General features: G+C 43.4%; 1 protein-coding gene across 3 annotated transcripts; it reads right to left on the reverse strand.

The window, feature by feature from the left end:
- Positions 1-5,201: 5,201 nt before the first annotated feature.
- On the reverse strand, positions 5,202-24,170 carry lum (lumican). 3 transcript variants are annotated; one of them, XM_052030321.1, is made up of 3 exons: positions 24,069-24,170; positions 15,420-16,310; positions 5,202-6,884 (listed from the first exon to the last, which is right to left on the reverse strand). In XM_052030321.1, the coding sequence occupies exons 2-3, from the start codon at positions 16,291-16,293 to the stop codon at positions 6,730-6,732; spliced, it is 1,029 nt and encodes a 342-aa protein (XP_051886281.1). In that variant the 5' UTR covers positions 16,294-16,310; positions 24,069-24,170; the 3' UTR covers positions 5,202-6,729. The 3 variants fall into 3 exon arrangements, with proteins under 3 accessions (XP_051886281.1, XP_051886282.1, XP_051886279.1); XM_052030322.1 differs by lacking the exon at positions 24,069-24,170 and adding an exon at positions 23,923-24,023; XM_052030319.1 differs by lacking the exon at positions 24,069-24,170 and adding an exon at positions 23,320-23,578.
- Positions 24,171-72,089: the final 47,919 nt, after the last annotated feature.

A 72,089-nucleotide genomic window follows, 5' to 3' on the forward strand; every position in this document is an offset into this window, starting at 1 on the left:
ACCCAACACATTCTCAGTAATGCAAAAAGTCGCATTTCACTGTGTGTTTTGATGTACGTGTAACGAATAATAAATATCTTATTATGTAAACCACTTGAACCCACAGCTCAAGGTCTATACAGACTGCCTGTTTTTCTAGTTTTGTATTAATATTTAATGCCACTGGGTTTGATTGGTGATCCAATGTCATATCATGCAGTTTGGTAACAGTCCTACCTGTCATAATAATAATATTAAACATGTTAGAAATTCGGTTATATAATTTTATTTTCAGCATGACATCACTTTTTTCTGGGGCAAAACCCAATAACAACAACGTGGGTAACTTCACCCCACTCCGGAACCCTGACTGGGCAGTTCCTTGCATCAACCACCATGAAGTCCCTGACTTGAGTTCAGCATCGTGGGTGCAGGCATTCTCCCTTCCTACACTCTAAGCATTATAGAGGAAGTTAGACCCTTATGGAGATATTCCCTCTATCCTGTCCACCTCTCCCCCCTGTTCCCTGTAACTTAAAATTAATCTGCTTTCTCGTTTTCCCAGTTCTAATGAGGAGTCTTTGGAGACTAGGTGACTGTTTCTCAGAACACCTGCGCTCTGTCCGTAACCGCGATCTGCATCGCCCCATTGCCAGTCACTTCAACTCCCCCTCCCACACTATCACTGATATGTCAGTCCTCGGCCTCCTCCACTGCCAGGAGAATTCCAAGCATAAAACGGAGGAACAGCACCTCATTTTCCGTCTTGGAACCTTGCAGCCTAAAGGCATGAACAGTGAATTCTCCCACTTTAAGTAATCCCCACCCCCCTTCCCCACACCCACCCCCACCCCCCATCACGCTTCTTCTCTTCTTCCCTTTCCCAGCCTCTCTCTCTTTTTTCTACCCTCTTTTTTTCCCTCTCTCTCCTTACCTTTGACCCACCCCCCGGTGGATCTGGTCTCCCCTCCTCCCCCACACCTGCCTATCACCATCTCTTACCTGCATCTACCTATCACCACCCTGTGCCCACCCCGCCTCCCCTCTTTTGTCCACCTATCACTGCTCTGCTTTTCCCTCCTATATATCGGGCTTCCCCTTTTCCTATCTTCAGTCCTGAAGAAGGGTCCTGACCTGAAACGCTGACCGCCTGCTTTTCTCCACGGATGCTGCCTGGCCTTCTGAGTTCCTCCAGCGTCATCGTGTTTATCATCTAGATTCCAGCATCTGCGGTCCTTTATTTCTCTTCCACCTGAAACATTAACTCTGTTTCTCTTTCCACATCTGCAATCTACCTGCTTTTTCCAGCATTTTCTATTTTCATTTCAGATTTCCAGTATCTGCAGTTGTTTGAGTTTCATTACACTTCATACATTTGATCAGCCATACCATTGATAATCTGTATTCATACAACTAAGGCTGTAGGATTTAGGAATGAGGGAGAATAAAGTTGATAAAGTAATTCTCCCTCGTTCCTAAATTCTATACTCTTCCTCAACCACTTCCCTCGCCCTTCTTTTGACCCACCTCCTGTTCTCTCAGCCCCTGACACATTCCCCTCCAGCCTCCTTCCTCCTATTCTCCGTCCACTCGCTCTCCGTCCCATTGTTGCTTCTCTCTAATTCTCTCCTCTCCATATTTTTCCTTCCCATACTCACTGCTCTTCCTCTGCCACCGTTCATCTTCCTTTTCCGGTGTCCTTCTATTCTTATTCCTTCCTCCTCCCACATTCCCAATTTCCCCCACTCCTCTCCATCACATTCAGACACCTGTTTGCCATTTCTCCCATTTTCCCTTCACCTCTCCCTCCCACTTTCCCGCTGTCTCATCCCCTCCATGTATTCCCTTCTCCCGCTTTCCTCCTCCTCCTCTATCCTTACTCCTCTTTCTTTTCCTGCTCTTCTCATTGGCAAAGTGGAGAAAGAGGTTGATCCCTCAGGATGCCATGTAGGGAGTGCACTGATGTCTCATGAGTTCACATAGAGTTATAGAGCACTACAGCATAGAAACCGGTCCTTCGGCCCATCTAGTCTATGCCGATCTGATCTTCTGCCTAGTCCCATCTACCTGCACCCGGACCATATCCCTCCAAACCCCTCCCATCCATGTACCTATCCAGGCTTCTCTTAAATGCTACAAATGAACCCGTATCTGCCACTTCCGCTGGCAGCTCGTTCCACACCCGCACCACCCTCTGAGTGAAGAAGTTCCCCCTCAGATTCCCCTTATATATTTCACCTTTCACCCTAAACCTATGACCTCTAGTTCTAGTCTCAGCCAACCTGAGGGGAAAAAGCCTGCGTGCATTCACCCTATCTATATCCCTCATAATTTTGTATACCTCTATAAAGTCCTAACCTATTCAACTTTTCCCTATAACTCAGGTCCTCAAGTCCCAGCAACATCCTTGTAAATTTTCTCCGCACTCTTTCAAGCTTATTGTTATCTTTCCTGTGCACAATACTCCAAATCTGGTCTCACCAACATCATGTACAACTTCAACATAACATCCCAACTTCTGTATTCAATGCCCTGGTTTATGAAGGCTAAAGTGCCAAAAGCTCTCTTTGCAACCCTATCGACCTGTGACACCACGTTCAAGGAACTATGGACCTGTATTCCCAGGTCCCTCTGTTCCACTGCACACCTCAAGCCCTGCCATTCACTGTGTAAGTCCTACCCTGGTTTTTCCTCCCAAAGTGCATCACCTCACACTTGTCTGCATTAAATTCCATCTGCCATTTTTCAGCCCATTTTCCTAGCGGGTCAAGATCACACTGCAAGCTTTGATAGCCTTCCTCACTGTCCTCATTTCCATTCTCATCCCAGGGGTATAACAGTGAACAATGAATACATTGGCCTAGAAATTTATTTGCACATTCTTGACTGTTTTTGCTTTATTTGCTTGTTTTTGACTGTGCATTTCTGCATCAGGAACACACAATGTCATTCCCCATGCAACCTCATTTAGGAGCAGTGTGAGAGAAACTGGACCAAGTTGTCCCAGGAGTAACCATGAAGATGTTTTATTAGCGCACGTCTGGATTGGGACCTTTCCTCCTCTTCTCCTGCAGCCCCTTATGGTGACTTGATTTGTAGCCCTGACCATTCAATCCAACTTCCGTCACGCAAACAGGTCCCCAACCTTTTCAATCTTTCCAACCACTCCCAAGGTGACCAATGAATGCCCTGATGTTCACCCACCAGCCCAACCACCTTTCTCATTGACACATCAATGCTTATCTGATCCTCACCGCCCCACCCACCAATTGGTATTGGTATTGGTTTATTATTGTCACTTGTACCGAGGTACAGTGAAAAACTTCTCTTGCATACCGTTCATGCAGTGCATTGAGGTAGTACAGGGTAAAAACAATAACAGAATACAGAGTAAAGTGTCACAGCTACAGGGAAGTGCATTGCAGGTAGACAATAAGATGCAAGGTCATAACGAGGTAGATTCTGAGGTCAAGAGTCCATCTCATCGTGTAAGGGAACCGTTCAATAGTCTTATCACCATAGGATAGAAGCCTATGTTCCCCCTCTGTATTGTGGAGGGTCGTGGCTGTCACGTGACAGCACTGCCCACTACCTGGTCGGAAGACACACCATTGAAGATCAAAGTTTGGCCCCGCCCCACCCATCAGCGCACACCTGACCATTAGCCTCTTAAGTACCTTTGTACTTGGCCTTGGGCCATTGGCCTTTGTAATCGATTAGTCCTTGCTGGCACCGAGCCATTGGCCCCCTGTAGATTAACTGGGCTGAATCCCCCAGCCCTCCACCGCTATAAAGGGCGCCACATGTGCTCGGTTCCCCCGCTTTGCCATCTTCGAAGGACCACCCTGCTTCACTCCAGGCCGAGTACCATGGCATGGCGCTGGAGAAATTGTTAGTGAGGTGTGCACTGTTAAAGGGTTGGGAGCGTTTTAGTTAGTGTCCCTAGTAGCACAGAGCTGTGCCTGCACTGAATGAAGGGGTGGTGGGTATCGTATTGTTTTTCCATGATTGTATGTACCTAGTTTGTTGTGTGTGTGTGTGTGTGTGTGTGTGTGTGTGTGTGTGTATTTTATCCCCAGTGCAGCCTTCCTACGCTCGCTATAAACTGTGCGCGTGTGTGTGTTATTCCTGTTACCATTTTCCCATGCTTGTCTTTAGTAAATAAAATCATTTCCTACCAGACTGTGTTCAGAATCCTTGCTTTTGAGACCCATCGAATCTATTTCCTCATTCACAACACCCTCCTAATCCTCTCTACAGACCACAGGTTCAGATCATCCTTACCCACAGCACTAGCCTTGACCAAGCCCTTTCCCTCCCCAACCTTAAACCTGACCTTGGTCCTATGTGGCACACTTACAAATATGAGCCTGTGCGATACCTTCTGGCCCTCAGTCTGTTAAGGTCCAGCTGCGATGCCCCCACCTAGTGCACTTGTTCTAGGTCTTTGCAGTTTCTGGTATTTGTGCTGTCTGGATCTGGAAGATGAGATGTGCTCCAATTAAGGTTGAATAATATGAATAATTTTATTAGGTCAGAATGGAGAAACTATTTCTTCTGGCAGGAGTCCATAATGCTAATAGACAACTCAGTGAAAACATCAGGGAGTGCTTCTTTGCACAGACTGCTGTGAAAATCTCCAAAGGACCTGATGAAACTGAGAACCCGTTAACAATACCAAAACTGAAATTGATGGAATTTTATTAGCCAAGAATGTTGTGGGTCATAAAATTAAGGTAGATAAATGTGGTTAGCAGTAGATTTGCAGTAATCCGATTGAATGGTGGAATAGTGAATGCTACTCTTGTTCCCATAATCTTCTGGTAATTTGAGGGTTAACATCAGAAATCAATGGGCACAAAGACTATTGGATTTCATAATCCACCTGGTTGAATGGCATCTGTCAGGGATGTTTAGTCTGATTCATGCAATATGGCAGATTCTTAGTAAGCCTAATTAGCCTTGCAAAGTTATAAAAGCTGACCCTTCAAGATGATGGACACCTGGTGATAGGCAGCACCTCTGGTTTTGTAAATATTGCCCCTGTCCCGAGCTGCAATGGAAAATGTGCTTGAATGAACAAGTGGGTTGCTGTGTTAAAAAAAATGTGAAATGAAACACATAAACCAATAAAATATTTGTTTGGTTCAAGTCTTCCCTTTTAGGTATACCAATAACAAAGTGACAATCAAATTTGGTCAAACAAAATGGACAAGTGAAAGTCGGAGGCAATATATTTTAATGGCGATAAACAGAATAAATATTTCAAAAAGTGTTATAAGTACAAGGTTTGTTTATTACATCTGTAAGTGGTACATTTCTCACTTATTTTGGAACAAGTTCTTTTGTGGCGTTTTGAAACAAATCCTTTTAACTGGTTGCACCAGGTTCAATATTTTCAGTTTCATTTTCACCCCACTGATTCAATCGAGAGGGTTAGGGCAGTTCACTTCAGAGGGGAGGTCTGGGAAACAGACTGAACTAGATCACGCACATTTCCATGCCAATCAGCAGTACCTTTGTGCAATCAGCTGAAGTGGGGCCAGTTTTAAAGGTGTAATGCCATGTGACACCTCCCTATCCCCCCCCAGAGGTGTCTAGAAGATGCTCCACCTATTAGCCTGGTTGAGAATTAGACAGAATTCATTGGCAATAAATAGCACTTGGATTTTAGAGATCTGAGATCCTCAAACCCCATACTATTGTAAAGCCATTCTAATGACATTCTTGCAGATTTAAGACTAGGAGCTAAAACAAAAGAAATAACAGATAAACTTAAGGCAATAACAAGCAATGCAACTTAATTAACCATGCTTTATTTCCTAAGGATTATTCAATGTTGCATACAAGTTGTTAAAGGAAGGTGCATAAATGTCATGCATGATTTACAACATACAACATAGGTGTGGTTAAAATATTTAATTGTATCTATGGAAAATTATTCTAACATTTTTAGAAGCTGTCATTGTTTAAAAATGATATAGGCAAGAGTACATATTAATGAAATAAAACTGCTCAATTGGTAATTAATAGAATAATCCTGTTTTCTATAATACCTCTGTGCAAAACCCAATTAAATCCCCTTTTCTCACAGATTCCTACAGATTCTATTGTTTTTTTCCAATCCTGTTTTATCAGAGTCAAAGGATCACGAATAGAACATGTATGAATTACAACAATGGCACATGATATTCCTATAATTTTTGAGAAAAAATATCTTGGCTGTTTTTCAGAAATCTTTTCGTTTGTATGAAATATAGCTTATTATAACATTTCTAAGTCTTTTAAAATTAAGGAGTTCCAATGGATCATGTGTATATATAAAAATATATATATATCAGTATATTGAACAGCAGAAGAAGGCTCTACATGAGGGAATCAATATACAAACAAAACAGTGAAGTAATATAATTCAATTTTAACATTGCACTTGTGCGCACTAGTTGAAGTTTCCTTTTTTTATTTGGAAGCTTTATTTAATTGTTATTCAATTGGTATACAGCAGGTAGCCAACTAGGTTCCATTAATCAAAAAATGCTACATTTCAAAAAGATACCACATTGCACAGCTTTAATCCTTACTTAACGTACACTACTGTAACATTAATTTGTTTTCCATTATTTTGTCAGGTTTATTTAACTGTTTGAAGATCCAAGAGAAATGTTATGATTATGCAAAGATATAAAGATGTTAGGTTGCACTATATGATGTGTTAATAGACGAACTATTTTAAATCAAGACCTTTTCTTCTCAATTGATTATTATTTCATTAGCCACGCGGAGGCATTGTGACATCTCTATGGGTAAGCTAGCGTAAGTGATATTATTACCATCCAGACGCAGGTGTTTGATCTTGGAGAAGTCCTCAGTGCCCATAACACGGCAGAAGCTACTCAAGGTGAACTCTGTAAAGTGAAGGTTCACAGGCTGAGTGAAAAACCCAAGAATAACTGAATCTACTTGAAATCAAAATCCACTCCACAGACTTTTAAACACACACAGGTCAGGTGTCAGATTTACATTTGAAAAATAAGATAACATAAGATTTCTTTATTAGTCACATGTACATCGAAACACACAGTGAAATACATCTTTTTGCATAGCGTTCTGGGGGCAGCCCGTAAGTGTCGCCACGCTTCCAGCGCCAACATAGCATGCCCACAACTTCCTAACCCGTACGCCTTTGGAATGTGGGAGGAAACCGGAGCACCCAGAGGGAACCCACGCAGACACGGGGAGAACATACAAACTCCTTACAGACAGTGGCCGGATTTGAACCCAGGTTGCTGGCGTTGTGAAGCATTACGCTAACCGTTACACTAAATAGACCTCAGTTTCCCATAATACTGATTAAACACAGAACTTAAAACAGACATTTAGAAATATCAGAAAATTCTAAATCTTTGAGAACTTTCTCCAACAATAACAAAGACTTGTATTTATATAATCCTTTTTTATCCCAAGATACTTTATTGGAGCATTAACAAGGTTTAACACTGATGCCTATAAGGAGATTTCAGGACAGGTGGCCAAAAGCTTGGTCACTCAGACTGTCCTTGATGTGGAGAGAAAGATGAAAGAGGTGGAGTAGAAATACGTCCAGAATTCCAGAGCCTGAGGACCTTAGGTCTTGCAGAGATTAAAGTTGGAGCACAAGATCTTGGAGGGTGTTGAGGTTACTGAGATGGGGGCTAATTAGGGAACTTCTACCAGACTCTCTCAAAATATTGTTGTTTGTCTTTTAATAGCTGGGTTTTCAACTAGAGCAATCATTACAGTGGCCAATGTACTACATGTTAATCATGAACAGTTACCATCAACTAAGGAGACTAATTGTAGGGCTTCTTGTTCATGGAACAATAGGAACTTATAGCACAGAAGGACATGAGATCTATCATGTCTGCCATTTTAAGGAAGAGCTATTGAGATTTCCCACATCATAGCTCTTGAGATTATGGGACATTAAGTACTAATCAGCTTTTTTTTTCAAACATTTCAGACATTTGTTAAGGACCCCATCAACGCTTGGGTGAAAAGAATCCTCCTCTCTTCTGATCTTTAAATTTATTCTCCATTGTGTTTGTCTTTCTGCTTCCTAGTCATAACAGAGCAACCGTCAACAAAGGCAAAACAATTCAACCGATGGGTCTTGAATGTTCTCACATGTTTGATCAACAGTACAAGCTGAGTGTTACCTTGACGGCAGTATAGAAATAGTCCATGTTTACTTCCATTTATTTGAGTACAGAAGTTGGGAGGTTATGTGCAGCAGTATAAGATGCACTAGGAGTATTGTGTTTAGTTTTGGTCACCCTTTTATAGGAAAGATGTTAATAAACTGGAAAGAATGCAGAAAAGATCTACAAGGCTGTTGCTAGGACTTGAGGGCCTGAGTTATAGGTTGGACAGGCTAAGACTTTTTTCACTGGAGTGTAGGAAACTGAGAGGTAATCTTATAGAGGTGTATAAAATCATGAAGGGCATAGATAGGATGAATGCACTCAGTCTTTTTCCCAGGGTTGGAGAATCAAGAACTAGAGGGCATAGGTTTAAGGTGAGAGGAGAAAGATTCAATAGGAACGAGAGAGTACACAGAGGGTGTTATGTTTATGGAATGAGCTGCCAGAGGAAGTGATTGGGGCAGGTACAGTAACAACCTTTAAAAGACAGTTGGAGAGGTACATGGATAAAAATAGGTAAAATTGGTTTATTATTGTCACATGTACAGAGGTACAGTGAAAAACATTGTTTTGAATGCTATCCATACGGATCATCTCATTACAACAGTGCATGGGCCAAACGCAGGCAACTGGGACTAGCTTGGATGGTATTTTCGTCAGCATGGACCAGTTGGGCCAAAGGGCCTGTTTCTATGCTGTACGACTCTATAAATTGTAATTGGAGGTAAATTAATGGCATTAGTGGTCAATGCCTTGAGTTAATCGTGGTTTTCTGCACTATTTTAGCCCATTGTTTTCTATTGCTTGACTTGTTTCCTCTTTCTGGATGGCATAGGGTAAACAGAGGGCATAGGTTTAGGGTGAGAGGGGAGAGATTTAATAGGAACCTGAGGGGCAACTTCTTCACCCAGAGGGTGGTCACCATATGGAATGAGCTGCCAGAGGAAGAGGTTGAGGCAAGTATATGAACAACATTGAAAAGGTACTTGGACAGGTTCGTGAATAGGAAAGGTTTAGAGGGATATGGGCAAACGGGACTAGCCTAGATGGGGCACCTTGGACGGCATGGACCAGTTGGACAGAAGGACCTGTTTCTGTGCTGTATGACTTTTGAATTTAGAAAAGTGGCTTTGTGCTCTTTTAATATGATTATTGTAACTAAGTGCAGATACAAGAAATGAGCAGTTTTGATGCGGAACCATTCATCTGCTGAAAAGCCACCAATCACATGATAAACCTAATCAGAAATAAGTCCGATTTTATAGGCAATCACATCACTGAGTACTGTTGGAATCAAATGTGATTAGAATATGGAGGATATTTCCTTTACTAGGACAGCATAGTAAATATTAGCAAATTTATTTGTATGAAATTTACCTGAAAAAGATCGACTATCTTACATTTCCATTATGCCTTTTATTATCACGGACATCACGATGCACTTTACACCTGATAAAAATACTTAAGAGCTGCAGTCTCTGTTGTAACATAGGCAATTTGCAGACAGCAAGCTCCCACCAACAACAGCATAATAGTGGCCAGGTTATCTGCCTCCTATTAATTTTGATTGAGGTCACGTTATAACTACCTCACACTTATAGAGCCATAGAGTCATATATCAGAGAAACAGGCCCTTCGGCCCAACTGGTCCATGCCTACCAAGATGCCCCATCGAAGATAGTCCCATTTGCCAGCATTGAGCCCATAACCTTCTAAACTTTTCCAATCCATGTACCTGTCCAACTGCCTCTTAAATGTTATTGTACCTGCCTCAACCGCTCCCTCATTCCATATACTGACCACCCTCTGGGTGAAAAGGTTGCCCCTCACGTCCCTTTTAAAATCTCTCCCCTCTCACCTTAAACCTATGCTCTCTAGTTCTTGATCCCCCAACTCTGGGAAAAAGACTGAGTGCATTCACCCTATCTAAGCCCCTCATGATTTTATGCACCTTTCATGGTGATTTCATGGGATCTTTTGCATCCATCCAAGAGAGCAAGTTGTGTATTGCTTTAACAAGAATGAGAGGGTCTAATCGAAACTTCCCAAATTCTGACAGGGCTCGACAATCTGGATGTGAGGAGGATGCTTCCCCTGGCTGGGATGTCTCAGACTATGGGCATGGGACATTTAGGATTGAGGTAAGGAGAAATTTCTTCACTCAGATGGTGGTAAACCAATGGAATTTTAGAGTCATAGACACCATTCTCTTCCTAATCATTGATAAGAACATAAGAAATAGGAGCAGGAGTCGGCCATCTGTCCCGTCGAGCCTGCTCCACCATTCAATAAGATCATGGCTGATCTGGCCGTGGACTCAGATCCATCTACCTGCCTTTTCCCAATAACCCTTAATTCCTCTACTATGCAAAAATCTATCTAAATGTGTCTTAAATATAATGAGGTAGCCTCTACTGCTTCCCTGGGCAGAGAATTCCACAGATTCACTACTCTCTGGGAAAAGCAGTTTCTCCTCATCTCCATCCTAAATCTATTCCCCTGAATCTTGAGGCTATGTCCCCTAGTTCTGGTCTCACCTACCAGTGGAAACAACCTTCCTGCCTCTATCTTATCTATTCCTTTCATAATTTTATGTGTTTCTATAAGATTTCCTCTCATTCTTCTGAATTCCAGTGAGTATAGTCCCAGGCAACTCAATCTCTCCTCATAGGCTAACCCCCTCATCTCCGGAATCAACCTGGTGAACCTCTTCCGCGCCCCCTCCAAAGCCAGTACATCCTTCCTCAAGTAAGGAGACCAGAACTGCACCCAGTACTCCAGGTGCGGCCTCACCAGTACCCTGTTCAGTTGCAGCATAACCTCCCTGCTCTTAAATTCAATCCCTCTAGCAATGAAGGCCAACGTTCCATTTGCCTTCTTGATAACCTGTTACACCTGCAAACCAACCTTTTGCGATTCATGCACAAGCACTCCCAAGTCCCTCTGCACAACAGCATGCTGCAATCTTTCACCATTTAAATAATAATCTGACCTTCTATTTTTCCTTCCAAAGTGGATGACCTCACATTTACCAACAATGTACTCCATCTGCCAGACCCTTGCCCACTCACTTAACCTCTCTATAGCTCTCTTCAGACTCTCCGCATCCTCCACACAATTTGCTTTTCCACTCAATTTAGTGTCATCAGCAAACTTAGATACGCTGCACTCGGTCCCCTCTTCCAAATCATTAACGTATATCATGAACAGTTGTGGGCCCAGCACCAACACCTGCGGCACCCCGCTCACCACTGCTTGCCAACCAGAGAAACACCCAGTTATCCCAACTCTCTGCCTTCTATTGGTTAACTAATCCTCTATCCATCCTAATACTTTACCCCCAACTCCATGCATCCTTATCATATCGATGTCTTTTATGCAGCACCTTATTGAATGCCTTCTGGAAATCCAAGAATACAAAATCCACCTGTTTCCTTCTATCCACTGCGCTTATTATATCCTCAAAGAATTCCAGTAAGTTGGTCAAACAGGACCTGCCCTTCCTGGATCCATGCTGTGTCTGCTTGATGGAACCACTTCTATCCAGATGTCTCGCTATTTCTTCCTTAATGATAGCTTCAAGCATTAAGCTAACTGGCTTATAGTTACCTGCCTTATGCCTACATCCTTTTATAAACAGTGGCGTGACAATCACTGTCTTCCAAGCTGCCAGGACCTGCCCAGAGTCCAGAGCATTCTTGTAAATTATCACAAATGCCTCTACTATAACTTCTGCCATTTTTCAGTACCCTGGGATGCATCCCATTGGGACCAGGGGACTTGTCTACCTTCAGGTCCACTAGTTTGCTCATCACTACCTCTTTAGTGACAGCGATTGTATTGAAGTCCTCACCCCGCCTCCACCACGCCCCCCCCCCCCCCCCCCCCCCCGCCATCGCATCCATAACATCTCCCTTTGGCATGTTAGACGTGTCCTCCACTGTGAAGACTGACACAAAATAATCGTTCAAGGCCTCGGCCATTTCCACATTACCCAATATTAATTCCCCCTTCTCATCTTCCAAGGGACCTACGTTCACTTCAGTCACCCTCTTCCACTTTATATAATTATAAAAACTTTTACTATCTGTTTTTATATTTTGTGCTAGTTTACTTTCATAATCTATCTTCCCTTTCCTTATTGCTTGCTTAGTGGTTCTTTGTTGCTTTTTAAAGTTTTCCCAATCTTCCAGTTTCCCACTACTCTTGGCGACTTTGTATGCATGAGCTTTTAGCTTGATGCCTTCTTTTATTTCCTTAATTATCCAAGGCTGGATCCCCCCACCCTTACTGCTTTTAACTGGAATATACTTTTGTTGAGCACCGTGAAAAATCTCTTTGAAAGTCTTCCACTGTTCCGCAACTGTCCCACCATATAGCCTCTGTTTCCAGTCTACACCAGCCAACTCCTCCCTCATTCCCTTGTAGTCTCCCTTGTTTAGGCACAATACACTGGTTTTAGATTGAAATATTGCACCCTCCATTTGTATGAGAAATTCAATCATACTATGATCGCTCTTTCCAAGAGGATCCCTGACTACAAGATTGTTAATTTTACCCGTCTCATTGCACAAGACCAGACCTAAGATAGCATTTTTCCCCGTAGGTTCACTAACATGCTGTTCAAGAAAGCTATCCCAGATGCATCCTATGAAGTCTTCCTCAAGACTGTCTCGACCAACTTGATTCGCCCAATCTATGTGGAAGTTAAAATCCCCCATGACAGCTGCTGTTCCATTCTTACATGCATCAGATACCTCTTGGTTTATTGCCCGTGCCACTGTAATGTTATTATTCGGTGGCCTATAGACAACTACCACCAGTGATTTTTTCCCTTTACTATTCCTAATCTCTACCCAGATGGACTCAACATTCTGCTCCCTAGATCTTATATCGTCTTTCACTATCACCCTGATCTCATTCTTAATTAAGAGCGCTACCCCACCTCCCTTAACTTCTTGTGTATCCTTATCCCATATTACCTTATACCCTTGGATATTTAATTCCACCTTACAACCACATTTCTGTAATGGCCACTAAATCATACCCCTTTGTACTGATTTGTACCACAAGTCCACTGACCTTGTTTTGAATACTACAGGCATTCAGATAAGGCGCCCTTACACTCATTTTCCTTTAAGAACCTAGTAACCTTTGTGTCCTTTGCGTTTGACTTTCCCGTACTCCACTCTTACTTTTCTCTTTTCTAACTTTTGCTCTGATCTCTGCTTTACTCTCCTCTGTCTTTCTGCACGGATTCCCATCCCCCTGCCATATTAGTTTAAACCTTCCCCAACAGCACTAGCAAACAATCCCCAAATATATATGACAAACACCAGAAGACCCAGTACTGATCCCTGTGACACACCACTGGTGTCCAATCTGAAACACAACCTCCACTACTACCCTTGGCCTCCTACCACCAAGCCAATTTTGTATCCAATTGGTCAGCCCATGTGTTCTAACTTTCCAGCCTACCACGCAGGACCTTGTTCAAGGCCTTGCTGAAGTCCATGGGGACAATGTCTACCGTCCTGCTTTCACCAATATTCTTGGTCACCTCTTCAAAAAACTCAATCATATCCACAAGATATGATTTTCCATGCACAAACCAAGCTGACTGAGAAGGAGATGGATACATTTCTGATGGCAGAAGGCATCAAAGGAAAAGTGTGGCAAAGGGGTATTGAGACAGATGGTCATCCATGATGATCGAATGGGGATGCAGGCTGAAAGGGCTGAATGTCCTACTCCTGCTCCAATTTTGGCAGGCACAGTAGTGTAGTGGTTAGCATAACGCTTTACAGCACCGACGACCCGGGTTCAATTCCGGCCACTGTCTGTAAAGAGTTTGTATGTTCTCCCCGTGTTTGCGTGGGTTTCCTCCGGGTGCTCCGGTTTCCTACCACATTCCAAAGACGTACGGGTTAGGAGGTTGTGGGCATGCTATGTCGGTGCCGGAAGCGTGGTGACACTTGCGGGCTGCCCCCAGAACACTATGCAAAAGATGCATTTCACTGTGTGTTTCGATGTACATGTGACTAATAAAGATATCTTATCTTATTTGTGAAGTAGCACCTCCAATTATGTCAGCCTGGATCTTGGTGTTCAAGTGTCAGACCATGAGACCGACCATAAGACATTGGAGCAGAATTAGGCCATTCAGCCCATCAAGTCTGCTCCGCCATTCGACCGTAGCTGATTTTCTCTTCCCTTTCAACCCCATTCTGCTGCGTTCTCCCTGTAACCTTTGATGCCCTTACTAATCGAGAACCTATCAACCTCCACTTTAAGTATATCCAATGACTTGGCCTCCATAGTCATCTGTGGCAATGAATTCCACAGATTCAGCACCCTTTGGCTAAAGAAATTCCTCCTCATCTGTGTTCTATGGGGATGTCCTTCTATTCTGAGACTGTGCCATCTGGTGCTGGACTCTCCCACCACTGGAAACATCCTCTCCAATGTCCACTCTAACTAGGCCTTTCAATATTCGGTAGGTCTCAATAAGATCCCTTTTCATTCTTCTAAACTCCAGCAACTACAGGCCCAGAGCCATTAAACACTCCTCATTAAATCCATAACCTTCTGATTCATCCATGAATATTACCCTACAAAACAGAGTTGACAATGTTTGGAAAAGTTACAAAAAAGCCCCTGTTATTTTCATTGATCAATTCTCCCTACCCACCTCCCTAACCTAACCCTTAATCCCTCCGTAGCAACCCACAGGATGCTGGAGTAACTCAGCGGGTCAGGCAGCATTTATGGAGGGGAATGGACAGTTGATGTTTTGGGTTGAGACCTTTCATCTGGATTCACTCTTCCAGTCCAGATGAAGGATGTCGACCTGAAACATCGATTGACCATTTCCCTTCATAGATGCTTCCTGACCCATTGAGTTCCTCCAGCATTTTGTGTGTTGCTCCAGGTTTCAGTATCTGTGATCTCTTGTGTCTTTCTTAATCCTTCCTCTCTTCAGATGTCCACCCAACTGCACGATGAGCTGATGTCCAATCTGCGGCATTCTGGTGTACCAGATTTTTCAACTTTTTTCTTTCTTGGCTGAATATGTTCCCCTGACTTCTCAGCTAGGTCTTTTCTGCATTTTGAGTGTGATTAATGGTGTATGATCTCTTAGTCACAATAAGCCCTTTATTCAGACCAATTTCAGGCAGCCTATCTCGAAGCCTTCAGAGAACAGGTTGCAAATTTTATGTAGTATGTTTTGGAATTATAACGAAATGCAGTCAGACTTACTGTCAATTTTATTCGCCTGTAGATACAGATGTTCTAGGTTTTCATTAACAACTGGGATTGTCTTCAATTCATTGAATGCAAGATCCAACTCAATCAGTGTGGTGATGTTGAAGACTTTGTCAGGAACACCTTCATCTGTTATTTTATTGTGTGCCATGCGTAGGTGTTGCAGAATGTTAACTTTGTTGAAGTAATCCTTGGGAATATTTTCAATGTCATTTTTGTCAATGTAGAACATCTGTAGGGCAGGAGGAAGTTCATCAGGTAGTTTAGTTAGTTTATTCATACTCAAGTCCAGGTACATCAGAGACTTCAAATTGCTCAAAGCACCACCAACATCTTTCAAGGCATTGTCTTCGAGTATAAGCGTGGTCAGATTTTCGAGTCCTTTTAAGCTGTTCCCAATCTTTGAAATCTGGTTTGATGAAAGCTTCAGTTCAACCAATGACTTGGGAAGGGAGTGTACAACTTCTGTCAGATTGTTGCTGTTTATGTACAACCTCTGCAGGGATTTTAACTTTGCGAATGCTTTCTTCCCTATGTTGTTGTTAGTGATCTGATTGTTGTCAAGGATTATCCATTGCAAATCGGTGGCATTCTCGAATGCGCCATTTGGAATGCCAGTGAGCTGGTTGTTCTGGAGATAAAGATATTTTATCTGTGCTGGCACGGTTGGGATTGTTGTAAGTTTTCGGTGATTGCAGTACATGGCACTGGGGAAGTCGACTGGACATTCACATTCAACAGAGCACACTGGATACGGCAATTGTACTATATTTGCCGGATCGTAAAAACCGATGTAGGGAAATAAGTCATACTGACAAAGTATGCTGCTGATCAGCAATGCAAATATAGGAAGGTGGATCAGCTTCATCTTAGGAGTGTATGATACTGCATGGAATAAAATAAGCATGGAATTATTCCTCAGATCTCAAAATGACAGTAATATACGTACACAACAGTGTATGTCAGATTTTAAATGTGATACTGTAACCAGCATCAAAATAAATAGAGCAGAAAATACTCAACAGGTCGGGCAGCATCTGTGGGAAGAAGAAATAGAAGACGAGACACAAAAGACTGTGGATGCTGGAATCTGGAGCCACACAAAATGCGCTGGAGGGACTCAACGGGCCAGGCAGCATCGATGGAGGGAAATGAACAGTCGACATTTTGGGTCGAGCCCCTTCATCAGGACTGGAAAGAAAGGGGGGAGAGAGCCAGTGTAAAGAGGTGGAGGGAAGGGGTGGAGCAAGAGCTGGCAGGTGATAGGTGGATCCAAGTGAGGGGAGTGACAGGTAGATGGAGGGCGGGACTGATGTCAGAAGCTGTGAGGTGATAGGTGGAAGTGACAAAGGGCTGAAGAGGATAGTTGACCTTGGAATAGAGGGAGGGATTTGGGGAGGGGAACCAGTAGAAGGAGTGTGTGGGTCACAGGCGGATGGAGAGGGTGGGGGAGGAGAAAAAGATAGGGTGATAGGGACTGCCTAGGTGGAATCTGAGGTGCTGTTCTTCTACTTTTTGTTTGGCCATGACCTGGCAGTGGATGAGGCCGTGTAAGAAGAAACAGAGTGGATGTTTCAAGGCTGACGAACTCTCAATTCACCATTTCTCTCTCTACGGATGCTGCCCAACCTGCTGAGTATTTCCGGTACTTCCTGTCTCATTTCAAATTTCCAGAATCTCCAGTAATTTTCTTCTCCAATGACAAAATTATCTGTTGCTGGCGACGAAGCATTTTTCAGATCAGTTCCCAGTCAAATGCTACTCTTACACGCCTGCTTCTGAAACAGTATTGAATCAATAAACTTGTTACAAAATGAAATAAAAACAGAAAATATTGGAAACACCTTCTTTTATCGCTTTAAACCTTAAGAGAGAAGAGCACAAAGTAGAAAATAGGCGCTCAGTCATTCTGATAAATGTTGGAACCACAAAGTTGGTTAGGTCACATTTAGAGTATTGCGTGCAATTCTGGTCACCTCACTACAGGAAGCATGTCAAGGCCTTAGAGAGGGTGCAGAGAAGGTTTACTAGAATGCTGCCTGGATTAGAGGGCATGTGCTATTAGGAGAGGCTGGACAAACTTGGGCTCTTTTCTCTGAGGCGGCGGAGGCTGAGGGGTGATCTGTTGGAAGTGTATAAAATTATGAGGGGCATAGACAGGGTGCAGAAGAAATATCTTTTCCCATTATTGAGTGATCCAATACCAGAGGGCATGCATTTAAGGTGAGAAGGGGTAGGTTCAGAACAGACATGAGGGGTATGTTTTTTACTGAGAGAGTGGTGGATGCCTGGGATGCGTTGCCTGATAGGGTGGTGAAGGCAAATTCATTGGGAGCTTTTAAGAGGGGCTTGGATGGGCACATGAATGAGAGGAAAATGGAGGGATATGGGCATTCTGTAGGTAGGAGGGATTATCTATGTCGGCACAACGTTGTGGGCTGAAGGGCCTGTTCTGTGCTGTACTGTTCTATGTTCTATGTTCACTCAGCAGGTCAGGCAGATCTGTGGGACAAGCAACAAGGTTAATGTTTCAGGTGGAAGACCCATAGTCAGAACTGCAAAAGGGGAAAAAGAACTTTAGTTTTAAGTTGCAGAGAGAATGAGAAAGGGATGGATAGGTCAATGGAAACATCTCCGAAAGGGTGAGGCCAGCATTACTGTGGTGATAAGCTGTTGATGAAACCATCTAGTTCATTAGTTAATGGTGACATTCAGAAAGAAACAACACAAAGAATCATGTAAAAGTTGTGAAATGCAGAGCTGTAGGGAATGCCCAGAAGATCTGGCAGAGTTAGCGAGGAGAGAAAAACTGAGTTAATATTGCAGGTGGATAACCTAAGTAGAGGTGAACCAAGTTAACTGGAATTATTGAATGTGATATCATCTGGAAGGCTACGACATACCCAAGTGGAAGTTGAGGTGCTATTCCTCAAACTTAAGGTTGTTTGTATGATGGCAGTTCAGGGGCCCATAGACAAATAGGTCAGAGTGAAGGTGGGATGGAGAATTAAGAAGGCTCCCTGTGTACTGAACACAGTTGCTCCACAAGTAGTCATCCCATCTGCATTTGGCTTCCCCAGTGAAGGGGAGATCACATCATGAGCACCAAATGCTGTACTGGGATGTGCGTGTTAATGGCTGCTTCACCTGGAAGGACCGGAGGATTGGAGGATTGCGAATGTGGTCCCCTTGTTCAAAAAAGGTAATAGGGATAGGCCAGGGAATTATAGACCGGTGAGTCTCACGTCTGTGGTGGGTAAGCTGTTAGAAAGGATTCTAAGGGATAGGATTTATGAACACCTAGAGAATCATGGACTGATTAGGGACAGCCAGCATGGCTTTGTGAAGGGAAGATCTTGCCTCACAAGCCTGATAGAGTTCTTTGAGGAGGTGACCAGGAAGATTGATGAGGGCAGTGTGGTGGATGTGGTTTACATGGATTTTAGTAAGGCATTTGATAAGGTTCCTCATGGTAGGCTTCTTCAGAAGGTAAGAGGCCGAGGGATCCAAGGAAGCTTGGCTGTGTGGATTAGGAATTGGCTTGCATGTAGAAAGCAGAGGGTTGTGGTGTAAGGAGTGCCCTCGGATTGGAAGGCAGTGACTAGTCGTGTCCCGCAGGGACCGGTTCTGGGACCTCTACTTTTTGTGATATTTATAGATGACTTAGATGAGGGGGTGGAGGGCTGGGTTAGTGAGTTTGTGGACGACACTAAGATAGGCGGTGTTGTGGATAGTGTGGAGGGCTGTCGGAGCTTACAGAGGGATATTGATAGGATGCAGAGCTGGGCTGACAAGTGGCAGATGGAGTTCAATCCAGAGAAGTGTGAGGTGGTACACTTTGGAAGGACAAACTCCAGGGCAGAGTACAGGGTAAACGGCAAGGTACTTGGCAGTGTGGAGGAGCAGAGGGATCTGGGGGTTCATATTCACAGTTCGTTGAAAGTTGCCTCACAGGTGGAAAGAGCAGTTAAGAAGGCCAATGGGATGTTGGCTTTCATAAGTCGCGGGATTGAGTTTAAGAGCCGCGAGGTTATGATGCAGTTTTACAAAACTCTAGTTAGGCCACATTTAGAGTACTGTGTTCAGTTCTGGTCGCCTCATTATGGGAAGGATGTGGAGGCATTGGAGAGGGTGCAGAGGAGATTTACCAGGATGCTGCCTGGATTGGAGGGTATTGAATTTGAGGAGAGGCTTAAGGTGCTAGGGCTTTATTCACTGGAAAGGAGGAGGATGAGAGGAGACATGATAGAGGTATATAAAATATTGAGAGGAATAGATAGAGGTATATAAAATATTGATAGGAATAGATAGAGGAACAGTCAGCGCCTCCTTCCCAGGGCACCAATGCTCAAGACGAGAGGTCATGGCTTTAAGGTTATGGGTGGGAGGTTCAGGGGAGATGTCAGAGGGAGGTTTTTCACCCAAAGAGTGGTTGGTGCATGGAATGCACTGCCTGGGGTGGTGGTGGAGGCAGATACATTGAACAGGTTCAAGAGCTTGTTGGATAGGCATATGGAGGAACGTGAGATAGAGGGATATGCAGGAGGAAGGGGTTAAGTAGTGTGAGGGTGGGCTGATGGACGGCACGACACGGTGGGCCGAAGGGCCTGTTTTGTGCTGTATGGGTCTATGGTTCTATGGTTCTATGGACTGTTTGGTTCCCTGGATGCTGGGAAAGGAAGAGGTAAAAGGACAGTTGTATCTCCTGTGGTTGCATGGGCAAACGCTGTGAGGAGTGGTTGGTGAAGGGTGGATCAGGGAGTCACAAAGGGAATGTTCCCTTTGGAAAACTAAAAGAGGAGGGGAGGGGATGGTGTGCCTGGTGGTGGAATCTCATTGGAGGTGGGAGGAATAATAAATCTGATTCTAATTCTGATTCTAGACCCATTCTTAATTACCCTTGAACCGAACGGCTTCCTAGGCCATCTTGAGAGCAGTTAGGTGTCCTCCAGGTAAAGACAGCAGATCATTATTGAAAGAATATTAGTGAACAACAGTCAATCGTTTCATCATTCCCATTCATCTTAATTGATTTTTTTAATTATTCCAAATTGATTTAATTTAAAGTCTCCAGATTACGTAGGAGTTGTGGGGGGGGGGGGGGGGGGGGGGGGGGGGGGGGGGGGTGGCGCGGGGGAGGTGGTGAACTTGTGCCACTGGATCACTGGTCCAATAGCATCAACATGATGTTAGTGTGTCTGGACCATATACCAATGTTTTTGGAGATCTCCACTACAAAGCATGAACTCATGCCATTATACCTGTCAGGAGAAAATGTAACATGTTAGGTTTTATTAAAAGGCATTATATATATATATCTATATATATCTCTATATATATCTATATCTATATATATCTATCTATCTATCTATCTATATATATATATATATATATATATATATATATATACACACACACATACACACACACACACACACACACACACATATATATGTGTAAAAATATAAAATAAATATATATAATAAATAAAAAACAAAAATAATAAATTTATATTAAATATAAATTAAAATATATTAAATTTATTAAAAGGCATTAAATATATATTATTTTAGTAGATCACCATTTTCTTCAGTAGTAGAATTATTTGGTGTGATGTCAGTGATTGTACTATTGCCCTGCATTTTGTTTGACCACATTGTTCCCGACCTAGCAGGGCCCAGCTGTTCCATGAACCTGTCTCCAGCCTGTGCCTCTTGAGGCAAGCATCCCTTAATGGCCACTGACAACTGCAGAAACTGGACAACAGGGAACCGGATTCTCCAGAATCCCTGAGACTTAATTGATGGAATGAAGGGATAGGTTGGAAGAGGTAGAATGAGGGGTGGGGGGTAACCAGGAGAGATGAGCAATGGTACAGGCCCCAGTGGTGCCCAGAATGATTGAGTGCCTATTTCCTGCTTTGTGCCCTTCACTCTTAAGGTTTAATGTGATGAAAGGAGGGAGTTTGCAGAAGATGCTGGCACCCAGGCCTATATCCCTCCATCTCTTAAACGGTGTTCAAGCAGGTATATGTGGCTCTAGAAGTTTCACCCACTAGAATTGCCAGTAGTGCCCATGTGCATTGTATGCCTGCAAAGTGCAGTCATTTGCATTGCACTGGGTGGGACTGGACCACAAGGACAACACCTGGACTGGAGTGCTGAAGTCATTTCACTTCTGGTCTTCCCAAAGAGGGATCTGGCAGAAGGCTCAGAAGTTGCCACCATAGGTGGAATCTGCGTGGGATATAAAAAACTAGGCAGATTAGCTGGAATCGTCTGGAGTCGAGAGTGACGCGAGATAAGTGGAGCTGAGATGCAAATTGGCCCCAATCTAATTGTGCGCTGGAGCCAACTCAAAGGGCTGAATGGCCTCCTTGTGGTTTGGTGCTCCTGTATGGCCTGTTGTCATGTTGTGTTATTCCCTTGCCACAATGCACCAACTTAGTCATGACCCAACAGGACAATGCTGCCTTGGGCAAAGGAAAGCGATTAAACAAACATTTAGCAATCCAGCTTTGGCTTCTATTTCCTGCATGCCAGAGTGAAAAGCAAAGCAAAAACATCTTTATAAAGATTGACCGTCTCAGTTAATAATGCCATATTTGCTTGGCTTGAGATCAATTCCTCAAGCCAACGATAAAAAGTTCTACACAATTCTATCAATTCACAGCAAATTAAAGCACAACACATGGTATTCTAAGCATGTATCAGCTTTACATGCTGGGAGTGGACAGTGGTTGCAATGTTGGAAATGCATCTGGAAGACATAAGTTCAAACGTACAGCACCAGTGTTCCATGCTAGGTCATATCATAAAGACTCATTTAAAGCCCTTTGGGTCCTTTGCTTGTGTTGTACCCAACAACCCTGAAGTAAATTGCTGGCATGTATTCTGTATGATGAAGAATTATATTGATATTTCATCTGGATACTGAGATAGTTTACTTCTATAGATTGCATGCAGTTGGAAAGTAAAGTCTCTGTTTAAACAAATTAACTGGGAACATTAAATAACAGATGCATTCCCAAAGGTCTGAGCTTTTAAAAACAAGTTTCCCTCGAGAATATTTCCATTAATTAAAGGATTAGAATCCACCATAGGGCAATTCTGATAAAGCATAATTGATATTCTGTGGTTTGATTCTTGTCATAATTAGCAATAAAGGACGTTAGTTTTAATTTTAAACCAAATAACTTGATACACAGGTGGCCATTTGACAGGTTAATAAAGAATGATCGTGAAAAGCCCACACCTTGAGATAGTTCATCTCTGGAATCAAACAGCTATGGTTCTATATAATATCACCACCTGCAAACTTACCTCTGTTGCTTTCCATCAGGCACAGAATATTAAACAGAACGTTTCTGACTGTTCTCCTTTAAACCTGACTCTGGCTTACTTTGAATGAAGCAAGCAGATTATCTAAAGCAGATATCGCCTAGAATGTACAGACAAGCACTCTTGTTTTCCTCTTTCCTTTGGTAGTTTGGCTAATGTGTTGTGGTTCTGCATTTCTGGGAGATTGCTTCTGTATCCCGTCTGGTTTGCTGACAGTGATAGGGGAATGTTGATTTTAAAAACATCCAACTTGCATTGAGCTTCATGTGAATTACTTTTCCGCCCGCAAGTATCCAAATTAGCCCCCGAATATGTTTATCATGTTCAATATTATCCACCAGATTACAAACAATGACAAACTCACACAAAATATCTCTTACGTCTATCTCACTGGATTACCTTTCAAGGGTTAAGAAGTAATATTCCAGACTATTCTCTGTACAAAAAAAAGTTCCTGAATGTAAGTTTGGGGAAGAGAAATAATGCACACCATCTCCACTGACACTCACTGAAATTCCATACATTCAACTAAAAGCTGAAACCCACAGACTTACCTTAGCTTGGTGCCTTTTTGTTTCTTAATTCCAAAGAATGAGAAGACAGAGAAAAAGAGGACAAGAATCAAATAATGTTCACCGGTCTCTGGAGAAAGAGGAAGCTGCCAGACTCTGTGCCACAGTGCTGACAACAACAATGAGAGAGGAGGACACTCCTCAACTATAAAGCTGCTATGTCATCACTCTGGGTTAGTGCTGTGGTATGCTTAAAAATACTGAAAATAGAGCCCACTAACTCAATGCAGGTGGATGGCTCTAGTTACGGCGCAGATAAGACACTAGAATCAGATTTTTTTTACTATAATTTGCATATTGTCGTTTCAAATTCCACAACTTCCCCATTCTGATTCAATTATTTTTTGGTATAAGTACAGCTAAAATGAGCAGTGAATGCCAATGACTTCAAAGTACCTAACAGTCTACAGGGTACATTACTCAACACTCCACTAAGCAAGCAATACTTTCCATGTGTTCTCTTATCCCGAGAGAAAGTGTTGGAGAAGAACAGCACAGCCTGGCTCTTTGTAAAATGCTGTACAAGGGTTTATGCAACATTACACCATTCCTAAACCTAGCACAAAAAGCAGCCAAGGAACAAACCTTATGCTAACGCCAAGAAAGAGGTAGAAGGTTTCTGTTCGATATCCATAGCTTGAAGAAAGGAGAAAGCCATAAGTGCTTGCAGTAGAGAGAGGTTAAACATTTCAATATCTGTGGTCAATAAAAAGAACAAAATGAGCCCTTACTGTATTTATAAATTCCGTCCAATTCTAGTTCAGCTTCTCTGGATTTGACTGTAGAATGGTCTGGAATAAATCAAGCCTTGTGTGAGGTCTGTTTCTTATTTTTTGGATGGGAAGGAAGAATGCAGACTCATCCTGCAGCACTAGCCCTTCCAAGATTTAGGACTGCAAAGCCAGAAAATGCTTGTAATTAAAGTTAATTATGAAATGCAGCACAGCAGTGAAGTTACCATTTATGCAAAGTAGACCACCTTGCCACTCTTGGCAGATCAGTTATTATTAACCGTTACCCGAAAGATGATAAAGATATAACCAAAGAAGTCAGAGAAGGGCTGATGGGAACCAAGGTAGATGGGCCAATCACATTGGCGGCTAGTCAACAGCTCCATAGAACAGTACAGCACAGGAACAGGCCCTTCAGCCCACAATGTCTGCACCGAATACAATGTTGAATTAAACTAAATCTCTTCTGCTTGCACATCATCCACATCCCTCCATTCCGTCCATATTCAAGTGTCTATCTAAAGGCCTCTTAAATGCATCTGCTTCCACCACCACCCCTGGCAGCCCCTTCCAGGCACCCACCGCTCTCTGCGTAAAAAACTTGCCCCACACATCTCCTTTAAACTTTCCCCCTCTCACCTTAAATGTATGTCCTCTAGTACATGACATTTCCGCCCTGGGAAAAAGATTCGGAGTATAAAACAGAGAGAAGCAGTGGTTGGCTGAAGTGAACACATTAGTGTGTTAAAGTGCACTTGATTGTGGAAGGGCAAAGCATACTGGACTCAGAGACAGGCCCTCCTGTCTCTAACACCATCCCTGGTCTCATCCTTGAGGGCTGAGCTGTTGCTGGCGTATCTACCGAAGCCTCCATTGAAGTGGGATAGTTTGTTGTTTTGTTTTTACTTTGTTTTATTCAGAGTCATGAGTTAAAGAGTCATACAATACGGAAACAGACCCCTTGGCCCAACTGGTCCATTCTGACCAAGATTCTTATCTAAGTGCTCCGGTTTCTTCTCACATTCCAAAGGCGTACGGGTTAGGAGCTGTGGGCATGCTATGTGGGCGCCGGAAGGGTGGCGACACTTGCGGGCTGCCCCCAGAACACTCTACACAAAAGATGCCTTTCACTGTGTGTTTTGATGTACATGTGACTAATAAAGATATCTTGTCTTATCTTAGTCCTATTTGCCTACATTTGTCCCATATCCTGCTAAACCTTTCCTATCCAAGCACCTTTTAAATGTTGTTAATGTACCTGCCTCAACCACTTCCTCTAGCAGCTCATTCCATATACTGACCACCCTCTGGGTGAAAAAATTACCCCTCAGGTTCCTATTAAATCTCTCCCCTCTCACTTTAAACCTATAATCTCTAGTTCTTGATTCCCCAACCCTGGGAAAAAGACTGTGTGCATTCACCCTATCTATGCCCCTCCTGATTTTATACACCTCTGTAAGATCTCCTGTGCTCCAATAAATAGAATCCCAGCCCACTCAACTTCTCTCCATAACTCAGTCCCTCGATTTCTGGCAACACCCTTGTAAATCTCCTCTGCACTCTTTCTGACTTAATGGCATCTTTCCTATTTTTTTAAATTCCTTTAATTGTTATTAATCCTTTTAGTTAATTTACATCAGTTGCATGTTTTAGGTGGCTGATTTTATTTGAATTCTTTTTTAAGTTACTATATGTTTCTGTTCTTCGGAGGGATTTGAAACCAGTGAAACACACTTCTCACAGCATGAGGTGAGTGCTATGCAGCTTCACATGAATGACCCAGCGGTACCTTAGGAACCACACAGCCTAAAGCAGCGAGTGTGGTCATTGGATTAGCATGGGGATGAGGGGGCAGCACCAGCGAGTTGTGGGCCTAGTCAGTGCGATCAGGCCCAAGATTTCAGGTCAATGATCACATTCTCCTGTGGAAGTGCCCTTGTCAGGTGGGAGCTTCTGGGAGGTCACTCCCTCACCTTAAAGAACTCAGCTTGGAATTCCTGGCAGTTCCCCACTGCTAGACATAAAGTACACTCGAGTTCAAGTTTGCTTGGGATTCCTGTCTTGCCAGAAACCCACATGGGCTGAGCATCTATGACAACGTTGGCCTTTACTATTGCAATGAACTGCGGATGTTCAAAAGGGTTGAATTGTTTAACAAAAACATCTTAAGTTTGTGCAGCATGTTTAACATGTTCAGGCACCAGTGGTGTATCACTGGAGCATTATCAAACAAAAATTCACATGTGCAAAGAGAAATTGGGACAAGTGGCCCTACATTTGGTGAAAGAAATGGCTTTCAAAGAATGTCTTAAAGGAGAAGAGGGCATGTGCTATCAGGAGAGGCTGGACAAACTTGGGCTCTTTTCTCAGGAGCAGCAGAGGCTGAGGGGTGATCTGTTGGAGGTGTATAAAATTATGAGGGGCATAGATAGGGTGGACAAGCAATATCTTTTTCCCATTATTGAGCAATCCAATACCAGAGGGCATGCATTTAAGGTAGGAGGGGTAAGTTCAGAACAGTCATGAGGGGTATGTTTTTTACTGAGAGGGTGATGGATGCCTGGAATGTGTTGCCTGATAGGGTGGTGGAGGCAAATTCATTGGGGGCTTTTAAGAGGGGCTTGGATGGGCACATGAATGAGAGAGATATGGACATTCTGAAGACAGGAGGAAATAGATATGACGGCACAACCTTGTGGGCCAAAGGGCCTGTTCTGTGCTCGACTGTTTTTTGTTCTATGTTCTATAAGAGAGAAAATTGGACGAGCTTGGTGGGCACCATGGTCAGCATGGGCCAGTTGGGCTGAAGGGCCTGTTTCCATGCTGTATTACTCTATGATTCTATGACTCCAAGAAGTGGAGAGGTTGAGGGAAGGATTTCAGCATCCTGGCCACGTTACGGCTCAGCCATCAATGATAAGATAAGATCTTTATTAATCACATGTACATCGAAACACAGTGAAATGCATCTTTTGCGTAGAGTGTTCTGGGGGCAGCCCGCAAGTGCCGCCATGCTTCAGGTGCCAACATAGCATGCCCACAGCTTCCTAACCCGTACGTCTTTGGATTGTGGGAGGAAACCGGAGCACCCGGAGGAAACCCACGCAGTCACGGGGAGAACATGCAAACTCCTTACAGACAGCGGCGGGAATTGAACCCAGGTTGTGATGGATGGTGAAAGTGGAGGGCATTGAGGAGACCAGGGATGGAGGAGTGGAGTTATCATAGAGGACCAGAGAAGGAGGCAGCAATAGCAAGGGGAGGAAATTAAAAACAAGGATGAGAAGTTAAGGATGGAAATGTTGCCAGACCAGAGCCAATCAGCAAGTGCAAGTAATATGTTCAAGGATTCAGACTCCACAAGTTTCTGAGCAGGCATTTGTGAATACTCACAATCCTTTGAGGGAAGATATTCTTCCTCATCTCAGTCTTACTCTGAGGACCATGTCCTCTTGCCTTAAACCTTTCCATGAAGGGGAACATCCTCCAAACATTTACTCCATTAAACCCTCTAAGAATCTAAAATGTTGCAGTAAGATCCTCTCTCATCCTTCTAAACTCCAATGAATAGACCCCCAACCTGTTCAATCTTTTCCCAATTTTTGCCTCCCACACTTTTTGAATAAGAATTTCAACAGCCTGAAAGCACATACCACCAGACTCAAGGACAGCTTCTATCCTGCTGTTATAAGACTATTGAACGGTCCCCTAGTATGATAAAATGGACTCTTAACCTCACAATCTACCTCGTTATAACCTTGCACCTTATTGTCTGCCTGCACTGCACTTTCTCTGTAATTGTAACACTTTATTCTGCATTCTGTTATTGTTTTCCCTTGTACTACCTCAATGCACTGTCGAAATGAATTGATTGGTATGAACGGTTTGCAAGACAAGTTTTTCACTGTACTTCAGTACATGTTACACTAATAAACCAATAAGATAAGGTATCTTTATTAGTCACATGTACATCGAAACACACAATAAAATGCATCTTTTGCATAGGGTGTTCTGGGGGCAGCCCACATGTGTCACCACGCTTCTGGCGCCAACATAACATGCCCACAACTTCCTAACCCGTATGTCATTTGGAATGTGGGAGGAAACCGGAGCACCCGGAGGAAACCCACGCAGACACAAGGAGAATGTACAAACTCCTTACAGACAGTGGCCGGAATTGAACCCAGGTCGCTGGTGCTGTAATAGTGTTACGCTAACTGCTACACTAACGTGCTTGCAGTATTGATTAGTATGAACAGCTTGCAAGATAAGTTTTTCACTGTACTTCAGTACATGTGACAATAATAAGCCAATAGTAAGTATAATATTGGTAATTTTCCAATCCACCAATATATCTCCAGAATCTAAGGATTTTGGAAGATTACAACTACAGCATGCACCTTCTCTGTGGACATTTCTTTTAAAATTCTAAAATACAAGCCAATGGGTTCAGGGTTCTTAAACCTTTTGCTCCATCAGTGTGCCGAATATTAATTCTCTAGTGATAATGGTGAGTTTAATTCCTTGCCTGTATTTTTTAATATTAATGAGATATTCATAAAATTTCCACATACAAGGTGTGATAAAAAATATCTGTTTAACTCATCTGCCATTTCTGTGTTCCTTGTAACTATTTTCTTAGCCTTATTTTCTAAGCAGTTTCTGCTCCCCTCTTGACCTCTATGACTACATGACTATAGGAAGAGGAACAGGCCATTCAGTATGCCTTGAGCCTGCTCCATTATTCAATAGGATCGTGGTTGTTCCTCATCCACCTTCTGAACCTTTCTCCATAATTCTTGAACCTCTTACTGGTTAGATATCTATCTCAGCCTTAAATATACACCTCTACCCCCACAGTTCTCTGTGGCAAGGAGTTCCAAAGACTCTCAACCCTGAGAGAAGAAATTCTCCTGCAGCTATTAAATGTGTTTCCCCCTTATTCTGAGACAATGCCCTCTGGTTCTGGACTTTCCCTTGAGGGGAAAACATTTATCCTGCTTAGCTCTCGAAGAACCTTAGTTTCAATAAGATCACCTGTCATTGGTCTGAATAGAGCCCTAGCCTGCTTAACCTATCTTCGTAGGATAACCCCTCCATACCCAGGATCAGCATAGTCAACCTTCTCTGAACCGCCTCCTTTGAAATAATACTTTTTCTTAAACAGGAGGATGCAAAATTGTTCACAGAACTCTAGGTGTGTCCCATTAATGCATTTATACTTTTCTGGTAAATCTTCCTTAATTTTGAACTCTAACCCTCTTGAAATAAGGGCTAACATTCCATTAGCTTTCCCTTTACCTCTGCACTTCTGTGTGAGCTTTCTGTGTCACATGCACAAGGACCCTGAAATCCTTTTGTGCTGCAGCTTTCTGGAGTTCTTCTCCATTTAGTTAGTACGACGATTTTGTTCTTTTTTCCAAACATTTCCCCTTGTTAAATTCCATATGCCAGCTTTAATATCTCTCTGTAAATTGTTTGTATCCTCCTGGCAACTTGCCTTCCCTTCTATTTCTGTGTCATCTACAAACTTTAAAAAAAATTTTTATTTACAGCATGGTAACAGGCCCTTCCAGCCCAACGAGTCCGCGCTGCCCATTTTAAACCCAAATTAACCTACCCGTACGTCTTTGCAATGTGGGAGGAAACCGGAGCACCCAGAGGAAACCCATGCAGTCACACGGGGAGAACATACAAACTCCTTACAGTCAGCGACGGGAATCGAACCCCGATCGCTAGCGCTGAAATAGCGTCACGCTAACCGCTACGCTACCGTGCCAAAGTAAACTTTGGTTTACTGTACATTTTCTTTCTCCAAGTTATTATACATATTGTAAACACTTGCGATCCCAGTACGGCTGATTCTGCTAGATTATGATTTTCCAAATGTGCTGCGATTACTTTCTTTGCAGCTGGTTCCAGTATGTTTACAATAGATGCTAGGCTAATTGGCCTATAGTTACCCACTTGTTGCCTCCCTCTCTTTTTGAATAGAGTTCTCACATTGACAGTTCTACAATCCCCTCTTCTTTTTTATGTACGTAACCTCTTCTTGTCAGTGTCTATATTTTCACTCGCTTTCCCTCAGACCGTTTTTTCTCCCTGATTTTTTTGTTAGTCCTCCTTTGCTAGATCTGAATATATCTCAGTCTTTAGGTCAAAGCTAAGTTTTGCCACCTTTATGCTTTCTGTTTCCACTTACTACCCTCCTTAACTTCCTTGCTTAGCTTGGTTTACTCCTAATTCGAATCTTTCTTCCTCATTGGGATAGATTTTTGCTGGGAGTCATGAATTATCTCCTCGTATGTCTATTTATCCATTACCTTCTAATCTATTTGCCCAGACCACTTTTGCCAACAATAGTAATTCTTTAAATTTAACACAAGTTGTTTCAGACTCATACTTTTCACTCTCAAACTGAATGTTAAATTCTATTATGATATGATCGCTACTTTGAATTTACTTATTAAACCTGTCTCATTACACAGTGCCAGCTATAAATTAGCCTGTTTACCTGATTTGCTCCATAACATATTGCTTGAGGAAACTGTCCCAAGTGCACCCTCTGACTTCATTCTCATGGATACCAGTTCCACTTTGATTAATCCAATCGGCATGAAGATTTAAATTATCTGTGATTACTGGACTATTCTTTTTACACATCCTGTTATTCCTTGAGAGTAGGAACAAAGACCCAGATGTGTATCAGGGTAATGATGACGCTCTACACCTCCATTTAATGGAGTGTATGCATGAAGATCTTGGATGCTTCCAATTCTGCATAAATGTCAGTAAAAGGTGTTACTTGTCATCATTTGGCTGGTTAAGGACAACTTTACTGTCTTTTCATCCAGGCCATGCCACCTTCTTGCGGCTACCATCGGGCAGGAGGTACAGAAGCCTGAAGTCCCACACCACCAGGTTCAAGACCAGCTACTTCCCTTCAACCATTCAGTTCTTGAACCAACCTGCACAACCCTGATCACTACCTCAGTATAGCAACACTATGACCACTTTAATTACTTTGCACTAAAATGGACTGTTTTATTTTGTTCTAATTGTGTTCTTTATTGTAAAATTTGCATATAATTTATGTTTAACTTATGTTTTTTTTGTGAATGCTGCTTATCTGATGCTCTGTGCCTGTGATGCTGCTGCAAGTAAGTTTTTCATTGCACCTGTGCATACATGTAGTGGTATTGGTATTGGTTTATTATTGTCACTTGTACCGAGGTACAGTGAAAAACTTGTCTTGCATACCGATCGTACAGGTCAATTCATTACACAGTGCATTGAGGTAGTACAGGGTAAGAACAATAACAGAATACAGAATAAAGTGTCACAGCTACAGGGAAGTGCATTGTAGGTAGACAATAAGGTGCAAGGTCACAACAAGATAGATTGTGAGGTCGAGAGTCCATTGCAGCATATAAGGGAACCGTTCAATAGTCTTATCACAGTGAGATAAAGCTGTCCTTGAGCCTGGTGGTATGTGCCCTCTGGGTCCTGTATCTTCAACCTGATGGGAGAGGAGAGAAGAGAGAATGACCCAGGTGGTTGGGGTCTTTGATTATGCTGGCTGCTTCATCAAGGCAGCAAGAGGTATAAGCAGAGTCCACGGAGGGGAGGCTGGATTCCGTGGTGTGCTAGGCCATGTCCACAACTCTCTGCAGTTTCTTGCGGTCTTGGGCAGAGCAGTTGCAGTACCAAGCTGCGATGCATCCAGGTAGGATGCTTTCTATGGTGCATCGATAAAAATTGGTGAGTGTCAAAGGTGACATGCCAAATTTCTTTAGCCTCCTGAGGAAGTAGAGGCGCTGGTGAGCTTTCTCGGCCTTGGCATCTATGTGGTTGGACCAGGACAGGCTATTGGTGATGTTCACTCCAAGGAACTTGAAGCTCTTGACCCTCTCGTACATGCACATGTACATGTACTTGTGCATATGACAATAAACTTGACTTTAACTTTGATTGGTGGACTGAGGAGGAGTGGAGGTCGAGGGGCATGTTGGGCAAGGGGAAGGGTGGATTCGGGAGACAGAGGCAGGTGAATGATAGGTGGAGGCAAGGAAGAAGATGGAATGAGGGGAAGAGGAGGGGAGGGTGAAGGTGGAGACAGCTGCTGGAGGGTGAAAAGCAGGAACACAATGGCTACCAGTGCTGGCATCTGATAAGGAAGGTGATAATGGGAACCATCAGGGGAGAGGTGTATGGCAGATAGAACCAGAACCAAGTGAGAGAGTCTTTGTGTGAACTGTGTAGGATGGGGAGGGGGACGAAGATGGATGATGGGGGTGCTGGGGAGGAGGTGAGAACGGGGACAGAAATGAGAGGACTGGAGGAGGATTGCAAATGTATTCCTCCTGGGCAGTCTCCAACCTGGCGGCGTGAACACTAAATTCTCCAACTTCCTGTAAACACTCCTGTAACCTCTGTCCCTTTTCTCCACTCCACCTGGCCCCCATCGCCATATCTCATTCCCCTCCCCCACACCCTCCATCTGCCCATCACCCAGTGACTCCTCCCACTTGTTCCCCACCCAACCTCCCTCATCACCCTTTTGAAACAAACTTGATCACGACACCTCCCCCCTCACCTGGATCCACCCCCACCACCTGCCAACTCTTGCTCCTCCCTTTCCCTCTTTCTACTGACTATCTCCCCTCTTTCATTCAGTCCAGATGAAGGGTCTCGACCCGAAACGTCGACTGGCCATTTCCCTCCACAGATGCTGCCTGACCTGCTGAGTTCCTCCAGCTATTTGTTTGTTGCTCCGGATTCCAGCGTCACAAATGTGTCTCACAAATGTATTACCTGAGAACAACTATCACAGGTAACTGGCTGAACTTCCAGCTTTAAATTCTCTACCTTCACGTTACAGCTGTACTTATTTGCACTCTGTTGGCTGGTCATTTATCTGCACCTAGATCTCAAGACCTTGCTGTTTTCCTGCCATCTCCATCAGTAAAGTAGCTGCTGTACAAGCCTGGTTGTACTCTATCTGAATTGTGTTCTGCAGACTCTCTCCTTGTATTTAAAAACAGAAAATTCTGGACATAATCAGCATGTTTGGAAGATTTTGTGGTGAGAAAACAGAGTTCATGTTTCAGCTTGATGGGCTTTCTGTTTTTCCATGCAGACAAATTTCCTCTCTGTTAAGAAGTCACTTGGCTGCCAAAGCTCTGGTTAGCTGTTTTAGGTTTGGATGTACATGCTGTTCCTTCAGCATCCCTCTGTCTCTCACATTGCACTGCCTTTCAAGTTGTTAGTACCTGCGCATCTGATGTAGGTTTACTGACTGACAGCACACCAATGGCAAACAACGACAGTGTCCCAACCCAATTGCAGGGCTCTCAGGTAACCTGACATCAAGTCAAGTTAAGTTTTGTGTCGTGTGAGGTACAGGTACAAGGAAAAACTTGCTTGCAGCAGCATCACAGGCACTTAGGTACAGACAACACACAGAATATAAATTATACAAGACAGTGGAGAGAGAGAGAAAAAAGATTGTGCAAGGACAAAACATTAGTGCAAAAAAAAACACACTCAGAGACAAGTCCATGGTAGCGCAAGGGGGGGTCCGTAGTGTTCCGTTGCTGAGGTAGTGTTAGGGTTGTGCAGGTCAGTTCAAGAACCTGATGGCTGTAGGAAAGTAGCTGTTCCTGAACCTGGTGGTGTGGGACTTTAGGCTTCGATACCCTGCATGTTCCGTCAATCACCAATGCTCAGCAGGTTATGTGAAGAACTCTTCCAAAGTTCTTTCCTTGGACTGCAATACATGTAGTTTTGGTTTTGTTGTGCTTGTCGCTGTTTGTAGTGTCTTGGGAGGTGATCTGTGAATAGAAGTAGTGAGTACAACATCAAATAAACTCTGAGGGACACCAGAAGCTTCAGAGCTTCCTTAAACCCTACCATGAAGACTAACAACTACTGTTATACGTATAATGAAGCCATTGCATCCCATGATTCGTTCACATATTTACATACAATATATAACCCTGCAGAGCCATGAAGGAAGGAGGGGCGGCAAAAGAGTTGGGGGGAGGCGTTGGTGATGGGATAGGGACAGAGGAAATCATAGACAAAATGAATCACTATGCATTTTATCATTTAATAACTTCTGCTTTCCGCATTTTCTCTTGTCTTCATAATCCCTCCGCGTTGTGAGTGAGAAAACAGATTTGATGGGTCTCAAAAGCAAGGATTCTGAACACAGTCTGGCAGTGAAGGATTTTATTTACAAAAGACGAGCGTGGGAAAATCGCACGGGAGGGTAAAATACACACACACACACACACACACACACACACACACACACACACACACACACACACACACACACACACACACAATGAACTAGGTACATACAATCAAGGAAAAACAATACGATACCCTCCACCCCCTGACTCAGTGCAGACACGGCTCTGTGCTACTAGGGACACTAACTAAAAGGCTCCCAACCCTTTAACAGTGCACACCTCACCAACAATTTCTCCAGCGCCGTTCCACAGTACTCGGCCTGGAGTAAAGCAGGGTGGTCCCTCGAAAATGGCAAAGAGAGCGAGCTGAGCACATGTGATGCCCTTTATGGCACTGGAGGGCTAGGGGGGTCCAGCCCAGGTAATTTACAGGGGGCCAATGGCTCGTGCCAGCAAGGACTAATCGATTACAAAGGCCAATGGCCCAAGGCTAAGTGCAAAGGTACTTAAAGGGGCCAATGGTCAGATGTGTGCTGATGGGTGGGACGGGGCCAAACCTTGATTGGCAGTGGTGTGTCTTCCGACCAGGTAGTGGGCAGTACTGTCACGTGACAGCCACGACCCTCCACAATACACTCCGCCATTCACTTTTCCCTACCTCTCTGTCCCTGTTAAAACTCTGACCTTTTTCCAATTCTGATGAAAGATCATTGATCTAGAATACCAATTTTCTGCAGATCAAAGTCAAAGTCGAGTTTATTGTCACATGCACCAGTACATGTGTGCACAGGTGCAATGAAAAACTTACTTGCAGCAGCATCACAGGCACATAGCATCAGATAAGCAGCATTCACAAGAAAAACATAAATTAAACATAAATTATACACAATTTTTACAGGAAAGAACACAATTAGACAAAACATGTTGCTTAATGGATTGTGCTTCCAGCATTTTCTGTTTTGATTTTGAATTTCCAGCATTCCTAGTATTTTTGCCTTTGTTGTAATTTTTTTTAGATAGAATAGTATAAACTTTGCAGCATGGAACAACATTCATCCCAACTTTTACGTACCAGTGTTTATGCTTCAAACTAGCCTCCACCCAGCCAACTTTATGGAACATTATCAACATATCTTTTCTCCCTTGTCTGTTTATCCAGCTTCCTTTTAACTGCTTCAACTCTTTGCAATGTGTGGTGGTAATTTCACTGTGCTAACATATGCTCTCCCAATATCTGCAACACCCTCTCTCTGCACCATGGCATCTTCCCACACAACTGGAGATATAACAGCTGCCCTTTTACCTCCTCCTTTCCCACCATTTAGGGCCCCTAGCTCTCTTTCCAGATGAACTAACAACTTACTCTCATTTCTGTTTGTTTAGTGCACTGTATTAGCTGCTCAAGAATGCACTTTCCCTGCACAGGGGATGGTGGGGATGAGGGGGGATGGGAAATGAATGCAGATTGGATGACACATTTGCAGAAAACCTCCTTGACAACAAGCATAACCCTAAACATTTGGACACCTATCATTGTAATTTTCCATCCCACTCACAGTCTGACCTCTCCTTGGAATTTGACTCTGTTCCAACAAGGCTCAAATAAGCTTGAGAAGCTGCATATTGTCTTTCAGATAGTGATATCACCGAGGCAGTGGTGTAATGGTTAGGTTGCAAGATGGTCGTTTCATGATGTGAGTTCAAGTTTCACCTTAGCAATAGGGGAGTTTAAATCCAGTGAGTTGAATAAACTGGAATTAAATCTAAAATAAAGCGAGTCACAGTATGTGGTGTTTTGATAGCTTAGATAATTATGAGACACACATACTTGGAATGTACTAAATTTGTAATTATTATGTCATGATCCTAATCTATGGGCCAGATGGTTAAAATCAGTTGCAAAACGTTCTGGCATGGGACGTTTTTGTCAGTGGTTTCACTAGGAGAGACCAAAGATTTACTTTCATTAGAACTTGTCATGCAACAATCAATCCCAACCCACGCCCCACACAGGGTACCAACTGTACCAGTCTGACCTTCTGTTTCAAGTGTGCCAAATGTGCCAATTTTGAACATTATTGGGAAGTTAAAGCTTACAATTCTGAACTATTTATGTTTTACGTACACCCAATTCATCTAACTTTGAAGGGTCAAAGTCAAAGTCGAATTTATTGTTAGATGCACAAGTACACGTATGCACAGATGCAATGAAAAACTTACTTGCAGCAGCATCACGGGCACGTAGCATCATACAAGTAGTGTTGTGATTGTGACTAAGTCACTGGAGAAACTGGTGGATATGAAAATCACGATAGGAAGACATTCTCACGATAGGACTTCACGACAGGAAGACATTCTAACGTAGAACACCACAGCACAGTACAGGCCCTTCAGCCCACAATGTTGTGCTGACATTTTATCCTGCTCTAAGATCTATCTAACCCTTCGCTCCCACATAGCCCCCTATTTTTCATTCATGTGTCTATCTAAGAGTCTCTTAAATATCCCTAACGTATCTGCCCCCACAACCTCTGCCAGCAGTGCGTTCCACACACCCACCACTCTCTGTGTCAAAAACTTACCCATGACATCCCCCTTATACCTTCCTCTAATCGCCTTAAAATTATGTCCCCTCGTGTTAGCCATTGTTGCACTGGGAAAAAGTCAATGACTGTGTACTCAATCTATGCCTCTTATCATCTCGTACACCTCTATCAAGTCACCTCTTATCCTCCTTCTCTCCAAAGAGAAAAGCCCTAGCTCGCTCAACCTATCCTCATAAGACGTCTCGGTAGAGGGCTCTCGAGGCTCCCAATTTCTTATACTATTAAGACCAAAGCTAACATTAGGTGATTCAATGCAATTTCAGTAACTACAATGACATTGTTTACTTCAGTATTTTGTGTCTGATAAACAGTTCCGTTGATGTACATATTTACAGTGGGAGCACATTGTAATTGATAAGACACCTCTGAAGGTTGAAACACCTTTGTTGGGACAAACTAATTCACATGGAAGATCTAAAAGCTACTGAAGACAGAGAACCAGACACCCAAGACTAATGCTGTGAGGGCCGACTCTCTGAGTACACAAATATCCCGGTTATTGATGGAGCAAATATGCCTATGACCATGTTTGATCTGCTAAGTGACAACATTTAGTCTGGTCTGGCAGCTCTCCTTGATTTCTGGAAGAAGGGTGCAAAATAACTCAGTTGTAGGTGCCTTGTTTGATGCAGGCCAATAGCCCATTGTCTTATGTGTGGCTGATGTAGACAAGAATGTCCCATGGCCACCTCACTTTACAAACCATATCTTGAGCAGCCAGCCCCCTAATGTGGGCCAGCGGCCTGTGCTTTGTAGACACCTTTTAATTGGAAAACTGATTACTGCTTTTACTTTACATTTAAACAGGTTTTCTGAAGACTGGTTGGTTCTGGTTTGCATTAATACCTGCCACCCCTATTCTGTAACCTCTAAAAGGTGTCCCATGTCTGACAATTCCCAAACAAGCAGCATTCACAAGGAAACCGTAAATTAACCATCAATTATACACAATTTTTACATGTCACTGTCACTATTATAGGGACAAACATGACAGCCAAATGTAACAGGCAAATAAAACTTACAATATGGTTCTATAACAGCCACAAGGTTTTACTGTTTTCCAGAGGATATCACTATCACCAACAATTTAAGGAGGGAGGGAGGTCTGGACCTAACCAGACAGGTAAGAACAGCAGATTTCCTTCTTTGAGAGGGAGTAGTAAACTAATTGTGTTTTTCTGACAATCCTGTAGTTTTCAGGATTACTGTTACAGAGATTGGTTATGCTTTAATTTCCCAAATGCAACAATGGGGTTATGAACTCATATCTCTAGGTCAATGTTCCAAATATTTGGTTAGTAGCTAACTACTGCACTTTCTCTATAGCTGTGACACTTCACTCTGTACTGTTATTGTTTTTACCTGTACTACCTCAATGCACTCTGTACTGACTCAATGTTACTGCACTGTGTAATGAATTGACCTGTACGATCGGTATGCAAGACAAGTACCTTGGACACTGTACCTCGGAACAAGTGACAATAATAAACCAATACCAATACCGATATCAATACCAATACCAATACCATACTCCTGGTGCACCGGCAGCAGTGATATTGAATAACCAGTGAATGCACTTGATGGTATTGCTTGAGGGATGAATCTTGTTCAGGACACTGAGAAAACTCTCTGTCTTTCAAAGCTGTAACTTAGTATCTGTAACCATGCAGGCAATACACAAACGTAACTGCTACAACAATCCAGCACTCCTGATGCATCACGGCTTGGTAGAGCAACTGCTGTGCCCAAGACAGCAGAGAGTTGTGAACACAGTCCAGTCCATCATGCAAACCAGCCTCCCCTTCATTGACTCTGTCTACACTTCCCGCTGCCTCAGGAAAGCAGCCGACATAATCAAGGACGCCAGCCACCCTGGTTGTTCTTTCTTCTCCCCCAGAAAATACAAAAGCTTGAGAACACGTACCACCAGGCTCAAGAATTAGCTTCTATCCCACTGTTACCAGACTCACGAATGAACCTCTTATACAGTAAGTATGAACTCTTGGTCTCTCAATCTACGTCATCATGGTCCTTGCACCTTATTGCCTACCTGCAATGCACTTTCTCAGTAACTGTAACTGTAATACTATATTCTGCATTCTGTTATTATTTTCCCTTTGTACTACCTTGATGTACGTATGTTTTGACATGATCTGTCTGGATGGCACGCAAACAAAAGCCTTTAACTGTATTTTGGTACACGTGACAATAATAAACCAATTACCAATTACTTTGGTGTCGCATAACATTTAGTGGGGCATAATATTTCTTCATTGCAATGGAACTGTCGGGCATGGTAGTGTAGCGGTTAGTGTAACATTATTACAGCGCCAGCGACCCGGGTTCAATTCCGGCCACTGTCTGTAAGGAGTTTGTACGTTCTCCCCGTGTCTGCGTGGGTTTCCTCCGGGTGCTCCGGTTTCCTCCCACATTCCAAAGACGTAAGGGTTAGGAAGTTGTGGGCATGCTATGTTGGCGCCGGAAAAGTGGCGACACTTGCGGGCTGCCCCCAGCACATTTTCAGTAACGCAAAGAGACACATTTCATTGTGTGTTTCGATGTACATGTGACTGATAAATAAATATCTAAATATCTAATATTATTGCCACATATACTGAGATGCAGTGAAAAGCTATCAATATTCTATATGTTTTTTCTGGAGCGGCAGAGGCTGAGGGGAGACCTGATAGAAGTTTATAAAATTGTGTGAGGTATTGGTATTGGTTCATTATTGTCACTTGTACCAAGGTACAGTGAAAAACTTGTCTTGCATACCGATCGTACAGATCAATTCATTACACAGTGCAGATACATTGAGTTAGTACACAGTGCATTGAGGTAGTACAGGGTAAAAACAATAACAGAATACAGAGTAAAGTGTCACAGCTACAGGGAAGTGCATTGCAGGCAGACAATAAGGTGCAAGGTCAAACAATGTAGATTGTGAGGTCAAAAGTTCATGTCATCATGTAAGGGAACCATTCAATAGTCTTATCACAGTGGGATAGAAGCTGTCCTTGAGCCTGGTGGTATGTGCCCTCAGGCTCCTCTGTCTTCTGCCTGATGGGAGAGGAGAGAAGAGAGAATGACTCAGGTGGATGGGGTCTTTGATTATGCTGGCTACTTCACCAAGGCAGTGAGAGGTATAGACAGTTCATGGAGGGGAGGCTGGTTTCCGTGACGTGCTGGGCCATGTCCACAACTCTCTGCAGTTTCTTGCTGTCCTGGGCAGAGCAGAGGCACAGATAGCCAGTATCTTTCTCTCAGGATTGAAATATCTAATACTAGAGGGCATACATTTGTGAGAGGGATAACTTCAAGGGAGGTGTGTAGGGCAAGTATTTTACACAAAGAGTGGTGAGTGCCCGGAACAGGCTGCCAGGGGTGGTAGTGGAGGCAGATACGATAGTGTTCAAGAGGAGCTTAGATAGGCACATGAATAGGCAGAGGATGGAGGGATATGGACCTCATGTAGACAGAAGGGATGAGTTTATTTCGATGTTTATATAGAACACTACAGCACAGTACAGGCCCTTCGGCCCACAATGTTGTGCTGATGTTTTATCCTGCTCTGAGATCTATCTAACCCTTCCCTCCCACATAGCCCCCCATTTCTCTGTCATTCATGTGTTTAATTACCATGTACTTAATTACTAATTTAATTAGTTTGGCACAACGTTGTGGGCCAAAAGGTCTGCTCCTGTGCTGTACTGTTCTATGTTCAATGATCTGCTGCTTTGTCATCGATGCTGCAACTTATATTCCATGAAACTAATGCTATGTGCAGCTTGGAGCCCTGTGGCATTAATATTACTTGGTCAAATTCCAGGAGAAGGTTAACATGTACATCAGTCCAAAGAAATAACTTACTGTTTGGGACTATTCCGATTTACCCAGCCAAACCTAACACATGACATCCATTCCAAGGTACAGAAGAAAGACTGCCTACAAGGAAGTTAGTCTCATTTAATATTCCCTGCATGGCCATTCTACCTCTGTAAAATTTTCCACTAATAAAGCCTCTGCCAGAACTGACCTCTTCTTTACCCCCACTTTTATTACTCTCACATTTCTGGCTGGGCCACAGCAACCCAAGTCCAGCAACTGCTATCAACTCTCTCTCTCTCTTTCATTAAAATGCTTCAACAATAGGATGTCCCTTTAGAATTGAGACGAGGAGGAATTTCTTTAGCCAGATGGTGGTGAATCCACAGAATTCATTGCCACAGACGGCTGTGGAGGCCAGGTCAGAGAACCAAAGGACTGCAGATGCTGGAATCTAGATGAAAAAAAAACAACAAGCTCAGCAGGTCAGGCAGCCTCCGTGGAGAAAAGCAGACGGTCAACGTTTTGGGTCAGGATACTTCTTCCGTGGAGGCCAAGTCATTGGGTATATTTAAAATGGAGGTTGACAGGTTCTTGATTAGTAAGGGCGTCAAAGGTTGTGGGGAGAAGGCAGGTGAATGAAATTGAGAGGGAAAAATAAATCAGCCATGATCGAATGGCAGAGCAGACTCGATGGGCCGAATGATGAATTCTGTTCCCATGTCTTACAGTCTTGTGGTCTTAAAACAAGTCAACAAGTTGGCGATGATCTTTGCATCCTCAGTGGCCACAGGAGTAGTACCAGTGATTAGAGGGTGGCAAATGTTATTCCTTTGTTCAAGAAAGGGAATAGAGATAACCCTGGGAATTGTAGACCAGTGAGTCTTACTTCAGTGGTGGGCAAATTATTGGAAAAGATTCTTAGGGACAGGATTTATGAGCATTTGGACAAGCATAGTCTGATTAGAGACAGTCAGCATGGCTTTGTGAGGGGCAGGTCATGTCTCACAAGCCTGACTGAATTCTTTGAGGATGTGACAAAACACATTGATGAGGGTAGAGCAGTGGATGTGGTGTACATGGACTTTAGTAAGGTGTTTGATAAGGTTCCCCAAGATAGGCTCATTCAGAAGGTTGGGAGGTATAGAATCCAGGGAATCTTGCTGTGTGGATTTGGAAATTACTTGCCCACAGAAGGCAGAGGGTGGTTGTAGATGGAGTGTATTCTGCCTGGAGGTCAGTGACTCATGGCGTTCTGCAAGGATCTGTTCTGGGACCCCTGCTGTTTGTGATTTTTATAAATGACTTGGATGAGGATGTGGAAGGGTGGGTTAGTAAGTTTGCAGATGACATGAAGGTTGGTGGTGTTGCGAATAGTGTAGAAGGTTGTCAAGGGTTACAATGGGACATTGATAAGATACAGAGCTGGACTGAGAAGTGGCAGGTGGAGTTCAACCCGGAAAAGTGTGAAGCGATATACTTTGGAAGGTCGAATTAGAAGGCAGAATACAGGGTTAATGGCAGGATTCTTAGCAGAACAGGAACAGAGGGATCTTGGGGTCCAAGTCCATAGATCCCTCAAGGTTGCCGACCAAGTCAATAGGGTTGTTAAGAAGACGTATGGTGTGTTGGCCTCCATTAATCAGGGGATTGAGTTCAAGAGCCATGAGGTAATGTTGCAACTCTATAAAACTCTGGTTAGACTACACTTAGAATATTGTGTTCAGTTCTGGTTGCCTCACTATAGGAAGGATGTGGAAGCTTTAGAAAGGGTGCAGAGAAGATTTACTAGGATGCTGCCTGAATTGGAAAGCATGTCTTATGAGGATAGGTTGAGCGAGCTAGGGCTTTTCTCTTTGGAGAGAAGGAGGATGAGAAGTGACCTGATAGAGGTGTCCAAGATGATAAGAGGCATAGACCGAGTGGACAGTCAGAGACTTTTTCCCAGGGCGAAAATAGCTAACACGAGGGGGCATAATTTTAAAGTGATTGGAGGAAGGTATAAGGGGGATATCAGAGGTAAGTTTTTGACACAGAGAGTGGTGGGTGCATGGAACACACTGCCGGGGTGCTGGTAGAGGCAGATACTTTAGGGACATTTAAGAGACTCTTAGATAGGCACATGGATGATAGAGGAATGGAGAACTATGTGGGAGGGAAGGGTTAGATAGATCTTAGAGCAGGATAAAATGTCGGCACAACATTGTGGGCCTAAGAGCCTGTACTGTGCTGTAGTGTTCTATGTTCTATGTTAACTAGGCTATAGGTCACCAGTCTGAATAACTTAAGTATTCTTTGACTATATTCTTAAAATAAGATAAGATATCTTTATTAGTCACATATACACCGAAACATGGTGAAATGCATCTTTTGCGTAGAGTGTTCTGGCGGCAGCCCACAAGTGTCGCCACGCTTCCAGCGCCAACATAGCATGTCCACAACTTCCTAACCCGTACGTCTTTGGAATGTGGGAGTAAACCGGAGAACCCGGAGGAAACCCATGCAGACAGGAGGCAAAATTACAAACTCCTTACAGACAGCAGCCAGAATTGAACCCGGGTTGCTGGCACTGTAAAGCGTTATGCTAACTGCTACGCTACCATGCCTGCCTTCCTTAGGGTATTTTACTCCATTAAAAGTGGTAAGTAGAAGCAATTTGTTCCTGTAATAATAGTGACTACAGGGGACTTTCCTTGAAGCAATAACCTCTTTTTCAATCCTCAGTGACGTACTCAAATGCTGAGTAATGTCACTAGCAGTGATGCAGCATATATCAGAGAAATAGCCTGTTTTGCTGTAAAGCATGATACAAGTTGTGAGCAGTGACCTGTGGAGCCATGGGTGAAGGTGGAGTCCACCTCTGAGTAGAGGTGGGTCAGCCAACAAATGCTGGAAATGCTCAGCAGGTCGGGCTTCATCTGTGGGAAGAGAATAGAGTCAATGGTTCAGGGTGGAGATCCTTCAGCCAAGCGAATGAGTGTGCAGGTAGAGTGGAACTGATTGGACCTCTGCTCAAGGAAGAAGAGGAGGGCCCTCAGACCATCCTGATGTGGGATAGAAGTGTAAAGAGGCTGTACGTCCATGGTATGCAGGGTCCTCGACCCTGTGGAGGGCATCGGACCTGTCACAGATATAAGTGGGAATGGACTGGGCCAGCGGACAAAAGGCTGGAAGAAAAATGTTCGGTGGAGCAAGAGCAGGTTGAAACAATGGGTCTACCAGGGGAGTCCTGCCTGTAGATTTTGTACAGGAGATAGAAGCAGACTGCGGGGTTGGGACACTAAAAGAGGAGGTGTCTGGGAGCTGATGATATAGAGTCATAGAGCTGAATGAACGTGATCTGTATCACTCCAGCACACAAGAGATACAGAATTCTGGGCCACATCATGATTCACTCTAAGACACAAGAACCATAGAACCATAGAAAACTACAGGACAGAAAACAGGCCATTTGGCCCTTCTAGTCTGTGCCGAAACATTATTCTGCTAGTCCCATTTACCTGCCCCCAGCTCATACCCCTCCAGACCTCTCTCGTCCATGTATCTATCCAATTTACTCTTAAAAGTTAAGAGCGAGCCTGCATTTACCACATCAGATGGCAGCCGATTCCACACTCCCACCACTCTTTGAGTGAAGAAGTTCCCTCCAATGTTCCCCCTAAACCTTTCCCCTTTCACCCTAAAGCCATGTCCTCTCGTACTTATCTCTCCTAATCTAGGTGGAAAGAGCCTACTTGCATTAACTCTGTCTATGCCCCTCATCATTTTGTAAACCTCTATCATATCTCCCCTCATTCTTTGCTGATCCAAGGAATAAAGTCTTAACATGCTCAATCTTTCCCTGTAACTCAACTCCTGAAGACCCGGCAACATTCTTGTAAATCTCCTCTGCACTCTTTCAATCTTACTGACATCCTTCCTGTAGCTCGGCGACCAGAACTGCACACAATATTCTAAATTTTATCTCAACAATGACTTATACAACCTCACCAAAACATTCCAACTCCTATACTCAATACTTTGATTTATAAATGCCAGGATGCCAAAAACCTTTTTTACAACCCTGTCTACCTGTGACTCTACTTTCAGGGAATTATGTATCTGAACTCCCAGATCCCTTTGTTCCTCCGCACTCCTCAGTGCCCTACCATTTACTGTGTATGTCCTCCCTTGATTTGTCCTTCCAAAATGCAACACCTCACACTTGTCTGCATTAAATTCCATCTGCCATTTTCTGGACCATTTTTCCATTTGGTCCAGATCCCTCTGCAAGCTTTGAAAGCCTTCCTCGCTGTCCACTACACCTCCAATCTTAGTGTCATCCGCAAACTTACTAATCCAATTTACCACATTATCTTCTAGATCATTGATATATACAACAAACAACAATGGCCGCAGCACAGATCCCTGAGGCACACCACTAGTCACAGGCCTCCAATCTGAGAAACAACCATCCACAACCACTCTCTGTCTTCTCCCACTCAGCCAATTTCGAATCCAGTTTACAACCTTACCATGGATACCCATTGACTGAACCTGCTGAACAAGAGATCCAGCTTTCTGGGCAATATCACAATTCATTCTCAAACACGAGAGATTCAGCATCCTGGGACACATCACGACTCACTCCAGGACACAAGAGATCCAGAATTCTGGGACATATCATGATTCACCCTAGAACACAAGAGATCCAGAATTCTGGCTCACATCATGATGCACACAATGGTCATTGACCTGAAATGTTAACTCTGCTGCTGTCTCCTCAAATCCTACCTGACCTGCTAAGTATTTCCAGCATTATTTGTTTTAGTACAAGAAGCCCAGTGAAGGATAATTATACAAATTAATCAAAAAGTATAAGAAAAGCAGATGCAATTGATATTATTGATTACGTACTAATGCAGGAAACCAATCAGATAAAACTGAGGAGAGTTGGGCTTAGTGAAGTGGGGTTCAACTTGTCAGTCGAAGGGGAACTGGAGGGAAATTCAGAGAAATTATAGAGTAAGTGCTGTAGAGTGGGATGAGCTGCAGCCTGACCTGCTGAGTATTTCCAACATTTTCTGTTTCTGTTTGGGATCAGCTGAAGTGTCTTGCATGGAGCCTGAAAGGACTCTTTCTATGCCACAATCTTTCTGTGATACACCTGAAAGCTGAGATGACATAAAGCTCCTGCCAATTAAATTAATCAGGGGCTGAGCTACTTTGGGTATTCTCTTCTCGACAAATGTTAGCAGATTATTTCAATGGGATACAACTGATGACTAACAGCATATTGTATAAAATATTCGGCACCTTTTCTTCCAAGGAAGCAGTATTGTAATTGGAAATCTCATTGTCCTTAGAACCCCAAGGGCTTCGAAATTCAACCTTGTATCACAGCATTTCCCAATCTTTCCTCAGCAATAACCCCATTTAAACGCTGGTAATTGGTTTATAATTGTCACATGTACTGAGATATAGTTTGTTTGCGTGCCATCCAGACAGTTCATTCCATGCAGTACGTCCAGGTAGTACGAAAAGAAAAAAAACAGAATGCAGAATATGGTGTCACAGTTATATACAAAGTGCAGTGCAGGTCGACAAATAAAGTGCAAGGGCCATGACGAGGTAGATTGAGAGATCAAGACTTCGTCTTTAATGGACAAGAGCTCTGTTCAAGAGTCTGATACGTGAACTCGCAAAATGATGCAGTCAACAAGCAGGCAACATATGTTATATACTTGTTTAGGGTCCCGCCGCTGTCTGTAAGGAGTTTGTATGTTCTCCCCATGTCTGCTTGGGTTTCCTCCGGGTGCTCCGGTTTCCTCCCACATTCCAAAAACGTACGAGTTAGGAAGTTGTGGGCATGCTATGTTGGCGCCAGAAGCATGGTAAAACTTGCGGGCTGCCACCAGAACACTCTACGCAAAAGATGCATTTCACTGTGTGTTTCAATGTACATATGACTAATAAAGATATCTTAAAGATATCTAATAAAGAATTGAATTTAGGAGCTGGGAGGTATTGTTGCAGCTATATAGGACCCTGATCAGACCCCACTCGGAGTACTGTGCTCAGTTCTGGTCGCCTCATTACAGGAAGGATGTGGAAGCCATAGAAAGGGTGCAGAGGAGATTTACAAGGATGCTGCCTGGAATGCGGAGCATGCCTTATGAAAGCAGGTTGAGGGAACTCAGCCTTTTCTCCTTGGAGCGACGGAGGATGAGGGGGGACCTGTCAGAGGTATATAAGATGATGAGAGGCATTGATCGGGTAGATAGTCAGAGGCTTTTCCCCAGGGCTGAAATGGTGGCCATGAGAGGACATAGGTTTAAGGTGCTGGGGAGTAGGTATAGAGGAGATGTCAGGGGTAAGTTTTTTCTACTCAGAGTGGTGAGTGCGTGGAATGGGCTGCCGGCAACGGTGGTGGAGGCGGATACGATAGGGTCTTTTAAGAGACTGTTGGATGGGTACATGGAGCTGAGTAAAATAGAGGACTATTGGTAAGCCTAGTAATTTCTAGGGTAGGGACATGTTCGGCACAGCTTTGTGGGCCGAAGGGCCTGAAATGTGCTGTGGACTTTTCTATGTTTCTATGTTTCTATCTTACCTTATCTTATCTTTATACTGTAGATAAACAGGTTAATGTAAAATTTCTGTTGAATAGTGAAATGCCATTAAGCTGATAATAAGTCATTACTTTCCTAACTGAAGAAAGTCAAATTAATATTAAACTATCGATTGTCTTTGTGACTTTTTTTTATCTTTGTGACCACAGTGTTGGGAGTCACTGGTATCGCATGTGCTATTTGTCAATACTGTTGTATATTCTCACATAGAACACAGAGCAGTACAACACAGGAACAGGCCCTTCAGCCCACTATGTCTGTGCCATAACATTGACTGTGAAATGCAATCACGATGTTGTAACATTCACGACACATAGAGCAACTTCTGGCTGCCTCAGTTTACGTGACATACTGTTGTGAGTGAGAAAACAAATTCGATGGGTCTCAAAAGCAAGGACTCTGAACACAGTCTGATAGTAAATGATTTTATTTACAAAAGACAAACGTGGGAAAATGGTAACGGGAATAACACACACACACGTTCAGTTTAAAACGAATGTGGGAAAATCGCACCGGGGATAAAATACACACACACACACACACACACACACACACACACACACACACACACACACACACACACACACACACACACACACACACACACACACACACACAAACACACACACACACACACACACACACACACACACACAAAACGAACTAGGTACATACAGTCAAGGAAAAACAATACGATACCTGCCACCCCTTGACTCAGTGCAGGCATGGCTCTGTGCTACTAGGGACAGTAACTAAAACGCTCCCAAACTTTTAACAGTGCACACCTCACCAATGATTTCTCCAGCGCCGTTCCATGATACTCAGCCTGGAGTGAAGCAGGGTGGTCCTCGAAGATGGCAAAGAGAGCAAGCCGAGCACACATGGCACCCTTTATAGTGCTGGGGTGGGACAAAGCCAAACCTTGATTGGCAGTGGTGTGTCTTCCGACCAGGTAGTGGGCAGTGCTGCCGCATGACAGCCACGACCCTCCACAATACACATACCCAGACACAATGCATGTGGCCAATCCACCATCAATGCAGAGTCAAGCAGCTCCCTTGTGATGTGGGTCAAGCACAGGTAAGCAGGTCTGAACTGCAAGCCCTGTATTTTCGATTTTTAAGGCAATCATCCGTTCCTTGCAAGTTTGTTGGGGCTTGACCAGAAGAAGAACTCATTGATTCCATGAGCTAAAGAACTTGAGGCTGAAGACTTGCTTATTTTATTCATTTCCAACATGTTCATCCCTAAAACTACCACAGAACTGAGGAGGCCATTAAGAGTCGAGCTCATAGGTGGTTATGAAGTTGCACACATAATATATTTAAAAAGTATTTATTTATTATACTTAACATACAGAATTTTGCAGTGTAGGGAAAACTGAGCAACACCCTCCAAAAACTCATGATCCATTCTGGGAACCTTGAGTGTGTAAGCATTAGAATTTTGCATGTATTTGAACTGTGGGTATCCCAGATTAAAGATCTTCTTCTGTACTTAATATCCAGAGCACGGTATTGGAGTCAGATGTAAGTCAAGAGCAGAAAGAATTGCAATTACAATGTTTAAAAGACATTTAGAGAAGTACATGGATAAGAAAGGCTTGGAGGGATGTGGGCCAAACGCAGGTAAATGGAACCAGCTGAGGTAGGCAACTTGGTCAGCATGGACAAGTTGGGCCAAAGGCCTTGTTACCATACTGTATAACTCTATGGCTCTATGATGCTAATTGATCATTTAGGTAAAAGGATCTGCTGATAGCTGAAATGAGTGGGAGTGGGAGGAGGGATATGCAAAGAATAAATACTAGGATTAAGCTTTAGGGCTGAATGGCCTGTTTTGTTTTGTAGACTTTATGCAATTCCATGTTCTTCAGTATTAGGGCACCAATAATTTATATACTTATTCAAGCTTAAAACTCACTTTATGGAGTGAAAGGCTTTGCCCTTATAAACACTTTACTGTTAATCCTGTACCATAACCACTTGACTACTCTCTCTCTGAAGGTGGAATGTTGGGAAAAAACAATTTAGTTAATGTCAAAGGGGGATTTTTAATTCCTTCGGGAATCACCAGAACATAGAGTATGAATCAAAAAGCAAAACAACTGCAGATTTTGTAATTCTTAAATAGAAACAGAAAAAGCTGGAAACACTGCTGTTCTTGAGTCTGGATGTCTGGGCTTTCAAGCTCCTGTATCTTCTCCCAGGAGGTAGAAGAGGGAGAAGGGAATGGCCAAGGTGGCAGGTATCCTTGACGATACTGTTCGCCTTCCAGAAGCAACACACGGTGAAGATGGACTGGATGGAAGGAAGTGACGAGCCTGTGACAGACCGGGCTGTGTATGTACGGGTGTCCAAGAGTCAGGCGTTCATAACCTGGGGAGGACCTGTTACGTATACAGTTTTACTCTCCTTATGTGATGTATCTGCATTGCATTAGAAGCAGATCACAGGAAGTTCACTAAGTGGATTACTGGGTTGAAGGGGTTGACTTTTGAGAGGAGGCTGACCTACATCAATACTCATTGGAAGTTAAATGAACAAGAGATGATCTTATTGGAACATATGAGGCTTTGAGGTAATTTGACAGGGTAGATGCTGAAAGGATGTCCATAATTTCAGACTAAGAAGTTGTGCATTTAAGGTGGAGCAGATGAGAAATTTATCCTCTCAGAGGACCTGAATCTTTGGAACTCTCTAACCCAAAGAGTTAAGGAGGCTGGGATAGAATATGTTCACGGTTGAGATAGATTTTTGGTACGTTCAAGGGTTAGGTGAAACAAGCAGGAAGAGTGGTGCTGAGATCAGATCAGCACCACTTTTCCTGCTTGTTTCACCTAACCCTTGAACGTACCAAAAATCTATCTCAACTATATTGAATGGTATACTGGGCTGTGTATGTACGGCTGGCCAAGAGTCAGGTGTTCATAACCTGGGGAGGACCTGTTACATATACAGTTTTGCTCTCCTTATGTGATGTACCTGCATTGCATTAGAAGCAGATCACAGAAAGTTCACTTTAGAGAGGTTAGAGAGTTCCAAAGATTCAGGACTTCTGAGAGGATAAATTTCTCATCTGCTCCACCTTAAGTGCACAACTTCTTATTGAATGGCAGAGCCGGTTTAAGGTGGCATTTGGCCAACTCTTGCTCCTACTTCATATGTTCTGATGTTCATCTTACAGCCTGACACTCCTACGCCCCCTCGTGTTAGCCATTTTTGCCCTGGGAAAATGTATCTGACTCTCCACTCGATCTATGCCTCTTAGCTTATACACCTCTATCAAGTCACCTCTGATCCTCCTTCTATCTGAGGACAAAAGCCTTAGCTCACTCAACCTATCCTCATAAGACATGCTCTCCAATCTAGGCAGCATCCTGGTAAATCTCGTCTGCACCCTCCCTAAAGCTTCCACATCCTTCCTATAATGAGGCGACTAGAACTGCACACTATACTCCAAGTGTGGTCTAACCAGAGTTTTATAGAGCTGCAACATTACCTAGCTGCTCTTGAACTCAATACCCCGACTAATGAAGGCCAACACACCATACATCTTCTAACAACCCTATCAACCTGCATGGCAACCTTGAGGAATCTATGGGCGCAGACCCCAAGATCCCTCTGTTCCTCCACACTGCTAAGAATCCTGCCATTAACCTTGTATTCTGTCTTCAAATTCGATCTTCCGGGTTGAACTCCATCTGCCACTTCTCAGCCCAGCTCTGCATCCTGTTGTAACCTACAGCAACCTTCTACACTAAGTCTAATAGATCAGTGAGTAAAATTCACCGCATGCAGCAGAGGGAACACATGGGGCCCAATTTTTATCCCTTGTCTGCTTTTAGTTAGTTCCTTTTGTCAGCTGGTGACAGTGGGGGTTTTAAAATCAGCCACAGTGTTGCTTGGGGAAAGGCAATAAATTGGCTCAGGTTTCTGAATCGATTGCTCACCCTACAATCTGTGGATTTAGTCCCACTCAGTGCCTGTGCATGAGGAAAATGTGCATTTACTTAGCACTTTACCTGACCTCAGGATGTCCCAAAGCATTTTACACCCTATGAAGTACCTTTGAAGTGCAGTTGTAACCTTGGGAAAGAGTCAAGCAATCTGGGCAAAGCAGGTCCCACAAACAGTAATGATTGCAGGATAAGTATAAGTCAGAACGTGCTGGAACCCTCAGTGGAATTCACAGGTAAATGTAATGAATCACTGGCTGTGGTTCTTCTGCCACTGGAGAAGGAGGGGCAGGGTCAGGCGAGGAAGCCCCTTAAATATTGTAAATACAGGATTGGGGTAGCATCCCAGGGAGCCACAGGAGTGGCATCGGTGCTGTGTTTTTTTATATAAAAAGGTAACACTAATGATCGATCTGTACACGAATATAAAGGTTTGCACTGTTTTATTGTTGTATATAGTTTATTTTTTTTATGATGAATAAAGTTTATTTTGGAATAAAAAAGAAGAATCACTGGCCATGATACTGAGCAACGTCCCAGGTCTGCCACACGTGATGCCTTGTTCCACGGGGTCTGCTTTAAGCATTGCCCGCACCCTACCGTGAGATTTTATTGTGGGGAAAAATGAAAAAAAAACTACCTAGTTTATTTTTGGAAAGGACAAAGATCCTTTACAACATCATATGTTGCAGATTAGCTTTGACTCAGATGTGCCTGGGCCTTCATTGTTTTGTGAAGTGGATGGATTCTCTCCCTGCTTTCATCAGCTAAGCTGTACAAGACTAACTGTTAACATAGAACATAGAACGTAGAATAGTACAACACAGGAACAGGCCCTTCGGCCCACGATGTTGTGCTGAACTAATTACACTAGTAATTAAATGCCTAACTACACTCATCTCTTCTGCCTACACAATGTCCGTATCCCTCCATTCTCTGCACATTCATGTGCCTATCTAAGAACCTCTTAAATGCCTCTATCCTATTCACTACCATCCCTGACAGCTCATTCCAGGCACCCACCACTCTGTGTAAAAAAAACCTGCCTCACACATTTCCTTTATACATTCCCCCTCTCACCTTAAATGCATGCCCTCTAGTATTTCGACATTTCGACCCTGGGGAAAAGATATCGGCTGTCTACTCCATCTCTGCCTCTCATAATCTTATAAACTTTTATCAGGTCTCCCCTCAGCCTCCGACACTCCAGAGAAAACAAACCAAGCCCGTCCAACCTCTCCCCACAGCAAACGTCCTCTAATCCAAGCAGTATCCCATAAACCTCTTCCGCACCCTCTCCAAAGCCTCCACGTCCTTCCTGTAATGGGGCGACCAGAACTGAATGCAATATTCCAGATGTGGCCTAACCAGAGTTTTATAAAGCTGCAACATAACTTCCTGACTCTTGAACTCAATGCTTCAATTAACAAAGGCAATGGCATGCACTGGAACATCTACATGTGGTTGACAGAACAGTGGTGGTGGACATTCTCTCATTCATCTCTCTGTCCACAACTCTGGTTAGGCCACATCTGGAGTATTGCATTCAGTTCTGGTCACCCCATTACAGGAAGGACGTGAAGGCTTTGGAGAGGGTGCGGAAGAGGTTTACGGGATACTGCCTGGATTAATGAGAGAATGAAAGAATTGTACATATGTAGTACTTTTCATGGCTTCACAGTTTTCAGGATTCTCTATCAAGCACCAATTAATATTTGATAGAGGTGTACATGATTATGACAGGACTAGATAGGAGAAAAAGGAAGCTGGTCCCAAAAGGCTTAAATTTAGAATTTTGTACTCAAGATACAGTGGGAATGTGAGGAAACTTGGTTTATGCAGAAGATCATTTCTGATTTGGAACACAGAGAACGGAATGAATCAGGGCTTTCAAAAAGAAAATGAATAGGCAGGAAGAATAATTTGCAAAGTTATTCAGAAAGTGGGGGTGAATGGAATTGACTATATTGCTTTACTGGAAGTGGTACAGTCACAACGGAACAAATGACCTTCTGTGCTGCACCACTTTGTATTTCTGTGATTCCAAGAACTTCTTAAGTGCTCTAACACTACAGCAATGAAGAGAAGTGCATCAGTTTGAACACAGTGAGGTAGCACAAGCAACAGATTATGACAAATGAATTTATTGTGTGCAATTCTGGTCACCCCATTACTGAAGGATGTGGAGACTTTGGAAAGGGTGCAGAAGAAGTTTACCAGGATGCTCCAAATAATCTGCTGGAAGAACTCAGTGCTTCAAGCAGCATTTGTGGGAAGGAAGCAATTACCGATGTTTCAGGTCGAAACCCTGCATCAGGATGCTGCTCGACCCGCTGAGTTCTTCCAGCAGATTGTTTGTTGCTCCAGATTCCAGCATCTGTGGTCTGTTGTGTCTCCATTTTACCAGGACGCTGCCTGGATTAGAGGGTGTGAGCTAGAAGGAGAAATTGGACAAACTTGGGTTTGTTTTTTCCTGGATTGTTGGAGGCTGAGGGGAGACCTGATAGAAATTTATAAAATTATGAGAGGCATAGGTAGGGTAGGCAGTCAGAATCTTCTTCCCAGGGTAGAAATGTTAAGTACTGGATGACTTGCATTTCAGGTGAGAAGGGAAACGTTTAAGGGAGATGTGCAGGCCAAGTTCTTTACACAGAGAGCGGTAGGTGTCTGGAACGGGCTGCCAGAGGTGGTAGTGGAAGCAGATACGATAGTGGCGTTTAAGAGGCTTTTAAACAGCTGCATGAATATGGAGGGAATGGAGGAATATGCACTGTATGCAGGCAGATTTGATTTAATTTGGCATCATGGTCAGCACAGACATGGTGGGCCGAAGGGCCTGTTCCTGTGCAGTACTGTTCTATGTTCTATGAATTTGCTTTTGTTATGGTGGTTGAGGTATCCAGGAAAGCTCTGCTCCTCTAACCAGCAGAGCTTACATATCCAGCCTACCTGAAGTGAGTGGAGGAGTCCCATCTAAGTACCGACTACAGACTGAGGTTTTTATACTTATCACTGATCCAGATGGCACAACAGATCATGCATACATCTGAATTGGGAAGAAACATTAAAGCACGCATAATGATGTTGCATATAAGGCTCCAGCTCCCCAGCAACACGTAAATAACATGGATGCAATGCAAGGTCAGAGGTAGTGCTCATACCCAAAGCTTTTTCGCTATCAAGGCACAAGCCAGGATTGTGACGGAATACTCTCTGCTTGCCTGGATGAGTGCATTTCCAACAATACCGAAGAGTTTGACACCAAGTAGGACAAAGCAGCTCAATTTATCGGCACCCTCTCTACCACTGTATCTGTATTGTGAACCACCCAGAACACTTACATCAGTTATTCACCAAGGCCGTCCCCACAGCTGAAATCCATGACTTCTATCATCGAGAAGGGCAAAGGCAGCAGCTCCATTGGCAGACCATCATCTCTTACAGTCAAATCCTGACTTGGAAATATATTGTCATTCCTTCACTCTTACTGGCATCGAACTCCTGGTATAGTTGCCCTGCCTTCATCAGTCACAGCACTGGGCACAGAAGTCAGGAACTCATGTTGCAGCTGCGTAAAACTTTGGTTAGGCCTCATTTGGAGTATAATATGCAGTTCTGGTTTCCCCATTACAGGAATGATGTGGAGGCTTTAGACAGAGTGCAGAAGAGGTTCAACAGGACGCTTCCTGGATTGGAGAGTATTAACTATAAGGAGAGGTAGACAAAATTAGATTGTTTTCTCTGGAGCGTCAGAGGCTAAAGGGTAATCTGATTGGAGTATATGAAATTATGAGAGGCATAGGTAGGCTAGAGAGTCAGAGTCTTTTTCCCGGGATAGAAATGTCAAGTAGTAGAGAGCATAGCTTTAAGGTAAGAGTGGGAAAGTTTAAAGAAGATGTGTGGAGTAAGTTTTTTACACAGAGAGCAGTGGGTGCCTGGAATGGGCTGCCTGGGGTGGTGTTTAAGAGACATTTAGACAGACACATGAACATTCAGGGAATAGAGGGATATGGATCATGTGCAGGCAGATAGCTTAGTTTAATTTGGCATCATGGTTGGCACAGAGATTGTGGGCCGAAGGGCCTGATCCTGTACTATACTGTTCTATGGAAACAGAGAAACAAAGGACTACAGATGCTGGAATCTAGGTGAAAAACAGTATGATGCTAGAGGAACTCAGCAGGCCAGTGGAGAAAAGCAGGTGGTCAACATTTCGGGTCAGGACCCTCCCTGCCCAAGAACACGGCCAGGATACTTTCACCAGAGAGTTATTGGTTAGGGAGTTCCTACATCTGTCTCCATAGCACACTGTGGGGATTGAGATAGGCCAAGATGGCCCATTGTCAGTGCGGGAAGCTTAGGCAAGAACGATGTTAGTATCATAATATCTAGATTAGTATGGAAAAGTCCAAAGGGAGATCTAGAGTAGAGGTTCTTGATTAGACCCAGGGATCTGATCTTGGTAAATTCTAATCAAAGATTGGTAGGACAATAAAATGCCTTTAAAGAGGAAAAGGGTTACCCAAGAATGCACACAAAAAATGGCAGGAGGAGGTGGGCCGAAGGGCCTGTTTTGTGCTGTATGGTTCTAGGCCAAGTGGATCCAAAAGCCTACTACCATCCTTCAATACAACCATGGATGATCTGCTTCAGGTCTCAAACCCTCCTCCTGCCAGTTCCATATACCCCAGTCTTTCAAAGAAATTATCAACATCCTCTTTACATCCTCCAATTCTCTAACCTCTGCCGTGGAGAACTCCAGGGACTCACCACCCTCTGTGAGAAAAAAGTTCCTACACATTTCCACCTTAAATATCGACACAGTCGAGGTTCATTCCCTTGGAGTAGAACTAAAGACAGGGATCCCTGGATGATCAGACAGGTAGGGAAGAAGGTAAAACAGAAAACTAAGGCATATGTGTTGATAATGCAAGTGAGAATTAGGCTGAATATGGAGAATTCCAACGCAAATTGAAGTTGGGAGTAAAACAAGCAAAGTGAAAATGTGAGAATAGACAAAGAGCTAACATAAAACGGAATCCAAAAGTCTTCTATGGACTTTTAATAAGATAAGATAAGATATCTTTATTAGTCACATGTACATCAAAACACACAGTATCTTTTGCATAGTGTGTTCTGGGGGCAGCCCGCAAGTGTCGCCATGCTTCTGGCACCAACATAGCACGCCCACAGCTTCCTAACCCGTACGTCTTTGGAATGTCGGAGGAAACTGGAGCACCCGGAGGAAACCCATGCGGACACGGGGAGAACGTACAAACTCCTCACAGACAGCGGCCGGAATTGAACCCGGGTCGCTGGCACTGTAATAACAGAATATCTATGCACAAAAAGAGAGCACATCATCAAGCTACTTAAAGGGTGTTTTGTATCTGTCTTTATCAAGGAAGGCAATATTGCCAGTCTCAATAAAATGGAGAAGTCTTAAAGACAATGGATGGGTGAAAATTGATAAGGAAATGGTAATAGAAAAGAATGGAAGTACTTAAAGTAGATAGATCACCTGGTCCAGATGAATGCTGAGAGGTGTGGGGCTGAGGAAGGGCTGAATATAATCTTCCATTCTTTCCTGGATACAGTGGACTGGAGATAAAATCTTTATCAAAAAGACAAACCTATTAATTACAAGTTCAGCGGTGGAGAAAGATTTAAGAAATGATAATCATGGAACAATAGTAATTACCAGCGTACTTGGCACCTGAGGGCACAACTGCTGATAAGGAGCAATAAAAATCAAGCACGCAAAAGACTCCAGGATTGGACTTGCAGATATCCAGAGGGGCCGAGGTTGTAAACTTTGGAGATAGAAGGGGAAAGCTAACAGACAATAGGTAGATTAATTGCTCATGTGGGTGAGTGGTGGGAGGATCAGGGAGTTCCATATTTCCAGAGATATATTCCTTTAATTGGAATTGATATTGGAATTGGAATTTGGTCACACGTACCGAGATACATGAAAAACTTCTGTTTGCGTGCCATGCAGACAGATCATTCCAAACACAGGTACATCGAGTTAGTACGAAAGGAAAGGAGAAAGCAGTTACAGAGAAAGTTCTGTGCAGGTGGACAAATAAGGTACAAGAGCCACAATGAGGTTGATTGAGAGATCAGGAGTTCATCTTTATTGTACAAAAAATCCATTCAGTAGTCTTATAACAGCAGGATAGAAGCTGTCCTTGAGCCTGGTGGTACATGTTCTTAAGCTTTTGTATCTTCTGCCTGATGGAAAGGGGGGAGGAGAGAGAATGACGGGGGTGGGAGGGGTTCTTGATTCTGTTGGCTGCTTTCCCAAGGCAGCGGGAAGTGTAGACGGAGTCATTGGAGGGGAGGCTGGTTTGTGTGATGGACTGGGCTGTGTTCACAACTCTCTGCAATTTCTTGCGGTGTTGGGCAGAGCAGTTGTCATGCCGAGCTGCGAGGCATCTGGATAGGTATTCAAAATATTAATGATTTTTTGTAAAAGTCCAAATAAATAAAGGAAAGGCAGCACAAATGCGGTCAATTGGTGTTTGCCTCATCTGACTGAGCGCTTTGACAAGTGGATTAATGTCATGTACATGGATTTTTAGGTGGCATTTGATAAAGTTCCACATAAAAGGCTTGTTAACACAAATGACAAGTGTGAAATAAGAGAACCACTGACAACATGGATAAGAATCGACTTAGGCACCAAAGGTAAAGTCTTCATTCTGAACAGTTGCTTTTCAGATTGGCGGGGTCAATTCCGGCATCACGTTAGTCTACAGAAAGAGGAAATTGAAGAGTTTGCAATAACTTGGTGTACACATGCACAAAGCCTTGAAGACGTGTTGAGAGAATGGTTAGCAAAGTACGTGGGGTTCTGTGATTTATGAATAGAGACATAGAGGTCAAAAGCTGGAAGGTTACATTGAACCGTTGTAGAACACTGGTATAGGCACAAGAACAGCATTGCATCCACTTTTGGAAAGGTGCGAAGACCCTTGTAAGGGAGCAGAAAGATTTACAAGAATGGCTGCTGTGATAGCGGCTTTCGGTTTGAGTGTGGGAGGCTGAGAGCAGATTGCTAGATGTATTCAAAATCTTGCTGGGTTTAGATAGGGTAAATGGAGAAAAACTGCTTCCATTAGTAGAGGAGTCAAGGTTCAGAGGACACTGATTTAAACACAAAGATCAGGTATGGCACAGGGAAAACTCTTTCACTTGGCGAGTAAATGCATTCTCAAATGGACTGCCTGATCTTTGAATGAAGGTAACAAATATTTTAAGCGCTTCGAGGAAAGAGCAGAGGAATTGGACTCATTGAACTTTAAACAATGAGAACTTTGGAAAAAGAAGCTCATCACCTCTGCAACGGATTCATGCATGGTTTCCATCAGCTTCCCTGTTCTCACCAGCTCCAGCATGGCTGGCTTACTTTGGTTAACTTTCATTATTACTTTAATTTGGTTATTTATTATTTTACTATAAAGCTGTATCATTGCTTCACAGTAAGTCCCTTACTCTGTCCACACTGCATTTAGTGGGCATTGCACAATGTACTAGAGTGAAGAAGGGTATCTAAAATTACAACGGGATCTTGATCAACTGGACCATTGGGCTGAGGAGTGGCAGCTGGAGTTTAATTCAGATAAATGCGAGGTATTGCATTTTGATAAAACAAACTGGAGCAGGACTTACACAGTGAATGGTAGAGCCCTGGAGAGTGTTGTAGAACAGAGAGACCTGGTAGTACAGGTACAACAGAGACACAAGAGATTTTACAGATGCTGGAATCTGGAACAACACACATAACTGCTGGAGGAAACTCAGCAGGTCAGGCAGCAACTATGGAGGGAAATAAACAGTTGAGGTTTTGGGTCGAGACCCTTCATCAGGACTGGAAAGGAAGAGGGCAGAAGCCAGAATAAGAAGGTGGGAGGAGGGGGAGGAGTACATGCAGGCAGGTGAGAGGCGAGTTCAGGTGATAGGTGAGTCCACGTAAGAGGGGGGAAGGTAGGAGGGTGGGTGTGGGGGTGGGGGAGGGGGAAGATGTAAGAAGCTGAGAGGTGATAGGTAGAAGAGGCAGAGGGTTGAAGAAGAAGGAATCCGGCAGGAGAGGGCAGTGGCCCTCTGCTTCTTCTACCTATCACCTATCAGCTTCTTACTTCTCCCCACTCCCCCACCCCCACCCATCTTCCTCCCTCTTACCTCGACTCACCTTATTACCTGGACTCACCTCAATGTTTTATTTTCCTCCATAGATGCTGCCTGATCTGCTGAGTTCCTCCAGCATTTTGTGTGTGTTGGTACAGGTACAAACTTCTTTGAAAGTGGTGACACAGGTAGACATGGAGGAGAAGAAGGTGTTTGGCATGCTTGCCTTCAGCAGTCAGAATACTGAGTACAGGAGCAGGGACGTTACGTTACAGCTATACAAGATGTTGGTCCGGCCACATTTGGAATATTGCACACAGTTCTGGGTGCCCTGCTATAGGAAGGATGTCATTAAACTGGAGAGGCTGCAAAGAAGATTACGAGGATGTTGCCGGGACTGGAGGGCTTGGGTATCAGGAGACACTGGATAGGCTGGGACTTATTTACCCGGAGTGTAGGAGGCTGAGGGGTGACCTTATAGAGATTTATAAAATCATGAGGGGCACATATAAGGTGAATAGCCAAAGTCTTTTCCCCAGAGTTAAGGAGTCCAAAACTGGAGGGCATAGGTTCAAAGGAAGAGGGGAAAGATTTAAAATGGACCTGAGGGGCAACTTTTTCGCACAGAGGGTGGTGAGTATATGGAACGAGCTGCCAGAGGAAGTGGTAGAGGCAGGTACTGTTATGATATTTAAAAGACATTTGGACCGTTGCATTGGATAGGAAAGGTTTAGAGGGATATGGGCCAAACACAGGCAAATGGGACTAGCTTAGTTAACCAACTTGATCGGCACAGATGAGTTAGGCCGAAGGGCCTGTTTCTGTGCTGTAAAACTCTGTGACTCAATGACTCTATGAATACTGGATTGTTTAATTAAGATCAGGCACAGACTAGATGGGTTGAACGACCTCCTGATATGCTACAATGACTCTGTAACTTTATAATTCTGTCTCTTAATTTATTTTTGACAAAAATGCATTTCACAAATCCCAGCTTTCTGCAGATTCCAGCTGTTTGCAACAATAGTGTAGAGAGCACAGTCCCTGCAGTCTCCCACTCCCTTCCCGTCCCCCAATCCCATTTTGTAAAATGGGGTTACATAGGATCATAGGAATTTGCAGGAAAGGAAAAGTCTGCTGTGTCCATCTGGCCAGCCAGTCTCTGGGAAAAATCCTGTCCCGTGTTTCATTCCCCAGCTCTCCACTAAACGATTCCCCCAAGTCCTCAATCTGCTGATGCAATCTGTGTCCCTCCCTTGAAATTCCACCCTCCCCTCAGTACCTGCTGTGTAAAGTGGATAAACCCACTACCTTTCCTTGTCCAAGTCTCTCAGGACATTCAGGGTTTCAGACTGAAGCCCACAGAATGATCATTCCATAGTAAAACTCTATCACAGTGGCAACACAGCTACATTCACTGCACGCCCCACCAGCTAGTCGAGAGATGAAAGGACCTCTCAATTATTATCCAAACTCACATCAAACTTTGTTCTCTGACAGAACAATATTGGAATTAAATTAAAGTACTGAAATAACTTCACAGATTTATTTTTCTTTGTGTCACATAAAATGTAAAGTCTCAAAGAGAGTCTGTTTTCTCAATTTAAACCCGTGAAACCTTGTTTTTATAACTACATTTTAACAATCTGAAGATGACCAGAAAATCTTTTGAGAGATCCAAGATAAATATTTACTCTGATAAGTCTCCAAGCATTTTCACCTGCCAATCTGATTAGGCAATTTCCCTCATAACTTCGAAATCTGCGATCAAGAATTTGAGCCGCAGGAAAGCTGAGTAGATTAAACATTTGGTGCTTGAGACAAGTATTTGCGAGTGATTTATGAGACAACTGCCCACAGCTTGTAGAGTGGTCCAGTGATTCCAGCTGGAAAAACATTACAAAAATGAGGAGAAACTTCAGGAACATTAAGATGTGGGTCTCACAAGCACAGGGAGTGGTGCAAATCCATTTGAGAAGCTACACGAGCAAGACAGAAAAAGGGCCTGTTGATGGGCTGAGGTGAAGATGGTGGGAGGAGGATTCACACCAGCAGAGGTGTGTCAGGCTGAATCCAATGTTGGAATTGGAATTGGTTTATCATTGTCACTTGTACCGAGGTACAGTGAAAAACTTGTCTTGCATACTGTTCGTACAGATCAATTTATTACACAGTGCATCGAGGTAGTACAAGGTAAAACAATACAGAATGCAGAATAAAGTGTAACAACTTCAGAGAAAGTGCAGTGCAGGCAGACAATAAGGCGCAAGGTCATAACAAGGTAGATTGTGAGGTCAAGAGTCCATTTTATTGTAATAAGGAACTGTTCAACAGCGGGATAGAAGCTGTCCTTGAGCCTGGTGGTACATGCTTTTTAGCTTTTGTATCTTCTGCTCAATTGGAAAGGGGAGAAGAGAGCATGTCTGGGGTGGGTGGGGTCTTTCATTATGTTGGCTGCTTTACTGAGGCAGAGAGAAGTGTAGACAGAGTCCATGGAGGGGAGGCTGGTTTCCGTGATGTGTCCACGACTCTCTGCAGTTTCCTGCAGTTCCAGGCAGAGCAGTTGCCACACCAAGCCATGATGCATCCAGATAGGATGCTTTCTATGGTGCATCAATAAAAATGGCTAAGGGTTGAAAGGGAAATGTCAAATCTCTTTAGCCTCCTGAGGGAGTAGAGGTGCTGGTGAGCTTTCTTGGCTGTGGCATCTATGTGGTTGGATCAGGACAGGCTATTGGTGATGTTCACTCCTAGGAACTTGAAGCTCTCAACCCTCTCGACCTCAGCACCATTGATGTAGACAGGAGCATGTATACTGCTCCCTTTCCTGAAGTCAATGACCAGCTCTTTTGTTTTGCCTACATTGAGGGAAAGGTTGTCGTCATGACACCAGGTCACTAAACTCTCTATCTCCTTCCTGTACTCCGACTCATCGTTATTTGAGATACAGCCCACTATGGTGGTATCATCTGCAAACTTGTAGATGGAGTTAGAGCAGAATCTGGCCACGCAATCATGAGTGTATATGGAGTAGAGTAGGGGGCTGAGGACTCAGCCATGTGGGGCACCAGAATAATGTTGGGAATATTTTGCAATAACTCGTAACTCCCAGTTTCAATGGTTTTCTTAAATTGGGTTGATCCATTGTACAAAATATGGCAGCATCCATCATCCATCCTTAAAGATATAGAATTGCATTTTAGGAAGTTATGTTGCAGCTTTATAAAACTCTGGTTAGGCCACATCTGGAGTATTGCATTGGAGGAAGGATGAGGAGGCTTTGGAGAGGGTGCAGAAGAGGTTTACTAGGATGCTGCCTGGATTAGACGGCATGTGCTATGGGGAGAGGTTGGACAAAATAGAGTTGTTTTCTCTAGAGTGGTGGAGGCTGAGGGGAGATCTGATAGAAGATAATAAAATGATGAGAGGCATAGATGGAGTAGACAGCCGGTATCTTTGTCCCAGGTCAAAATGTCTAATACTAGAGGGCATGCATTTAAGGTGAGAGGGGGTAAGTTCAAAGGAGATGTGTGGGGCAAGTTTTTTTACACAGAGAGTGGTGGGTGCCTGGAATGTGCTGCCAGGGGTGATGGTGGAGGCAGATCTTAAACACCTCTAAGAGGGTCTTAGATAGGCACATGAATGTGCAGAGAATGGAGGGATGTGGGCATTTTGTAGGTAGAAGAGATTAGACATCATTAGCTTAATTGGGCACCACATTGTGGGCCGAAGGTCCTGTTCCTGTGCTGTGGTAGTTCCACTATGATCATCTGTGAGTTATTTAAAAGCTTTTGCAAATCTGCTTCATGTTGTGGGCTCACGACCCTCTCCAGAGGTGAGGGAGGAATAATCCAGGCACATGATCTGATGATATCTGAAATGCCACCTGGCCAATATTCATCCTTCTCTTGCCATCGCAAAATCATTACCTAATAGCTATCGAATTGCTAATTGTGGGAGCTTTTCATGCGTAAATTATCTGAACATATTTTCTACATTTCTGAAGCCCATTATTGTAAAGCATTCTGAGATGTTCTGAGCTTATGGAAGACATCTGGAGTTCCAGATACCCTGGCAAATGCCAACACTCAACCAATGTAATGAAAGCAAATTCACAGAACATACAACAGTACAACACAGGAACAGGCCCTTCGGCCCACGATGTCTGTGCCAAACACAATGCCAAATTAAACTAAATCTTTTTTGCCTTCACATGATCCACATCCCTCCATTCCCTGCATATCCAGGTGTCTATCTAAATGCCACTATTGTATTTACTTCCACCACTATAGATATAGGATTTAAGAAAGAAATCTAAGTTCTTTCTTTCCAGTGTTGGCTCCCCAAAGTACCCAGGGTTGCTGGGTCAGGGTATTGAGTTCAAGAGCCGCAAAGTAATGTTGCAGCTCTATAGAACTCTGATCAGACCACACTTGGAGTATTGTGTTCAGTTCTGGTCGCCTCATTATAGGAAGGATGTGGAAGCTTTAGGGAGGGTGCAGACGAGATTTACCAGGATGCTGCCTAGATTGGAGAGCATGTCTTATGAGGATAGGTTGAGTGAGCTAAGGCTTTTGTCCTCAGATAGAAGGAGGATCAGAGGTGACTTGATAGAGGTGTATAAGAGGCATAGATCAAGTGGAGAGTCAGAGACTTTTTCCCAGTGCAACAATGGCTAACACGAGGGGACATAATTTTAAGGTGATTGGAGGAAGGTATAAGAGGGATGTCAGAGGTAAGTTTTTGACACAGAGAGTGGTGGGTGCATGGAACACACTGCCAGCAGAGGTTGTGGGGGCAGATACATTAGGGACACTTATGAGACTCTTAGATAGACACATGAATGATAGAGAAATGGAGGGCTATGTGGGAGGGAAGGGTTAGATAGATCTTAGAGCAGGATAAAATGTCGGCACAACATCGTGGACTGAAGGGCCTGTACTGTGCTGTAATGTTCTCTGTTCTATGTTCTATGTTGCTTGTGCTCCAGGATTATGCAGAAGATGATGAAGCAGATGAAGATTTATTATAGAGGTCATTTATATCACAGACATGGATATAAATGAAGGAAATGCATAAATAATCTACAAGACAATTCAAGAGAAGATGAAAGCAATCTTCATAGTTGAAATTGGACCAGTGACATAAATCACTCGAACCAAATACCTCAAAAGCCAGTGGTAAATTGCTAAATTAGTTTATTATTGTCACATACATCGAGGTACAGTGAACAACTTGGTTTTGCATGCCATCCATACAGATCATTTCATCACATCAGTGCATTGAGGTAGTACAAGGAAAAACAGTAACGGAATGCAGAATTAAATATTACAGTTACAGAGAAAGTGCAGTGCAGGTAGACAATAAGGTGCAAGGCCACAACGAGGTAGATTGTGAGGTTAAGAGTTCACCTTATTGTACTGGGGGAACCATTCAATATCTTATAACAGTGGGATAGAAGCTGTCCTTGAGCCTGGTGGCATGTACTTTCAGGCTTTTGCATCTTCTGCCTGATGGGAGGGGGAAGAAGCAAGAATGACCGGGCTGGGTGGGGTCTTTGATTACGTTGGCTGCTTTACCGAGGCAGCGAGAAGTGTAGATGTGTAGAGTCCATGGATGGGAGGCTGGTTTCTGTGATGTGTCCATAACCCTCTGTAGTTTCTACTCTCTTCCCTGCAAAGTAACATTTTAAAAGAATATCCTTAGAGATAACCAAAATCAATGAGATCAGAACATAAAATCAAAAACATAGTAAATCTAATGGCAATTATATTGTGGCATTGAAGAATCTTTCATTACATTCCAGCTTTGGAAAGTTTAAAGAAGTTTTACGAGGGACATGTTTTACACAGAGAGTGGTAGGTACCTGGAATGTGTTTCCAGGGGAAGTGGTGGAAGCAGATATGATAGCAATGTCTAAGAGACATTTATACAGGCAAATGAACAGACAGGGAATGGAAAGATAGAGACCATGTGCTGGCAAATGGGATTAGTTTGGATTGACATCATGGTTGGCACAGACATCATGGGCCAAAGGGTCTGTTCCTGTGTTGTACTGTTCTATGTTCTGGTTTCTTATCAGCGCTGTACAAGTTAAACTGGTGTGTAGATTGTTTGATGAATGGATTCAGTCCAAATTGTCCAGTATGTGTCGGCTTAAAAAGACTTCAAAACCAGTAAATACAAAAGAACTTTACCCATCCCAAATGGTCACCAGTGTACGTTGTTACAGAACTATTGCACAGACCCAGACAGTTAGACAGAGTGAGAGAGAAAGGAAAATGCCTCCATGACTTGTGGGAGATACGATGGTAATCACCCAGAACAGCAATGTAAATTAAAAACAGCCAAATGTTGTAAATGCCAAATAAAGGCTTTTATTACAGCAGCTTGCAAGTCAAAAACCAAGCTGAAGATGAAGCCAGATGCTCACATTAAACGTTACTGTATGGAAGTTGACAGGAGTTTTGAAGAGACTGATGCATACAGTATGTACACTTAAGTAGGTAAAATGAAAACCAGATGAATCATGATTTTAAGACACATGTTTTAACCAATAACAATCACACTGAGATGAAGATCAACACTGCTGCAAACTCTGCTATTATAAGCCAAGAAATTCCTTCCAGAGCTTTAGCAGTGTATCTTTAAGAGAAAATATAGTCCAATTGAACATGTATTTGGGAGAAATTCTCCAAACAACGGGACATAGAGCCATAGTCAAGAAAGCTCACTAGTGCCTCTACTTCCTCAGGAGGCTAAAGAAATTTGGCATGTCGCCTTTGACACTCACCAATTTTTATTGATGCACCATAGAAATCATCCTATCTAGATGTATCACAGCTTGGTATGGCAACTGCTCTGCCCAGGACCGCAAGAAACTGCAGAGAGTTGTGGACACAGCCCAGCGCATCAGGGACACCAGCCTCCCCCCTCCATGGACTCTGTCTATACCTCTCGCTGCCTTGGTGAAGCAGCCAGCATAATCAAAGACCCCACCCACCCGGGACATTCTCTCTTCTTCCCTCTCCCATCAGGTAGAAGATACAGGAGCCTGAGGGCATGTACCACCAGACTTAAGGACAGATTCTATCCCAAGCTGATAAGACTATTGAACAGTTCCCTTATAGGATGAGATAGACTCTTGACCTCACAATCTACCTTCTTTGACCTTGCACTTTATTGTCTACCTGCAATGCACTTACCTGTAGCTGTGACACTTTACTCTATATTCTGATATTGTTTTTACCCTGTGCTACCTCAATGCACTGTGTAATGAATTGATCTGTCAAACGGTATGCAAGACATCTTTTTCACTGTACCTTGGTACAAGTGACAATAATAAACCAATACCAATACCAATACCATAGTCATAGAGTTATACCGCATGGAAAGAGGCCCTTCAGCCCAACTGGTCCATGCTGACCAAAAAATGCTCCATCCAAACTAGTCCCCTTTGTCAGTGTTTGGCCCACAACCTTCTAAACCTTTCTAATCCATGTATCTCTCCAAATGTCTTTTAAAAGTTGTTATTGTACCTGCTGCAACCACTTCCTCCAGCAGTTCACTCCACATACACACCACCCTTTGTATAAAAAAGTTGCTCCTCAAGTTCCTATTAAATCTTTCCCCTCTCACCTTAAACCTATGCCCTCCAGTTCTTGATTCCCCAACCCCGGGAAAAAGTCCGAATGCATTCACCCTATTATGCCCCTCATGATTTTATACACCTCTATAAGGTCACCCCCCAGTATCCTACGCTCCAAGGAATAAAGTTCTAGTCTGTCCAACCTCTCCCTATAACTCAGTCCCTCAAGTCCTGACAATGTCCTTGTAAATCTTTTCTGTGCTCTTTCCAGTTCAATAACACCTTTCCTGTACCAGGGCGACCAAAACTGAACACAATACTCCAAGTGCGGCCTCACCAGCATCCTGTACAACTGCACCATGACCTCCCATCTTTTATACTCAACGCCCTGGCTTATGAAGATCAGCATGCCAAATGCCTTTCTCACCACCCTGTCTACCTCTGACTCCACTTTCGGGTGTACTTGTTCTCCAAGGTCCCTCTGTTCCACAACATTCCCTGGGGCCCTGCCATTCACTGTGAAAGTCCTACCTGGATTTGACTTTCCAAAATGCAAAACCCCATATTTATCCGAATTAAAGCCCATTTGCCATTCCTCGGCCCACTTACTCAGCTGATAAGGATCCCACTTGTACTGTAAAGATGGACTTTTGACCTGACAATCTACCTCGTCATGGCCCTTGTACCCTATTGTCTGCCTGCACTGCACTTTCTCTGTAACTGTAATACTTTATTCTGCATTCTGTTATTGTTTTACCTTTTGCATTGCCTTGATGTACTGATGTTTTGAAATTATTTGTACGGATGGCTTGCAAAACAAAGTTTTTCAAATTTATCTTGGTACATGTAACAATAATGAACCAAGTACCAATTACATAGAACAGTCCAGCACAGGAACAGGCCCATTCCCTGATGTTAAGGCCATGATGGTCACATTTACATTAAGCCAAATGTTAGAATCAGAATCAGGTTTATTATCCCTGACATATATCATGAAATTTGTTGTCTTGAGGCAGCAGTATAGCACAACATATAGAAATTACTGTAAGTTACAAAAATAAACATATTGTGCAAAAGAGGAATGATGAGGTAGTGGATAGTGAGTACAACTCCCTGACCTTTAGCACAGCCATGAACAAAGATAGGAGAGATATTATGCGAAAATATTTAATTAGGGGAGGGCAAATTACAATGGTATTAGGCAAGAACTTGGGAGCGTAAACCGGACGCAGATGTTCTTTGGTAAATGCACCGCAGAAATGTGGAAGTGTTTAAGGGCCACTTGCGTTGGGTTCTAGATAGGTTTGTCCCGCTGAAACAAGGAAAGGATGGTAGGGTGAAGGAACTGTAGTTAACAAGAGAGGTGGAAGGTTTAGTCGGGGGGAAGCATATTTAAGGTTTAGGAAGCAAAGATCAGATAGGGCTCTTGAGAGTTATAAGGTAGCCAGGAAGGTGCTTAAGAAGGGACTTAGGAAAGCTAGAAGGGGATCTGAGAAGGTCTTGGTGAGTAGGGTTAAGGAAAACCCTCAGGCGTTCTACACGTATGTGAGCAACAAGAGGATGACTAGGCTGAGGGTAGGACCGCTCAGGGATAAGGCGGGAAAAATGTGTCTGGAGGCGAAGGAGGTAGGGGAGGTCCTGAATGAATATTTTGCTTCACTGTTCATCAGTGAGAGGGACTTTGACGAATGTGAGATTAGTGTAGAACAGGCAAATGCATTGGAGCATGTTGAGGTTAAGAAAGAAGCAGTGTTGGAGCTACCAAATAGGATTAGGATAGATAAGTCCCTGGGGTTGGACAGGATATACCCCAGGTTACTATGGGAAGCAAAGGAAGAGATTGCTGGAGCGTTAACAATGATTTTTGAGTCCTCTCTGGCCACAGGAGTAGTACCGGAGGATTGGAGGATGGCAAACATTTTTCCATTGTTCAAGAAAGGTAAAAGGGATAATCCTGGGAATTATAGAGCAGTGAGTTTTACATCAGTGGTGGGCAAACTATTGGAGAGGATTCTGAGGGACAGGATTTATGAGCATTTGGAGAAGCATAGTCTTATTAGGGATAGTCAACATGGCTTTGTGAAGGGCAGGTCATGTCTCAAGAGCCTAATAGAGATTTTTGAGGAAGTGACAAGACAAATTAACGAAGGTAGTGCAGTGAATGTGGTATATGTGGATTTTAGCAAGGTGTTTGACAAGGTTCCCCGTTGGAGGCTCATTCAGAAAGTTATGAGGTATGGGATCCATGAAGGATGGGTTGGTAAGTTTGCAGATGACATGAAAGTTGGTGGTGCAGTAGGTAGTGCAGAAGGTTGTTGTAGGTTGCAATGGGATCTCGACAGGATGGAGAGTTGTGCGGCCAAGTAGCAGATGGAGTCCACTCCAGAGAAGTTTGAAGTGATACACTTTGGAAGGACGAATTTGAGGGCAGAGTACATGGTTAATGGCAGGATTCTTAGCAGTGTGGTAGTGCTATAATTAGAGTGAACTAAATACTTTGATTCACCTCACCAAAACTACTTTTCTCAATTAATCCACTTCCTACTCAAGCTGGATTTTCAGTGCTTACAGAATTTGTTATGACTTGTAATGGAGGTGTTTCACACATGACTTAACGTAACTATGCGCATTATGACCCTAATATCATGAAGAAGGCGTATGGTGTGCTGGCCTTCATTAGCCGGGGGATTGAGTTCAAGAGCTGAGAGGTAATGTTGCAGCTCTATAAGACTCTGGGTAGACCACACTTGGAATATTGTGTTCAGTTCTGGTCACCATGTTATAGGAAGGCTGCGGAAGCTTTGAAGAGGGTACAGAGGAGAGTTACTAGGATGCTTCCTGGGTTGGAGAGCATGTCTTATGAGGAGAGATTGAGTGAGTTCTATTTTCTATGTTCTAGTGTTCATGGGTTCATGGACCATTCAGAAAACTGATGACGAAGGGGAAAAAGCTGTTCCTGAAATGTAGAGTGTGGGTCTTCAGGCTCCTGTACCTCCTCCCTAGAGGTAGTAACACAAAGAGGGCATGTCCCGGATGGTGAGGGTCCTTGTGATGGATGCTGCCTTCTTGAGGCACCCCTTCTTGAAGATGCTCTCAATGGCGGGGAGGGTTGTGCCCATGATGGAGCTGGCTGAGTCTACAACCCTCTGTAGCCTCTTTCGATCCTGCACATTGGAGCCTCCATACCAGGCTTTGATGCAACCAGTTGGAATGCTCTCTACCGTACTTCTGTAGAAATTTGCAAGGGTCTTTGGTAACATGCCAAACCTCCTCAAACTCTTAACGAAGAAGAGCCGCTGGCATGCCTTCTTCATGATATTAGGGTCATAATGCGCATAGCTACATTAAGTCATGTGTGAAACACCTCCATTACAAGTCATAACAAATTCTGTAAGCACTGAAAATCCAGCTTGAGTAGGAAGTGGATTAATTGAGAAAAGTAGTTTTGGTGAAGTCAATCAAAGTATTTAGTTCACTCTAATTATAGCACTACTAAAATCAGGCAAAGTAGTGAGGCTCTGTGGCGATTGCGAGGTCATAGTTAATCAAGCTGTAGACGACGTAAGCAACCTTCACTACCAATAACGCAACACTTATTTGCAAAGACAGCCAGAGCAAAGGTATTTACATAATCAGATCTTTCTTGTGCACATAGATGACATAACATTAAGCAGGATATCCAAGAATGCTTAACTATCAGCCCTGACAAGAGACTTTTGTTACACCAAATCCCTTGTGGTATTAAATCATCTCTTAAAAATTTCCGAGCGGGTCACAGTTTGTGTAACCCGAACCGCGTCTTGAGAGCTAAACATACCAAAGAGGAGAATCTTCAAATGCTAACAGAGAAGTTTCAGTTGTTACACAGACAGAATGTGAAATCAAAGAGAGATTAGAGCGTTTTTGTTCAACCTTAAAGTGATTTATTGGGGTCTTAGACTGAAAGCAGATGATGTGCTGCCTGTGAAAGAAAAAGTATAAGTGGTTATAATGACTTTAAGACCATATGATATAGGAGCAGAATTGGGCCATTTGGCCCATCGAGTCTGCTCCCCCATTCAATCACGGACAAACCCCATTCTCCCCCCTTCTCCCTGTAACCCTTAACCCCCTTACCAATCAAGAACCTGTTAATCTTTGCCTTACATGCACCCAAATACTTGGCCTCCACAGCTCTCAGTGGCAATGAATTCCACAGATTCACCACCCTCTGGCTGAAGAAATTCCTCCTCATCTCAGTTTTAAACTGATGTCCCTTTATTCCGAGGCTGTGCCCTCGGATCGTAGACTCTCCTACGAATGGGAACATCCTCTCCACGTCCACTCTATCCAGGCCTTTCAGTACCCAGCAGGTTTCAGTGAGATCCCCCCGTCATCCTTCTCAAGTACAGGCCCAGTGGGCCCCTCAGGGGATCGCGTGTGTCGTGGACGGTGAGAATGGTTAGTGTTGCCTGGTGCGTTTCGTGGGTGTTGTGTTGCGTGTGCGTTTCGCGGGTGTTTAGTTAGCGTTATTTTGCTGTAGTTGTGTAGATGCTTAGTTTATTTTCTTCTCTTCTGTATTAGGTGACGTGTAGTGACACTGGTTGTCCTTTTGTAGTGCTTTTAGTTAATAAACGTTTGTATAAAAAAATACAGGCCCAGAGATATCAAATACTTGTCATGCATTGAGGCTGCTAATGTTGAGAATGTATTTGAATTGAAGTCATTTTCGGAAATGAGACAATATTTCGCACATCCTTTAACAGATTTGGGATTCCTTGCCACTTGATGTAGTGAATGGTGTACAGAGGTTGTGGGGGTAAAGAACAACAGTGTGTATCTAATACATGTACGGCAGAGTTAGGTAGTGAACCTCTCCTTGTTCACTTTGGCACCTCCTGTGAACTGAGCTTAGTGCATAGTCCTTCACACTGTGTCCTCGGGACAGTCATCAGTCAATGGATGATAGCAAGGAGAGTCAGCACTTTTACGTATGTGCTCTAATGAAAAGCAATTATGCCCAGAAAGAGAAGATATTAAGATATTTATTAGTCACATGTACATCGAAACACACAGTGAAATACATCTTTTTGAGTTGCTAGGAATGTGCTGAGGACGGCCC

The sequence above is a fragment of the Pristis pectinata genome, chromosome 15 (genome assembly GCF_009764475.1).
Source record: "Pristis pectinata isolate sPriPec2 chromosome 15, sPriPec2.1.pri, whole genome shotgun sequence".
Lineage (NCBI taxonomy): Eukaryota > Metazoa > Chordata > Chondrichthyes > Rhinopristiformes > Pristidae > Pristis > Pristis pectinata.

What these genes read in the sequence shown, in the direction of transcription:
- lum (XM_052030321.1), bottom strand. Translation starts at nt 16,293, where the DNA reads ATGAAGCTGATCCACCTTCCTATATTTGCATTGCTGATCAGCAGCATA. An exon ending in ACAGGCGAATAAAATTGACA is followed by an intron (nt 6,885 to 15,419) that starts GTAAGTCTGACT and finishes TTCACTTTACAG; the next exon opens with AGTTCACCTTGAGTAGCTTC.